Below are 70630 nucleotides of genomic sequence, written 5' to 3' on the forward strand. Positions count from 1 at the left end.
GGAATAGAGATTTGAAGGTTAAGAGCAACTCTTGGCACGTTCGAGGACGAACGTATGTTTAAGTGAGGGAGATTATAACGACCCGACCAGTCGTTTTGAGCATTTACGTTCCTTTCAACTATTTGAAGACTTGACTAACTTATTACGAGGTATTATGACTTGAGTGAATTATCGGTTTTGGTTTTAAGGTATTTCGGAGTTAGCTTGAAAGAATGAATTTTCATGTTGGAAGCTTAAGTTGAAATAGTTGACCGGATATTGACTTATGTATAAACGATCTCGGAATTTAATTTTGATGATTCCAATAGCTCCGTATGGTAATTTTGGACTTAGGAGCGTGTCTGGAAAATTATTTGGAGGCAAGTAGTGGAATTAGGCTTGAAATGCCAAAAGTTAAATTTTGGAAAGTTTGACCGGGGGTTTGACATTTTGATATCGAGGTCGGAATCCGATTCTGGAAATTGGAATAGCTTCGTTATGTCATTTATGACTTGTGCGCAAAATTTGAGGTAAATCGAACGTGATTTGTTAGGTTCCGGAGTCGTTTGTAAAAATTAGAAATTTCAAAGTTTATTAGGCTTGAATTAGGGTGTGATTCATGATTTTAGCATTGTTTGAGGTGATTTGAGGGTTCGACTAAGTCCGTATGATGTTTTCGTACTTGTTGATATATTTGATTGAGGTCTCGAGGGGCTCGGGTGAGTTTTGGATGGTTAACGGATCATTTTTGGCCTTGGTGAGATTGCTGATATCTGTTTCTGCATTTTTTCTGGTTTTCTCTTTTGCGTTCGCGAGTGGGCCCCCGCGTTCGCGATGGGTGTTTTCTGAGTGTGAGGTTTTGTTCTTCGCGTCCGCGAAGGGAAGGATGCAAACGCGAAGGTATGGTCTGTACGTGCATCGCGAACGCGTGGGAGGTGTCGCGTTCGCGAAGAGTGTTTTATGAGTGTGAGGTTTTGTTCTTCGCGTCCGCGAAGGAGAGGACACGAACGCGAAGGTATGTCCGTGCGGATTCTTATATTATTATTGCACGTGAGTTGGCCGTGCAGCACGTGAGTTGGCCGTGCGGATCCTTATATTATTATTGCACGTGAGTTGGCCGTGCAGAACGTGAGTTGGCCGTGCATATCCTTATATTATTATTGCACGTGAGTTGGCCGTGCAGCACGTGAGTTGGCCGTGCGGATCCAGATATTTATATTATGGCACGTGAGTTGTCCGTGCAGCATGTGAGTTATCCGTGCAGCATGTGAGTTGTCCGTTCTTATAGCGCTTGGGCTGTAGGAGCCCCTCATGAGTCTGTACACACCCCTAGTGAGCGCAGTCGACTATAAACAGGGATCGAGCTATACGCCGCAGCAGGTATTGTATAGCATTGAGTGATTGAGTGTGCTGAGCACAGTGAGAGAGAATGCAAGACAATGAGATTGAGTACTCTGAGAGAGTGTGAGTACATGAGTGCAATCTCTGAGATACATTGCAGTGACATGCACACATGACATATATGCATAGAGATGTGTTTTCCTCATGCTGTACGGTATCACATTATTCATGATTTCTCACACATGTTGACAGATGGGCATAGTGATGTATTTGTTTTACACTGGTTATCTGGGAAAGAAAATGAGATATTTTATTTATTATTGAAAGAATTTTGGAAAAATTAATGTTCTCAAATTATTCATATTTTTGGCAACTTCGGCAAACAATTTGGGTTTTCATTGATGTATTTGAAAGGAAGAACTATTATTTTTGAAATCATGATTTGGTTGAGCATTTTATCTCTGAGTTACTTCTGGTATTATTTACTTTATGTCGTTATTAACTGTTGTGGATTAGTGGTTTTGGACCCGACCTTGGTAGAAGCTCGTCACTGCTTTCAACCTACGGCTAGGTTTGTTACTTACTCAGTACATGGGGTCAGTTGTACTAATACTACACTTCTGCACATTGCGTGCAGATATTGACTGTTGTTGTTGTTGTTGTGCTCGATAGTTGCGGGATTTGAAGATGTACCTGTGTTTCTGTTGTAGCTGCCTCTTGTTCATGGTAGCCTTAGATTTATAAAAGCTCTGTTTATGTACTATTCAAACAGACTATGTATTTATTTCATTTCCGCTTTGTATACTCTATTCTTAGAAGCTCATGATTTGTACTACCGATTCTTGGGGGATGTATAAGATTTAGACCTTTATTCACTTAAATTATTTTAATAATGGCTATTGTAATTGGATAATTGAAAGTTGGCTTACCTAACGGGTTGGGTTAGGTGCCATCACGATTAGTTGGATTTTGGGTCGTGACAGGGTTGCACGCCGCAACAGACTTGTTTAAAAGTTTATATTGGAGGATCGGGTTGCACGCCGCAACAGACTTATTAAAAAGTCCATATTTGGAGGATCGGGGTGCATGCCGCAACAGACTTGTTTAAAAGTTTATATTGGAGGATCGGGTTGCACGCCGCAACAGACTTATTAAAAAGTCCATATTGGACGATCTGGTTGCACGCCGCAACAGATTTATTAAAAGTCTATATATTGGAGGAGCGGGTTGCACGCCGCAACAGAATTGAATATTAATATATTGTGGGAGCGGGTTGCACGCTACAACGGAAATTGATTAAAATAATAGTTGGTTATGATTGCTGAGTTGGCTTCAACTATTACAATGAGTTACTTGCTTTATTTCTATTATTGTGGCTATTACTATTATTGTGTACAGGTTAATGTAAGTGACCCGCCTTAGCCTCGTCACTCTTTCGTCGAGGTTAGGCTCGGCACTTACCAGTACATGGGATCGGTTGTACTGATACTACACTCTGCACTTCTTGTGCAGATTTCGGAGTTGGTCTCGGTATCATACCATAGACTTGCTCGGATTTCAGCTATTCAGAGGAGACTTGAGGTATAACTGCACAACGTACGCAGTTTCGAAGTCCCCGTCTATCTTATTTTAGCTGTATGTTTGCTTTCAGAAAGCTTTATTTTATTCAGACCTGTATTTGTATTATTCTAAAAACTTGTGTACTTGTGACACCAAATTATGGGATGGTATTTAGACATCGCTATTTTATGGATTAATCACTACATTTTAAATTTTACTTCCGCATTGGTTTCTTTGTTATTAATTAATTTAAAATTTATTTTAAAATGGCTAATATTATTCTAACGTTGGCTTGCCTAGCAAGTGAATTGTTAGGCGCCATCACAGTCTCGAAAGTGGGAATTTCGGGTCGTGGCATCAACTGACCGCCCTTCGCTGAAAAATTATACTATGTATAAAGTAAAATATTACTTGTTATTGATTAAAAATAGACTTTAAACATCTTTGCATATGGTCCATTGACAAAGAGTGTTCAAAATTTGAACACCATTATTGAATTTTCTGGTTTCGCCACTGCATATGATACCCCTCACTTAATTTTTTTACTTATTATACTTATATATTTCAAGCCAAAAATAAGAAAAGGCATGATAAATACAAGGATTGAATCCCCTTAAAGTTTGATATGACCTATTTTTATAAAAGTTGAATCTCCTTAATAAAATTTCTGACTCTGCAAATGATTTCGAGAGCCCTTCGGAAAAACGACAAGCCCATGTGTTTAGAATCAATCCAACCCATTTTGACACCTCTAAAACACAATTCTAGTAGGTTTTAGTATCTTTGGAAAACCCTAATATACAAATCATTCCCCCATCCCCACGGCCCCCTCCCCTCCCCCGCCCCTCCCCTCTATCTCTACTTTTTAGTGCACAATCTTAGATCTAAGGCTACCACAAATCTAAGTGTTACAACAAAAGGCTTTGTAGAAAATAAAAAAGAGGGTTAGAAACCAAAGGGACAAGAAAAGAAAACAAGTCAAAAGAAGAGAGAAAGAAGAGGTCACCCCTCTCAACTTCCAATTAGACATTTTACTGGTACGTCTCTCTGTATTTCCCAGCCCCCCAATACCCCCAAATATTATTATCCAATACAATTTTTGTACAGAAGGGTCTCTACTCTTCCTATTCAAGAATTAGAAAAACACTCCACCCCACGTTGACTACCCCTCCCCCACCCCCAATCCCGCTCTCCTCCTGAAATTTTTTCTTGGGGTCCCAAATTTTGTCTACCCTTTTTTTGGGTCATAAATATCTTCCCGCCTAAAGCAAAAACCAATCGACACCCATGTACACCACTTGCTTCCATTTCGTTCAATGGTAACAACTTTTAAACCTCATTTACTTGTATGATTTTTGTGTTTTTTTCTGTGTGTGTTCGTGTGTGAAAAAGTGATATTTTTATAGGTTTTGGATTTTACAAAATGGCAGGGTGGTCGAAGAGAGTTGATGGTTCAGGTCTAGAAAGTATCAGGATACCTGAAATTGTTACAATACTCGATAAGCAGCTTCTTGTTAGTACTGAAGATTTTAAGACTAAACTGTTAAAAGAGGTTAATGGGTGTTTGTGTTTTAGGCCAATTCCTCCAATGCTTGGTGATGGGAAGACAGTTGATTTGTTCAAGCTGTACTTAGTTGTGAGGGAGAAAGGTGGGTACCATAGGGTTTGTAGTAGTGGGTCTTGGGGTGTTGTTGCTAAAGAGTGTGGTTTTGATTCGAGTTCTGGTTTGGCTTTGAAGTTGGTGTATGTTAAGTATTTAGATGCATTGGACAGAGCAATGCTGAGTCTTGAGCAACCTGATAATAATGAAAAGAGTGAGGTTAGGAAGAGTGGTGCCTCGGGTTTTAGTGGCGCTCGGATGGACCTTGAGCTGGATTTGAAGGAGGTTTTGATGAAAATTTCTGATGAAAAGAAGAAAGGTGAGGTATATGCAAATATTGACTTGAGCAATGGTGTTGAGGTCCAGGATTTTGTTGGTTTGATTAGATGTTCAGAGAATTTTGTTGGAAAGCAAAGTTTGGACCACAATGATTGTAATGTAAAGGGAATGGATGAAAGAATGAGTGTTGTTTATGATGAAGAAGATTCCAAGTTTGTGAAAAGAAATGGAGACGTTCAACGTGATACAGATGACATCGGGCTAACAAAGTCTAGTGAGGATGAGGATGATGGCATTACTAGGAAGAGGAAGTATAGTGATGAAAAGATGAGCGTCGGTTATGATGAAGAACAATTGAAGTCTGTGAACGGAAACAGAGACTTTCAGTGTGGCGGAGATGACATCGGGCTGACAAAATCTAGTGGGGATGAAGAAGATGACATTACTAGGAAGAGGAAGCGAGAGTCTTACTTGGATATGCTTAAGTGGGTTACTGAACTTGCAAAGGATCCTTGTGATCCTGCCATTGGTCATCTGCCGGAAAGATCTAAGTGGAAGTCTTATGGGAATGACGTTGTTTGGAAGAAGGTTCTTTTGTTAAGAGAGGAAATGCTTTTGGAAAGAAATGTGGACTCAAGTACTCAGTACTCTATATGGCAGGTACTTCATTTCTCCTGTGTATTGCAACTCCATTTTTTTTGGTGATTTACTAGATAAAGTAATTCAGTTGTGTAGCTGCGGTGGAATATCCTGCATTTTTATTAGTTGATGGCTTAATGCTGTAGTCGATAGGGCCATCATATAACTTCTTTTCATCCATATCTGTTGCATTTTGCTCAGTATATCTGCTAGATTATCAGAAGACGTTTTCAAATGCTTTCTTTTGGGGTATGCAATGGTTCAAGAACAATGTTAGGTCTGAGTAAGGATTTCTAGATTTTCAGGGAAGATGGAATATAGAAGGGTGGAGGATAGCAATAAACCCATGACTCTTAAATTCATCTTTAGCTGGTGATGCAAGGTCTACTTTTACTTGTTGCAGACAAATTTAAGTTTACATGTGCAATGCATTATTTTATCAGATATAATTTTAGAGGTCTAATAATAGCTTGGAGAGAGAAGGAACTATTTACACAAATTAAGGTTCATATGAACTCCTTTTTATTTTTTAATAAATATTCCCCTTTACTGACTTTCATAGTCAATTTGGCCTTTCAAAAATGCTGTTATGAGAAATTGTGATTTTATATGATTAAATGGCAAAATAGCAAAGTATGATTTACTATTCAGTCTTTACCAATTCAGTTGTACATGTAAGATGATTTGTAAACTGTTCAGTATTTGTCGAGAAACATGCGTAATATTTTTACTTTTGTGTCACAGAATAGTAGAATAGATGATAAAGTTTTGTTAAGAAGAGAAAAGTGGGATGGCGAACTTTTTGTGTTATTTAAAATGTAGTTATACTTCTCATTGTAAATGGACAACATTGTGGTACAGCTCAGAAAGGAAAGTACGACAAATATTTCAGTACAGGAGTATATTATAGATTAATAGATGATTTTATAATTTCCAAATGTGCTTGTATTTATGTTAAAGTCTGTTCAACTACTAACAGGGAAAATTAGTAAATGTTTTAGGACGAGGATTGTGTATTTCTATGGTGGGAAAGACTACTTGAAGCATTTGAAAAACTCAAGTTTAGTTTGTATCCAATTTGTCATGTTGAGATTATGAGGAATTTGGGAAGTCTTTGAAATTGGTTTTATAAGTTTATTTGTTCGTATGTCCCATTCACCTTTCCTTTTTCTGGGGGATTTGGGAAGAGGGAAATGGATGTTGATAATTCTTGATCTTCTGTTTTCTTCAGTAATGACATTGACCCTCTTAGAAGAATGCTAGAAAATATCCATTTTTAATAGTAGGAGTTAATATGTCAATGAGTGTGTTTGGAAACTTGTCGATATGCTCAATATTCTAATATGGACCCTTGCTTCTAAATATATGGACGGTAGATCATTGAGAACCAACGAAATACCCAGCCTAAAATCTATACTTAAGTCCCTAGTCCACATTATAGGTTTTGCTTCTATTTGCTGCTTTAAGTGTAGGATTTAGTAAGATCAAGGAGAGATTTCTAGCAATATTCAACTTGAACAGATTCAAGAAATTTTAAATTCTCGGATGCTGAGTCGAAAAGTTATAATAATTCTGGTGGCTGCAAAGCGGCACTTTAGTAGAAGTACCTTAACTCTTGTAAAGGAGATGCAGTTAATAAAATACCACTTGTACGTATGTTCCTGTCACATTCAATCTCAAACCCATCTAATCACCAAAAAAACTCTCTCCGTATAAGAAAACATTCTCATACCATTTTCAGAGATCCATGGCTTCTGAAAATATTTGACTAGGTAGAAGATCATGCCATCATGGAGTTTGTGCAGGCATTTCTTTTTGGTAATTATACTCAAACTAGAGCTTTGGTGCAAAGTTGGATAGATTGGTATCATAACATCATTAAAATTGAGTTTACTAAATATGAAACTTTTAAAATTTGGAAATGGTATATTGAATACTTTATGATGTGTCCAGTGTTGTGAAGAGCGTGAAGCGAGAAAAAGCGACAAACCCCATTTTGCTTAAAGCGAGAAGCGAAGCGCTCGCTTTTTTGAAGTGAAGCGAAATTTAAAATAAATAAATAAATAAAGATTGCATAGACAACATATGTAATTGTAAGCAAATGTTCAATACTTCAATGTAAAAACTAAATAGTAGCATCAATTAAAGCACAAAATGAGCATCCTATTCTTTTACAAGATTGTCAAATTCTTGTATTCCACTATCATTATTATATTGCTCGTCATCTTCTTCAGCTTCTTCTTCATCAACTAGGGACAAAGTAGCTGCCTCTTTTTCCTTCCTCTGTGAACTTGAAGTTGAGGTACTCCCCCTCAAACCATAAATCCTCTCCCCAATTCCACGCGCCTCCGCAACATCACCCCAAGTGAAATCAGAAGTTTCCTCAAATACTTCTTCATCTGCATGATCTTCCGGGACTCCAGTTAGCCATTCATTAGCATCATCGATGTTGTCCAAACTAATTGGATCAATTACATTGCGAGCGTTGTAACGACGCCTCAATGTTCTATTGTACTTAATGAATACTAGATCATTGAGACGCTTCAAGGTTAGTTTGTTCCTTTTTTTGGTATGAATCTGCAAATAATAAGTAATTAGTAAGATTAGGACAATTGAGATATAATTTAATTATCTCAATATACTAAATCTTTCTTCTTAGTTCTTACATGTTCAAACACGCTCCAATTCCTTTCACACCCGGATGAGCTACATGTTAGACTTAGAATCTTGATGGAAAACTTTTGTAAATCCGGAGTGGAATGACCATATTGCTTCCACCATTCAACTGTAAAAGTAGAACAAATTTTCAAAACATAATATTGATAAAGAAATAACTTATTAACTATAAAACAACATATAAGCACTCGCTCACCTGGTGACTTCGTCTTTCTTTGTCTAATCGCCATGTTTTTTCCAAAAAGTTGCTCAGCATTCCTATAAATACTAAATTGCTCTGTTATTTTATCTTGCACGGATTCTTCAGGTATCAACTTCTCAATACATTCATAGTATCCATTCCACAAAGGTTCATCTCCTAGAATCCTTTCTTCATTGTCATAAAACAGTTCCGGGTTCAAAACAAGTCCAGCCTATGAAGCTTACTATCCCACCTTTTATCTATGATCTCAAAGACTCTTTTGTATTTTCTTTGATCACTAAACGAGACTTGAATAGCCTCCTTTGCCCTATCCATTGTTTCGTACAGGTAGTCCATTGGTGGCCTGTGCTCCCCATCCACCAAACGAACAACTTTAACTAAAGGACCACCAATCTTCAATGCATGAACCATATTGTTCCAGAATGAAGGAGAAAGTATAATATCTGCAGATTCTCTCCCTCGAGCTTCCCTTCCATAGGCACTGTTAGTGTACTCATCTGAAACAAATAACTTCTTCAAATTGCTTTTTTGCTCATACATCCTATGCAAAGTCAAGAAAGCAGTAGCAAATCTTGTCTTTGCGGGTTTCACCAAGTTTCTTTGTTTAGTGAATCTCTTCATCATATTCAATAACAAAGGCCTTTGAACAATATAGGAATGCACTCTAATTGCCTGATTAAAGATTGAACTAAAGGGTCTTTCCTTGAAAATGTCACCGAAGATCAAATTAATGGAATGTGCTGCACATAGAGTCCAATAAATATGCGGGTACCCAGCAGACATCAAATCGCCAGCTTTAACATTTTCACTGGCGTTGTCCGTGACAACTTGAACAACATTTTTTGCTCCAATAGAGTCTATTGTACTTTTGAACAAGGAGTACATTTTGGTTGAATCAGTCGAAGAATCTCTTGCATCAACGGACTCAAGAAATAGGCTTCCCTTAGGAGAATTCACCAAGATATTGATGATCATTTTTTCATTTCTCGCCGTCCACTTATCCATCATAATGGAACAACCAAACTTGTTCCATTCTACTTTGTGCTCCTCCACGATTTTGTTCACCTCTGCCACCTCTTTTTTTAGATATGGCCCTCTAACTTCATGATATGTTGGAGGCTTCATTCCTGGACCATATTGGCCTACGGCCTCAATAAAAGCAGAAAAAGTGTCAGTATAATTAACACAATTAAAAGGAAGACCTGTATCATACATCCACCGCGCAAACATTGTAATTGCACGATCCCTCAAAATCGTTTTAGCATCAATTTGAGGATTACCACTTTTTCCTTCCTTATCTCCAGATTTTTGCGAGAAGTAACAATCCATAGGACCTTTGGTCTTGCCAGTAGATCCACAACTAGAAGACATTAGTTGCATCCTTCCCCGCTTTTGTGATTTTGGTAGAAGCGACGAAGCATCGTCACCTTCTTCTGTTTCATCATCGTCATCAAGATTATACAGTTCTTGTTCATGAATCAGTTGAGTCTTTAACTCTCTTTTTATGAAGAAATGCTTTCAAATCTTCCTTCACATGCGACGGAACTTTAGGACAAGATGCGACATTTGGATCACCACCGATTAGATGCGCTTTTTGACGATAGATTCCTCCATTTGAAATCTTGTCACAAAAAAGACATCTAATTGCCATCTTGTTGGTCTCGCAAACTCTTTCAGAGTAAGCCCAAGCCGGATCTTTCCTATCTTCTTTTGGCGCCATTAAAAGAACAACTACATAACACATAAGAAAGGCAATAAGAACTAAGAATAAAAGATATAAAAAATCATAGGATTCTCTGTTAATAACTGGAAAAATTGGGCAGTAAAATTCTGGAAAAAATTCGCCAGCATTTCGCTGCTTTTTGGACGTTTAGAAAGAAAAAGAATAAGAAGAAGAAGAAGAAGAAGAAGAGAAGAATGAAAATCAGAAGTTCAGAACATACCTGTTGAAGTCTTGAAGTCTTGAACTTGAAGTTGAAGAAGAAGAAGAACAACCCTAGTTGATGATTTGAGATTCTTTCAGAAATTAGAAGTAGATGAAGAAGAAGTCGCTGCCGTTGGAAGTTGAAGAATACTAGTCGCTGTTGTTGAAGATCAGTGTTTAATCCAAAAAACTTGTTTTTAATAAAATAGGGTTAGGGAATTTTAATACAGAGAAGCGGACGCTTCTCTTCGCTTCGCTTTCCCCGCTTCTCGCTTTTTACAGAGAAGCGGTCGCTTTTATTGACCTGAGTCGCTTCACCTTGCTAAAGCGCTGCCTTTCACGCTTCGCCTCGCTTCTCGCTTAAAGCGATGAAGCGAGCGCTTTTTTAAACACCGGATGTGTCGAAGATATTGTGATGTGCCTTAATCGAAAATCTTTTTTGTAAAATTTGATGAATATGCATCTTTAACATGTGATATGCAGTATTTTAAGAATTCTAATACAATTGGAGCTTTTATTTGTCTTCTTACAAAAAGAATGATTTAGTTTGTTTGCTTTTCCTTTTAATATGAATAGTAAAGCATAAAATAAGGGGTATATTTATAATTCTTATTGATTTGTCATATTCCAGTATTAGGTTGGTGTATTTCTTAGAAAATGGCAGTAATTTGGATGGTTGAAGTTTGCTTCCAGATTCTTTAGTGTCTCATATTCCAAAATGACCATGCCATATTTGATGTTCGAGGATTAGTGCTCGTAGTAACCCAAAACGTAAGGCATGTTGGGTCATTGCAGACCTTCTGTATCCCAGTTTAATTATATCTCTCAAGTATATAGTGCATTCTCCTTAAATGGCTTATCCTTTTTTTTTGTTTCTTTCCTAGATCTAAAATGCTTCATCTAAATTTCTGTCAGGCAACTGCTAGTATGTGTTTGAAGTTTCCTTCGTCTACATGTTTTAAATTCATAACCAATGGACTTCCACCATGCCCAATTTTAATACAACCTATATATCTTGAGAAAGTTCTGTGCTTCCAATTGTGAACCCTTTTTATGCAGTGTACCTCTTATGCTAGATAAAATGCTAATTCGGTAACCAAGATAACTTCCTTGGTTTATTCGGCATTTTTATCAACCTTGAAATGTGATTAGTTCACAGTGTGCAGAGTTGAAAGCTCGGAGTCTTCTTTTAACTCTTTCTTCCTTACTCCAGCTGGCAACCTCATTTAGCCAATCATGATAATATAAATATTTATGCTCTGTTGATGATCATAAATTTACTCATATCAAGGCTTGGGTTAATTCAAGTTTTTCTTTGCCTTGTAGCACAAACAGAAAATGCATCCATCTATGTATGATGATAATAGTGGGTCTGAGCGACTAAGGTGCAGCCAAAGGGTCCTATCTGCAAAAGATTCTTCGAAAAAGACCCGGGTTTTATCAACAACATCATTATCAGGTTCTCATATCAATGAAACTCTGATGGATGGACCTACTGACTCTTCTGCCGAGTCAGGAGTTTGGTGGAACCGTCGGCGTAAGAAACTAGTATCGATTGGGTCAGAGTTTCAAGCGGATATTCCAGAATGGAAAAATGACGTCTATGAATCTGACTCTAAATGGTTGGGCACCCGAATCTGGCCGCTGGATAAAAATGAACAGAACAGAATGTTACTAATTGAAAGAGATCCTGCTGGGAAAGGAAGGCAAGATACATGTGGCTGTGAATATCCAGGTTCTTTTGACTGCATCAGGTTTCACCTTTTTGAGAAAACAAGGAAGGTTAAATTTGAGCTAGGATCCGCCTTTTATCACTGGAAATTTGACTGCATTGGCGAAAAGGTTGCACTCTCTTGGACAGAAGAAGACCAACAAAAATTCCACGATATAGTGAAGTCGAGCCCTTTGTCTGAGGATGAGAGTTTCAGTTTCTGGCCTGAACTTTTTAAGGTCTTTCCTCACAAAAGCAGGGAATCTTTGGTAAGCTACTATTTTAATGTCTTCCTTGTACGGCGAAGAGGTCAGCAGAATAGGATGAATGCAAGTGACATTGACAGTGATGATGATGAATCAGGGTGTGGACCTAGATCTATTTGTTTTGGCCGGGATAAGTTCTCCATCTTGTGTTCCCCGAAGAAAGCACATCTAGATCCCAACTAGTAACTGAATGGACTTGTTCAGAAATGTAAATTTGGAGGAGTCTTGGTCTTTTTGCTTCAGCAATTTTATTGGGGTTTAAGGGTGGTTTACAGATATATCAATTTTTGATCTACATTTCTCAATTTACACTCCCTGTAGAGTTAGCAGTGCTTGAGTCAGAAAGAAACAACACTGCTAGGAGCACAAATTTTCACCCAACAGCAAAGTCTCTTGAGTTTATATATATACATGCTGCTCTAAACTGAAGTTACCATTTTGTTCTTTGTTTGATGAGATTATTTTTGCTTTTATTTCTTTAAACTGACTGTTTTTAGTTTTTTGAAGAAAAGGTCAACTTGTTAGATAACCTTTCCTTTTCCCAGTTTTTGTTGCAAAGAATAAATGTATGATTTGGTTAGATCATGCCAGAAAAACTAGTCTCTTTTATATTGTGAAGTCTCCATCTTCTGTTTGTTAAAACACCCCTGAATTGGAGCTTTTCTGGGGCAAGCAAAGAGATGAACATACAACAGCTTATCCAAATTGGAAATCTTGTGTTGTGATTATTATAGGGAGGGCTAAGGAGCTTCTTTACTCCTGATTTTTTATCCTATAGTTATGTGAAGCATATGCAGTAGAAATTTTATCCACTTTGAACAATCCACTTGCAAAACCATGTGCCAAAAGGTGTAGATTTTGTACCAAACATAATTAATGGTTGCGGCTGTATGCCAAATTGACACAATCTCTAGCCCATTTTGTTTGATTTACAAGTGTTAATTGAAAAATAGTCACAGTTTCAAAAGTAATCGAAATTTAGCTATTTTTCATGTAAGAGATAAATTTGAACGAAAACACCTTTCAAAATTCGAAAAATATTCCAGCATAATATACTGGTCCAACATAATATGCTGAAAGTTCATACACATGTGCTCCAATCTCTAGTATATTATGCTGGAACTTTCCGTGTGTTGGAGTTCCAGCATAATATGCTGGAAGTTCATACACAGGTGCACCAATCTCCAGTATATTATGCTAGAATTTTCCGTGTTGCATCAAAATAGTGGCTATTTTTCAATGACTGTGCAAACATGACTATTTTTCAATTATCAGTTCGAAAACTGGCTAGCCCGTGCTATTTTCACCGGTTAAGTGATATAGACATTTATTAAATGTTTAGTTGTATTCGGATAAATTGTGTTCCTGTTATTTCTCCTTATGTTGAGTTTTGCTAGGAAAAACTTGTGTTTAGGTTTTCAGTTTCCCTTATTTCTTCTTTGTGGGTAATATATATGGTTTGAGATCACTATGATCCAAAAATACACACTTCTCCCTTTCAATTTGTTTCTTTTCACTTAGGCAAATGTGATTAACTTTAGAGTTAAATCGGACAAAGAATATTTCTTTGAGATATAAGATTTATTTAAAAACTACTCCTACAGTTGGTAATATAGTTACGATTGCTCTTGTGAGAGCACCCACCACTTCCAACCAAGAGGTTGTGAGTTCGGGTCACCCCAAGAGTAAGGTGGGAAGTTCTTGGAGGGAGGGAGCCGAGGGTCTATCAGAAACAGCCTCTCTATCCTAGGGTAGGAGTAAGGTCCGCGTACACACTACCCTCCTCATACCTCACTAATAAGATTATACTGAGTTGTTGTTGTTGTAGGTTGAAAGTCAGTTTGTGCAACTCTTGACGACCTAAAAAGAGGAAAGTAATTTGAGAAAGATGGTGTTTCAGATATTATTTTTGGGGCTATATATTGTGAATGCACGAGAATTCTGTAAAATAAATAAAGGCTACATATTGCGAAACTCCTTAATTCTACAAGAATCTCATGTGTTTATTGTCGAATTCATATACTATGAAATGAATCATCATATACTAAAAGAACGTAAGCGATCACATAACCCCAAACTTAAAAGTACATAGAAAAGGCAAATAAAGCAATATACAAAGAATCTAGAGGAAGGTGTGGGGTTTCTAGGCTAATAATGCAATTCACACACTTTGATCAAGACAAATCATATCCCCTCACACTTTACTCCCAACCTTTTTTATTTTCCTTTCCATCAATCAAAACAAAATGTCGCACCGCCCTCGACTTTTATTTTCATGAGTGGGTGTAGCTCGTGAATAATGAAGAGAAATAAAAGGGAAGATGATGTGAAATTACAACTATAATATTAAACTGCAAATTTTCTTTTCTCTTGCTTTCTACTTTATTTTAATGTTTATTTCATTTTTTTTTATTATTTCCTTTTTTTTCTTAAAGGAGAATTTCTTCAAAACAGTATACTAAAAATTTAATTACAACAAACTCTTAGCTCATTTTTTAAGTAGGAAAGTGGATTTATAACCGTTTCTTACGATTCTAATCTTCACTCTTACTTTTATTCTACTTTTTAAATTTATTATTTTATTTTTAAACAATATTTTCTGCTTTCCTATAAAGGAGAAATTCAATAGGAGAGTGTTTTCAAAAATATATACGTGGAATAAACCTCTAAAGGTTCTATATATAAAAATTTGAATGAACGAGTTATCTTTTTGGGTTAATATGATGACTATGAAACGTGAGAGTAGGATATACCAAGGACTACTCTTATTCCAAGCTAGGGAAACCAAATACCTTTTTTTTTTCTTACCTTTTTCTATTCTTCTTTTTTCTTTTGCTTTCCCATACTTTTATTTCTTTTGCTCCCAATCAATTAAATGGCCTTTCTATTGATTGGAACTGAGAAAAGGAAATTTTGGTTCACTTTAAATGAGTGACAAATGAAAGTTCTCCTACCCCATTAAACAAAAGCAGACTAGCTTAATGCTTGATAATGTGTTACCTAATTGTATGTAATGGTTGCCACATACCTACATTTTCCTAATTTATGAAGGAATCCCTACATGTCGACATTCCAGAAAATAAAAATAAAGTAGTGAGGGTTTACACTTACTTCCAAGGCATGTGATTCATTGAACAAATTTTATTTAATTTTACTTTTATAGGTCAGTACCAATACCATGGATTCTTTATAAGAGATTAGTATTTTTTGCTAGCTCATTTGCAATTATTTTCTTGCCTCTCAATTATTAGAACAGTTAGCTTTTGAAGCACTTCTTTATGTTAAGTACCTTTCCTTCCAAAGATATCATTTGTGTTTCCATTGACATATTCCATATTTTTTGTGAAATAAAAATTCTTAACCTTGTTTACTTTACTCTTTGTTTAGTTTTATCATTATAATAATCGGTCATAGATACTTCCAATATCATCGCTGTTTAATTCAAAAATAGTTTCTAAGTAATAATTAAATTTATTTATAATGAGGTCACTAGCAATAGATTCAAATCAAAGTTCAATGGAATGAAACTTAGAATCAAGCTAATAGTGCTATGAATAAACTAATGAGATTAGGCAAATAAAAAGAAGATAAAGATAAAGAAGGATCTGATTGACTATCGCAGTAAGCAGGGAGGGTGTACAAATCGAACGAGAAACCCTCACCAAACTAAAAATACGATTAAAAAACCAGATTAAGTTTGATTTGATTTAGTTTTGTATTGAGTAAAACAAAAAACCCGAACCAAATCGACATATAAATATATGATTTTTATATATATACTTTTAAGACTTTTTATAGAATTTTCTTTAAAAAATGTCTAAAAATATTTGCGATTCTCTTATGGGATGTAATATTTAGTTAAATATAAAGTGCTCCATATTTATTAACTTTAAATAATGGGTTATATGATCACTTTCTTATCAAGTGTTAGTGAAATGCGTCAATCTCTTTGTTCTTCCATATTCATATGTCAAGATCTATAAATTCTTATATCTTTTTCGAATTTGAAATGGTATTTCGATAATTTAACATTAAATAGAACATATCATTATATAGGTTCATATTTATTTTTATGATTAATTATTAAATTCGGTTAACCTTGAAAGTGTACATCAACGCAAAATTATTGTCAGACGACTAACATATAACTATCATGTGTTACTAACAAAGAATTTCGATTAGAATATTTTAATAGATCATATATTTGTCAATTTTTTTTATTTTTTACTAAACATATACTTTACTGATCAAAATTCTGACAAAGTAAGATTGAAATAATATTCATATAATAAAAAAATCCGAAAAACCCGACAAAACTGAACCAATCCAAATCGATATAGTTGATTTGGTTTGGTTTTGATAAAAGCTGAACCAACCCGGTCCATGTACACCCCTAGCCGTGAGCTACAATGCTTTTCCAAATCAAAAAAGGTTACCTCGCGGTAATACAATAATTTCAAGCAAGGAGTAAAATCAGTCGATTGTAAGTGAATATACAAGTAAATTGACTGGGGGTATTTATAGCTTAGTCTAACATTCACATGATATCTCACCTCCGCACGTCGCTCAAACTAGTTATCAACTGCCGAGGTACTCGCCAGTTGTGGGCAGCAAATCTGGTATAACGGGCATGAGTGAATCCCTTGCGATTACAGGAGCGGTTGAGGACTGAGTTAAGCTCTAGGTCGTGACTTCATTTGTAAGTCTCCGAAACCTCTTTAGGACACTTCATCGAATGCATGCGCTTATTTCTCTGGGTCACTGAACCATAAGTGCTTTATGTGAACATCGAATCCTGATCCCGGGATAAAATATATCATAAAGAATAACGGTTTATCATGCGATCTATCCATGTATCGAACCCGAATTTTTGGTAATACGATCGTCCTAATCAAGAAAAAAATGATAAATATAATAACAAAAAATCAAAAAAAAAATTGTGAAACAATATTTCATGATTCCTCTTGTAAGTTGTAACAGCTTAATTTCGTTTTAGAAAATAATTGTCATAAATAAAACAAAGTTCTGGACTATTATTTTATATTCTCAAAGTTAACATACATTTTTACGATATTACCGTGGAAGGCATTACGATTGTCACTAACCACACTGTTGCACCACATTTCGAAAATTTATATTAGAGAGGTTAAAAAATAAAAATAAAAATAAAACAGACATGACATAATAAATTGTCAACTCCAGAATTTCTGTTCAAACATTCAATGATATTACTACTCCCAAGTAATTTTTTGATCTTTTTTTGTTGTTCACAATATTTAATTTTTTTAAATATATTAATTTTTTTAAAACTTGTACTTAGAGTTAAGAGCCTATGAATAATTTATTATATTTTCAATGAATAAATTAAAATTAATATGGTCAATTTTATAGTTAGTTAATAATAAAAGATTCTTTAATATGAGTGAAAAGAATTAAAAAATTACATAACAGAGGGAGTAATTCTTTTTACCTAAAACACCACAATAAAGGATTAAAGTTGACAAGAAAAAATTTATTGGGGAAATCTAGTTATGAAGATTTTGCAAGAATGAGATTATGAAACTTTTAGAATAATATGTGGAAATGTGGATAGGATTGGAGATGGGTAGGTGACAAAAGCAGATAGATGAAGAATCTTGAAAGTTGCAGAAATCTTAATTATGATAAAAAATGTCCAAATTTAATACTTGTACTAATTTCTTATAGGACAAATCACAGTATCATTATTATCCCTACTCTTCCCCTCTCTTGTCCGAAACCTTTTTACTAGTACTTGTCCAAAGAACTCTTTCTTCTTCTTCTTCTTCTTCTTCTCTCTCTAGAGTCATCTAAGAGAAAAAAAGCAACCATGTCTTCTCCAAGCAAACGCCGTGAAATGGACCTAATGAAACTGTGAATCTCTCTGATCAGCTCTTGTTAAAAAACTAAACTTTTTTTGTTGGTTGTTAAAGTTGGAGTTTCAATTTGTTTGATTCTTTTAATTTTCTGTTTATTTTGCTTGTCTGAATTAGGATGATGAGCGATTACAAAGTAGAGATGATAAACGATGGCATGCAAGAGTTTTATGTGCATTTCCATGGACCTACTGAAAGTAAATTCTGCTCTACCCTTTTCTCAATCTTCTTTCTTTTTCGCCTATTTATTTAAGTTTTTAGATTTTTATGCCCTTTTCCTTAAGAAGTCTTTGTCGTTTCTAATTAGTGATTGAAATTTATGGTTGGTGTTCTTTTCTTCTTCTGATGTTTTCTTTTGGTGGGGTTATGATTCTTGATCAAAATTATTTAAGAGGTATGGAGAAAAAAGCGGACATTAACTTGGCTAATTAATGTACACACAGATATTTAATCTTTTGCTTCTGTTTGCCCTCTATTTGTGAAAGTGAATTAGGAAATTGTTGTTATAATTAGTTAATAGTTGTTTTTTTTTTTGGCCATTAAAATCCACATCGGCTTCTTGGATATGGAATTCCTCTGGATCCTAAAATAGAAAAGATATAAAGGAGTCATCTTTTGGAACTCTAGTTACTATTTTTGCATATATCTGCTGACTGGCTCTTCACCAATGAGTCTTCAAGTTACATCTTTGCATTTAGTAGAATTCAATTTGATTTTCTTTTTGGAAAAGTTGTTTTCGGTGTGGCGTTTTCTTCAGCTTCTGCTCATACTTGCGGTGATTTTTGCAGGTCCGTATCACGGCGGTGTGTGGAAAATAAGGGTGGAACTTCCTGATGCTTACCCATATAAATCTCCATCCATTGGTTTTATTAACAAAATCTACCACCCAAATGTTGATGAGATGTCAGTGCTGATATGCTTCATTGCTATAATTATAGAGATTTCATCGTTCTCATTTCTTTAACGGAAAGTCTAAAATTTCATTAATTATCATTTTTCAGGTCTGGCTCAGTTTGCTTAGATGTTATCAATCAGACTTGGAGTCCCATGTTTGGTAATCTGAAATTACAACACTTAAAAAGCATAATTGGATACTACTTACTTGATAATTCTTATTAGCTTTTCTAGTATTATCATTATGAGAAACTTATCTGGTATTAAACAACTTGGCAGATCTGGTAAATGTGTTTGAAGTGTTTCTACCGCAACTTCTCTTGTATCCAAACCCATCAGACCCATTGAATGGAGAGGCTGCTTCCCTAATGATGCGAGACCGGGCTGCATATGAACTAAGAGTTAAAGGTATTGACTCCTAATACTTTCATATTACTTCAATCAATTGCAGGTCCAAGGGAGGATTAGATTTCCTGGCAGTCTGTAGGTGTATGCATGGTCACTTATTTGGGGTGGAGTAGATCAGGCTTAAAATCACAATCTTAATGGTTTGGCCAATTCTCTGGAAATTTGAGTTATTTCCTCAGTATCTATTTGCTCTATAATTTACCACTTGCATTCTGTTATAGACAGCGTTTTCTATTAGTAACGTCTGTCAATATTTTCATGTTTAGTGCAAGTTCTGATGAGGTGTCAATCGACACACTTCAAATATTAGGAACTCCGCTTATTTAAGCTGTAGAGGCTATTTGACATTCGAATTGAAATTTAAGTTAGTTGCTGTTGCCTTGAAACTAGTTAATGATACTAGTTTACACTGGAAGGATATAGGAGCCAATTGCCAGAGAACTACAAGCAGATGGAAGTTAATGGCCCATGAATCAATTTTGTCCCCACGAACTGCTTAAAGCAAGGCTAGCCTTGTAGTCAGGACACATAGTATTAGGAACCTTGTCCGTTCTTACTCTGATTCAATGAAGAATTCCATTCAATCTAGGAATAATGTTCAACCTGGTTAGATCTCCTACCTTCTCACAATAGGGTTTACTCTGTGCGCTGTTTGGGAGAAGCAAACAAAGTCATCCATTCTGTGTGCTGTTTAGGCACAATCTCATTCAAATCTATTGTCTGTGGTGTCTAATGATAGAAGCATCTCAAATGACATCTAGAAATGCACCGACTATTGGCTTAAGAACTGCCTTCACTTTCTTTAGTGAGGAAAAACCATCTCGGTGTGTAAAATCAGAGGCTATTCCAATTCCAATTGGACATTATATGTTGAGCATATTCTCTTTTGATCAAGTGGCTAAATGCCCTTCTTCTTTACTTTTCTGTGTTTGAAAGTGGAGAAAACAGTGGAATATGGAAGTGCAACTTCCTAAAATTGATGTGCTTGTTTTGTACAGATTTTTATTTGCTTATTAGTTTCCACCCTTTCTCTCACCTCTGACTGGTAAGAATTTATGGGGCGACTGGATGCATCTTGGTGTGTCTCGTATATGTTGTCATGGCTATTTATGAAACATGTAGAGATTCTCGTAAGTTGCAAGGTCAATGTATTTTGCTGTTTTAATAATGCCTTGAGTGGAGAAAGCTTATTATTTTTAGCCTTTAAATATAATGTTTATGGTAGAGGCGTGTGACATGCCATAATGCTAAAATTTGACGTGCTTGTATACTGGTGAATGTCTCCAGCTTACCCATAAACATCTGCTTTTGCCTTATCCTTATATGTGATTTACTTCATAATGCAGTATTCCTTGCTTCTGGATATAAAAGATGCAAGTTATGACCCCCAAGTCCTAATTAATGCCACAGTTTCTACTTAATTTTCCTTTCAAAAGTGAAGGGCATGAGATTATTTCTTTTTAAAAAAAATGGTGAAGGGGATGAAAATGAGATACTCCTTGAGCATTATCTAAGCAATCTCACCTTTTTTTAAAATTGTTAAACAGATAGCATCACTTGCTCCTGATTTTCTTGTATCCGTTCCACTAGAGAACAGGAGGAAGGAAAAGAATCTTTTACCCATAAAAATGGAAGTTGATGCTGTTATTGTCACAAGTCATTCTCCCTTGAGAGGATTAGCTTGAATATATATTCTTTTGATAAGTGGATTAGCTAAATAGAAATTTGGCATCTTCATGAAAGTTATATCTAACTAGGCGTTGCGTTTTCTAATAATGCACGAAAATTTTCTACGTTCTCTAATGATGCATGATATTTTTCTACATTCTCTAATGATGCATGAAATTTTTCTACATTCATACTCATGTCCCACAGGTAAAAGTGGTGATTAATATGTTAGAAGGTTGAACCTTTACATTAAATTGGTAACTATTTTGCATTTTCCGAAGAGTTCAAGATATAGTATTAATATGGCGTTTACGTGCTTGCATCCAGAATATTGTCAGAAATATGCAAAACCTGAAGATGTAGGAGCTGCCCCTGAGGAGAAGTCAAGTGATGAGGAGTTAAGTGAAGCTGAATATGATTCAGCTGACGATGCAGTTGCTGGCCCTGTTGATCCATGACCCTCTGCTGATTTTCATTCACTTTCTGTATCTGTAAATGATGTTCTTAGTTCTGTTTAAAATCAAGTTGAACTACAAAGTTCAAGACTATTCATTGGGGAAAGATGCAAAACAAAGTTCCCCTTGTTTATTAATTTTTAGCTTCAATGTAAATAATTTCACCTTTTAATTTCTGTGTTCTTGATATTGCTGTTATTTGTGTTCTTCCTTCCCTTTTTTTGGGTCTTCCGGGGGGTGGGTGGGTGGGTGGGTGGGGGATAATTAGGAAATGAATGTAGAGGAAAAGCCTTTCTTGTAAATACATGGTGGACCAGAAAGCTATAGGAAAGGCTATAAGCAATTTATTTCAATCAAAAATAAAGCCTTGTAACTCCTACAAAAGTCAACTTATAGTTTAGTTTTTGTATTTAATTTCTGTGGAAAATAGTAAAATAGGATCTAATGTAACTTTTCTATTTTTTAGTTTTCTCCTCGAAGCTGATTTATGACCATTCTTAAAGGAAAAATCAAAATAGAATATCCAAAAGTGTAAGTTATGTCTCTGTCTCTGTGAGCAACAAATTTTGCCTATACAAAAAGTGAATTAAAAATATTTCCATAAGTTAAATGAATACTTGTCTCTGGTACAGTCCTCACGAGTGTACCTTTCATCCTATATAAGTAACCAGTATGAACTGCTACAATATCAACAAGGAATAACCAGATAGGATTAGGAATGATGCATATTAACTCTAAGGAAACTTACAACCACTGAAAGGAAATTCAAACTCAGATAACAAACTGATACTCCTTCAGTTATGTGTCCTACCTTAGCCATGTTACCACACAAAATCTGACCACCTCTTATTGGGCTCTTTTGGTATTCGGCTTCTTCTAAGCACAACCCCAGGCTGAATTGCATTGACATCCTGTTGGTCATCAGAGCTCATAGCAGGGTCCATACATGAGTCCATAACAATAACATGGGTTAACAGGCGGCGTTTTAAACGATGTATAACATCAGTTGGAGGTTTGCATAGTAAAGCTTCAAGAGATTCGTCCTTGTATATTTCGAGACAAGATATTTGAAAACATTCAGGAGAAACCATACCAGGAGACTTGCCAATAACAAACCTCTGAAACTTTCCAACGGAGTGATCATAAGAATAAATAGGAATGAAAGAATCATTAGCTTTAGGATTAGCCAGCAGTATCTCACCTGTTGGAAGTTTGCCAAAACTGCACCAGCTTTCCCTGTTACATCTAACCAGTTCTTCAGGTAAGGTAATGGAATGGTTGATCCACCTACTGCATTGTCCATCTTTAAGTTCCCATAGTTTCAATTCCCTCAGTTTCCATGGTTTGGTAGTGGCCGGAAAATATTCCAGACATCCCACGGCCAAACATCCGCTGAACTGCATCAATCTGACTAGTTCAACAGTTATTAGACGAGTAGCTGCAAAATCTGCTGGAAGGAAGATGTTACCAAACTTATTCTCATTCAGGTAGAATGCAGATATATAAACTTCCATTTTTTTCCCTAGGAAGCGTGTATACAGAATTAAATCAATACAAATACTTTGCGGGGGCAATAACTCTAGATTTACTTGAACATCCATCACCCTATTCCACGAGCTATTTGTCATGTCCACTCCTATGGTAAGAATCTCTGCTATAACAAGAGGTAATCTGTTATTGCAGTAACTAAGGCTCAGCAGCTTGTACGAGCCACTTATGGGATCAAATCCAAAATGGAAACGAGTTGATCCAACATTGCAGTAAAACCGTGTAAAAAATATGCAAGTAGCAAGAAGGTTGAAAATAGGATTGAAAAACTGTCTCTGAAATTTTATTAATCATAGGTCTTTAAATAGCCAAATAAATAAAGTAGTAGATTCCTCCTACAACTAAATTACTAAACTCTTACTATAATTAAAATTTTGAATCTTCTAGCAGACTCCTCCTAAAACTAAACAACTAATTATTCTAGAAAACAGTAGCAGTAACAGATGCAAAATCCAACACTCCTCCTTGCTTCTGTTGCTGCAGTCTAAAGAAGGTCATCCTGAATTCCTTCTTCTGCTATTAGTGCTTGTGCATGAGCATCTTTGAACTTGCACACTTTTGTAACATGACCTTTTTGTTTGCAATTACGACATAATGCATCAAGTCTCCACCAACAAAATTTTTCTAAGTGTGTTTTCTTTTTGCAATATTTGCAATAAGGATAATCAACTTTTTCTTTTTGGTGTTTCGCATAAAAAATACCCTCAGTAACTTTGTCTTGTCTGAAGGCCCTTATTTGCTCTTGTGCTTGAAGAGCACTTATTAATTCTGCAACAGAAATGGTAGAGAGATCTTTAGACTCTTCCAGAAAGGAAATTTTGGATTCAAATCTCTCAGGAATTGTTACAAGAATTTTTTCAACTATCCTGTCATCTTTGAAATCCTCGTCAAGTAACCTGATTTTATTGACAATTAAAGAAATTCGGTCAGAATACTTAGCGATGGTCTCATCATCTTGCATTCTAAGAGATTCAAAATCTCTTTTCAAATTTAAAATCTGATTTTGTCTGCCTCGTTCACTTCCTTGATACTCCTGTTTGAGTGTTTCCCAAACTTCTTTTACTGTCTCACATGCAATGATTTTAGAGAAGATTGAATCTGCAACTGAATTTTGAATTATAGTTTTGGCTTTGTATTTTTTGGTTTTCTCATCTGAATGAGCTTTGATTTGGGCAAGGGTAGGATTTGCAGGAAGTGGTTGTATAAGTTTGTCTTCCGTTATAACTTCCCATAGATCATAAGTTTCAAGATAAGATTTCATCTTCACTGACCAAATCTGATAGTTTTCACCAGTGAAGGTTTATGGGGTATTCAAAGAGAGACCGTTGCTTGCCATTGTTAAAAATTTGGTTAAAATCGGTATGGGTAAAAATGCGTATGGTTTAAAAGTGGTTGAAATTGGTTGTTTTTCAGTGAACTCAGAGATCCGTCAAGATCAATGGAGGCTCTGATACCACTGTTATGGATTTTAGAAAAAATATGCAAGCAGCAAGAAGGTTGAAAATAGGAAAAACTGTCTTTGAAATTTTATTAATCATAGGACTTTAAATAGCCAAATAAATAAAGTAGTAGACCTCTCCTATAACTAAATTACTAAACTCTTGCTATAATTAAAATTCTGAATCTTCTAACAGACTCGTCCTAAAACTAAACAACTAATTATTCTAGAAAACGGTAGCAGTAACAGATGCAAAATCCAACAAACTGAGGGAGTGAGAGCTCAATGGTTTCACCAGTGTACAAGTTGCAGAAAGAAAGGCTAAGAGATGGGGTACAGAAACATAACAGGCCATTAATGACTTGTGTGAATTTAATTGGTTTATCTTCTCCACATTCATAATCAATCCGCTCGATGAAAGTGTTAGTCCCGCCAATATTGCTCTATTTGTAAATAATAATTCTGGAAAATATAAGTTATCGTAATGAAACAGTAATTAATTCGAGCCCACTGAATTCACAGTGTTTCCTTAAGAAATTTAATCCCCTCCTAGTACCCAAGGTTATGGATTATTTCCTCCCAAGATAGAACGAATCACACACTGGTATAGCGGTACTTCAAACCCGAGTGTTTCAGCGAACACAAAGTTCGGTAGCAAATCACACTTACAGTTGCTTTGTTTGAAGTTAAAACAATGCAGAACAAATGAGTAGAAACTCAGAAAATCGTATGAAAATGCTGAGAGGAAGGAGTGCAATGTATAACCAAAGTTGAGCGTTTTCAGTTTTTGGTGTCTTTCTTCAACAGCTGCTGCACATATTTATAGCAGTCAGCTTTGAAGATGAACGACCCTCCACCCTCCATGGTGGAGCATGCACTAGCTTGTTTGTGAAGCAAGCACTTGGCCATGGTGGGAAGAGCATTAGGCGGCTGCTATTGCAGCTGGTAGTCAATATACGGATTGGAACATATCCGTTATAAATGCGGATAATTTTACGTTAATATTTACTATTAACAAATTAATTTGGTCCAAAAAATTAATCAATCAATCGATCATCTGACCAAATCCAAATCCAAATCCGAAGCCGAAGCCGAAGCCGAGCCGAGCAGAGTGAGTGACGACGACGACGACGGCGCGAGGCTTGCTTTCTTCTTAACTCTTTAAGAGCTACAAGAAGAGCAATTATATATATACCCACCAAAAATCTTTTCATCTTCCAATATAGGACAATGTCTCATTGTCAAGAGGGGAAAACTTAAAATTTTACTCAAAAATTTTATTTTCCCTCCATTTCCCATTCACCCTCATTTTAAGACTATTTCATCTTAAATAACAAAAACCTCAATAATCCCCCACATGAATGGGAAATGGCTATATCACGGAAGTATGCATGGAAAAACTGTGTGATTTGCAAGCAAGGATTAATCGCATCTGGATAAGTAGGTTTCCCTTTGAACTTTCCGTAGTGAACTTATGTCGGATATACTCGGTCAATCGGTAGATTTGATATCTTTGAACCGTCGATCTTTGGTGTATACCTAGACAAACATAAAGTCACACAATCAACCCTTAACCGTCTTTGGTTCTCATTGTTGTGTTCGTTTCAGCCATGAACACCGCCTGGTTTCATAAGTGCGTAGAGAACTGGCCTTACAAAGTTCTCCTTGAAGCGGCTAACACTTCACACTTACATAGGTGATTCCTAAACGTGTCATCCTGTAGATACACTATTTGATATACCCCGTATCAAATTTAGAAATCATTAAAAAGCCTTAATGTTTTATCCTTGGTACTGAACATTGTCTCATCACGAGAACGGACTAAAATTTTATTTGACAATGTTGAACCGTCATTAATGACTTTGTTTGATCTCCTTGAACCTAGATCTTGGGATCTCCAGTCTTTTAGGTAGAGTTACCGCCACAATGACTTGTTCTCGGCCATAGCCCCATTCCCCTTGATGATTTCTCAACTACCTCTCTAGTTAGACCTTTTGTAAGTGGATCCGACACATTATCACTTGACTTTACATAGTCAATCGTGATAATTCCTCTAGAGAGTAATTGCCTAACGGTTTTATGTCTTCGTCGTATATGACGAGATTTACCGTTATACATAACGCTCCCAGCCCTTCCAATTGTCGCTTGACTATCACAATGTATGCATATTGGTGCCAACGGTTTGGGCCAAAATGGAATGTCTTCCAAGAAATTCCGGAGCCATTCAACTTCTTCACAGGCTTTATCTAAGGTTATGAATTCAGCCTCCATTGTAGAGCGGGCAATACATGTTTGTTTGGACGACTTCCAAGATACCTCTCCTTCACCAATAGTGAATACATATCCACTCGTGGACTTAGAATCAGTTGAACCGGTGATCCAATTTGCATCACAGTATCCCTCAATCACCGCAGGGAATTTACTGTAGTGCAAGTCAAAGTTCTGGGTATGTTCTAAATATCCCAAAACTCGTTTCATTGCCATCCAATGAGATTGGCCTGGATTGCTCGTATATCGACTCAGTTTACTTATAGCACAAGCTATATCTGGTCGTGTACAATTCATGATATACATTAAGCATCCCAACACACGAGCATAATCCAATTGTGATATGCTTTGGCCTTTATTCTTTGCTAATGCAAGATTCACGTCAATTGGAGTCTTTGCAACTTTAAAGCTCAAGTGCTTGAATTTTTCAAGTACTGTCTTAATATAATGAGATTGTGACAATGACAGACCTTGAAGAGTCTTATGGATCTTAATTCCCAGAATTAAATCAGCAACTCCCAAGTCTTTCATATCAAACTTGCTATTGAGCATACGCTTAGTAGCATTTATGTTGGCAATGTCATTACTCATTATCAGCATATCATCCACATATAGGCAAACAATGACTATGTGATTTGGAACATTTTTAATGTACACACATTTATCACATTCATTTATCTTAAAACCATTTGACAACATTGTTTGGTCAAATTTCGCATGCCATTGTTTGGGTGCTTGTTTTAGTCCGTAAAGAGACTTAACAAGTCTACATACCTTCTTTTCTTTACCTGGAACCACAAACCCTTCAGGTTGTTCCATGTAAATTTCTTCCTCCAACTCTCCATTTAAGAAGGCCGTCTTAACATCCATTTGATGAATTTCAAGACCATACACTGCAGCTAATACTACTAACATTCGTATGGACGTAATTCTTGTAACTGGAGAGTATGTATCAAAGTAGTCTAGACCTTCTCGTTGTCTATACCCTTTGACTACGAGTCTTGCCTTGAATTTATCAATAGTGCCATCATTTTTTATTTTTCTCTTAAAAATCCATTTAGAACCCAAAGGTTTATTTCCAGGAGGAAGATCAACCAATTCTCATGTATGGTTGTTCAATATGAATTCTATTTCACTATTGACTGCCTCTTTCCAAAACAATGATTCCGAAGAAGTCATAGCTTCTTTAAATGTTTGAGGCTCATTCTCTAATAAGAAAGTCACAAAATATGGTCCAAATGAAGTAGAAGTTCTTTGACGTTTACTACGTCTTGGATCCTCCTGATTACATGTACTTTCTTTTGTTTCTTCCCGAGGTCGTTTAGATCCTTCACCAAACGACTCACATTCCTTTTTATACGGATATATATTTTCAAAGAACTCAGCATTATCTGATTCTATAACCGTATTATTATGAATGTCGGGATTTTCTGATTTATGAACCAGAAATCGATATGCTTTACTATTTGTCGCATATCCTATGAAAACACAATCAACGGTTTTCGGTCCTATCTTTACCCTTTTGGGTTTAGGAACTTGCACTTTTTCTATGGGGCACTCGATTTAATATTCGATTAGCCGTAAGAATGGCTTCCCCCCACAAGTTCTGTGGCAAACCAGAACTTATCAACAACGTGTTCATCATCTCCTTTAATGTGCGATTCTTTCTTTCCGCAATCCCATTAGATTAGGGCGTGTAAGGGGCTGTTGTTTGATGAATAATTCCATATTCTAAACATATTTCTTCAAAAGGAGATTCATATTCACCACCCCTATCACTTCTTATCATTTTTACTTTCTTGTTAAGTTGCATTTCAACTTCATTTTTGTATTGCCTGAATGCGTCTATTGCTTCATCTTTACTATTCAATAAGTAAATATAGCAATATCGAGTACCATCGTCAATAAAAGTTATGAAATACTTCTTTTCACCGCGAGATGGTATTGACTTCGTGTCACAAATATCTGTGTGAATTAAGTCTAAAGGATTTGAATTCCTTTCAACTGACTTATAAGGATGTTTAACATACTTAGATTCCATACATATTTGACATTTTGATTTTTTGCATTCAAACTTAGGCAGTACTTCCAAGTTAATCATTTTCCGCAAGGTTTTATAATTGACATGACCCAAACATACATGCCATAAATTATTTGACTCAAGTAAGTAAGAAGAAGCTGAAATATTATTAATGTTTTCAACAACCATTACATTCAGATTGAAAAGACCATCGGTGAGGTAACTTTTTCCTACAAATATTTCATTCTTACTTATGACAACCTTGTCGGATACAAAAACGCACTTAAAACCGTGCTTAACAAGAAGTCCAGTAGAGACTAAATTCTTTCTCATTTCGGGAACATGAAGGACATTGTTCAAAGTCATGACCTTGCCAGAAGTCATTTTTAGAAATACCTTCCCATATCCTTCAACTTTTGCTGTTGAAGCATTTCCCATATAAACTGTCTCTCCGGGTTCAGCAAGAGCATAGGTAGCAAAAGCCTCTCTAACTGCACAAACATGGCGAGTGGCTCCTGAATCAAACCACCACAGTTTAGGATTTCCCACCAAGTTACATTCAGAGAGCATGGCACACAAGTTATCAACATCATCATGGTTTACTACCATGTTTGCTTGACCCCTTTTCTTGTCTTTCTTCGGAGCACGACACTCCGTAGATTTGTGTCCGGTTTTCCCACAGTTGTAGCAGTTTCCACTGAACCGCTTCTTGCTTGGGTTGTATTTCGGACCAGAAGCCTTCTTCCTCTTTTTGTTAGCTTCAACAATATTTGCTCCCATTATTGTTGAATTTCCACGGCCTCTCCTTTCAGCAGCTTTATTGTCCTCTTCGATTCTCAACCGAACAATGAGATCTTCAAGGGACATTTCCTTTCGTTTGTGTTTCAAATAATTTTTGAAGTCCTTCCACAACGGAGGCAACTTCTCAATCATTGCTGCTACTTGGAATGCTTCATTGATGACAAGACCTTCAGCAAGTAGATCATGAATAATCACTTGCAATTCCTGGACTTGGGTAATAACAGACTTGCTATCTACCATTTTGTAGTCCAAAAATTTTGCGGCAAACGAATTTCTTCATCCCGGCATCTTCAGTTTTATATTTCTTTTCAAGCGCATTCCACAATTCTTTTGACGTCTCCACGCCACTGTATACATTATACAGATTATCATACAATCCGCTAAGAATATAATTCTTGCATAAAAAATCAGAATGCTTCCACACTTCAATCACGACAAAGCGTTTATTCTCTGGAGTTTTATCTGGCAGATCAAGAACATCTTCCTTGATGAACTTCTGTAGACATAACATAGTTAAGTAGAAGAACATCTTCTGCTGCCATCGCTTGAAATCAATCCCGGAAAATTTTTCGAGTTTTTCTGCCGGTGTTCGGCTTGTCGATGCGTTGGCAGTCACCGTCGGAACAGCTTGGTTTTCGCTTTCGGTCGTCATTTTTTCTGTAAAAGAATGACACAAACAAACGTTTAATAAACGTTTTCAAACTGGAGTAAAAATCACGTAGATTTTAATCTCTAACAAAATGCCACGAAGGCTTTACTCTCCAAAACGGGAGTACACAAAACAACAAAGGTTTTAGTTTGTAGAATAATAAGAATAACACAAATACAGAAATAAATATTAAATTTCTTAAGATTGTTAGTCCCGCCAATATTACTGTATTTGTAAATAATAATTCTGGGAAATATAAGTTATCGTAATGAAATAGTAATTAATTCGAGCCCACTGAATTCACAGTGTTTCCTTAAGGAATTTAATCCCCTCCTAGTACCCAAGGTTATGGATTATTTCCTTCCAGGATAGAACGAATCATACACTGGTGTAGCGGTACTTCAAACCCCAGTGTTTCAGCGAACACAAAGTTCGGTAGCAAATCACACTTACAGTTGCTTTGTTTGAAGTTAAAACAATGCGTTTGAAGTTAAAACAATGCAGAACAAAGGAGTAGAAACTCAGAAAATCGTATGGAAATACTGAGAGGAAGGAGTGCAATGTATAGCCAAAGTTGAGCGTTTTCAGTTTCTGGTGTCTTTCTTCAACAGCTGCTGCACATATTTATAGCAGTCAGCTTTGAAGATGAACGACCCTCCACCCTCCATGGTGGAGCATGCACTAGCTTGTTTGTGGAGCAAGCACTTGGCCATGGTGGGAAGAGCATTAGGCGGCTGCTATTGCTCCGAAGCCGAAGCCGAGCGAGCGACGACGACGACGGCGCGAGGCTTGCTTTCTTCTTAACTCTTTAAGAGCTACAAGAAGAGCAATTATATATATACCCACCAAAAATCTTTTCCTCTTCCAATATGGGACAATGTCTCATTGTCAAGAGGGGAAAACTTAAAATTTTACTCAAAAATTTCATTTTTCCTCCATTTCCCATTCACCCTCATTTTAAGACTATTTCATCTTAAATAACAAAAACCTCAACAGAAAGGAGGTTCACCTTCCCACCCAATGGTCTTCTCCTCAGGGAAGAGCCTTGCTTGCAACAAGCGCGATCTAAAAGAATCCGAAGACACAATGGAGATGACAATGCTCAAGTTGCGAACGTGATGCAGTTTCATGAATTCGGGGTCAGAGATGATTGAGTACCAGGTCTTGGAGATGCACTTACATCGATATAGAGACTTCAATGGCAGCCATAACAGAACCTCAAGTACCATTGCTTCAGGTAATCCCTCTAGCAACAATTGAGCTGCAATAGATGCCAATTTCTTTGCCATTGCTCGCACGACTCCTTGCCGAGAGTCTTTCAGAAATAGTCTGTCTTCCCTAGGGTAGAGATAAGGTCTGCGTACACACTATCCCCGGACCTCACTTATGATATTTCACTTAGTTTGTTATTGTTGTTGTTGTTATTTGCTCGCAGGACTTCTAGGGATTTCTCCTACAAGTGGATGCAAAAATTAAAACACTTATCTTGATACATAAAAATATGATTTTTTTTTCCTCCATTGCAACATTTTGAGAATAGCCTTATAATGAATAGGGTATAACCTAATAAAACATCCATCTCAATACCATCTAGAACGAAAAAAGTGAGAAATTAAAGTCAGTGTTCTTAAAAGCAAAAAGCGAAAAATAAAAAGGCAACATTCCTCCTGGGCACACTTGTTTGAAGTAAAACACACAATTTACAGAAAATGCAAAATTTACAGGATAAATAGGATAGTACTTATAACACCAAAATTACGATTAACTTCATTAGTTTCAACATCAAATAAACAACAATGACAAAGTAATCCTAACACATATCATTCAGATATACTGTTTAAAGGTCCATGGACAGAAATTTCCAAAAGGAAAATTGGCTTTCAATTTTCAAAGAATCAACCATACGAAAGAATTCTTATTTAATTTCTTTAGGAACTGTACTGATATTTGGCATCACTTGCAAATGTCATATATTTATTTTCCTAACAATCAACTTTTAAACAAAGAATTCGAGGATAAACAGAAAATGGATCTCCGTTACCTCCTCTTTATTTTTCTTTTCAACTTCTAAACCCACATCCAAAGAAGCGATTGCTTATTCATTGTTCGAAGTGCATGCCTTTTTTGAAGTCGAAGACACTGATAAAAATATTCAAGGTTTATTTTTATAATTTTAACCATTGAGTTTTAGTGATAACATGAACTTGACACCTTATACATACTCACAGTAGTAAAAGTTTTAAACCATAAGTCCCACACAATGTATATTTATCCCTTTATCTCCCAAAACCCAAAAGATAGAAGCAACACTGAAGCTGGCAACTCTTTTTCTTTTCAAGTTTCATTGGTAAATAAACAAACAGAAGAGTTAAGGAAAGAGAGGGGGGGAAAAAATGTGGCACAGCGAAACAGACGCCGGTGAAATGCGACCCGCGTTTATTCGTACGGACAGAATCCCATTCGCTTGAATTTGTCTACATTTGTTTAATACTAGTATTATTTACTAAATTAAATAACCCTTTTAATTACATCTTTGAAATATTTTCTTAACATTTCTTATAATAAAAGTTTTCGCTAATTTACTAATTTTTTAAAATTTTATTTTCCACGATTCCTGTTAAAATCTACTAATAATCATAGTTTACTAAATATTCGATATGCTTATTTTTTGACAAGCTTAGAGGACCATAAGTATATATTTAAGAAATTATTTTGAACTTACCCCAGAACGTGAGGAAGCATTTTTGTCATTTTCTCTAGTAAACTATATGTCCCCTTTTATTTCAGACTTGAACATTTCTTGTGGAGAAAATATCACTTTAGCCTTCAAACATATATGTGTAATTCATTTTCTGGTGTTGGTTACCATTTGCTAGGATAAGTGCCTAGTAACTGTGCTCGCCAATTCATAAAATGCAAGTATGCTGTCAACCTCTGTTAGCCTAACTTCTAAACCGACAAAAAGAAAATGTCAAGAGTAGCACAAAAATGCTACATCTCATAGCAATATCAAAGAGAGCACGGTATTAGCGAAGAGACAAAATGCAGACAAATACGGCTTAGTTTATTGAGAATTGATTTTGATAAAGAAACGAAAAAAGAGGATGCAGGTAAATAGGCGAGCACCTTTTGGCAGTTTTCCATAATCTAGCACTCAACTGTTTCTAAAAAAATAGAAAAAGAAAAGAGGAGGAACAAGAAGAAAAAGAAAAATCTCAGACAAGCAGTTGCCAGTGGCGGACAGTAAGAAGCCTATCTTCAATAGCATATTTATCATACAAGTGAGGCTGGGGATGGAATGGAGGAAGTACACAGCTCAGGAGGTATGAAAATCAGAAGGGCCGGTTATTCACAGCACCTCAATAGAGTATCATCAGCTATTACTTGTTGCATTACATTGTACACCTTTAACAACTATAATCATAAATGACTTTGCCGCCTTCTTGCAGAATCTGATCTCAGCCTCTTCACAGGGTTTGCCCAGCCAACAGAGCTGTTGCTACCACTGCCATTCAACTGATTTTGGGGTGGTGGTGTCTGCTGGTTTAACCTTCCCCCCTCCTTCACAGTTGGGAGCGAGCCTGGACTTCTGATACTGCGGGGGACACTAGGTGGTGAGACAGGACCAGCAGAACTACTCCCAGGTTTCATACCCAACTTCTCTCTATCTTTTCTCTTCTTCTTGCAAATAACAAGCTCCCCCGGATGAGTGAACGAGCGCGAATCATCCTGTTGGCTAAGCTCCCGGCCGCTGCTACCACCAAATCTTGTTTCTCTTTGAGCCGTATGATTCTTAGCCTTGGCATCTTCACCGGCATGGAGTGCTCCACGTGTCTTTGGTTTCTGTAGCGGGCTAGGGTCAGGTTCCATTTCATTTATCAGTTTATGTCTCTTGTTCTGACCTACAGGCATCTGCCTTGAAGATGCGCCGGGTGTAGTACTAGCTGCAGGTCCAGCAAAAGAGATAGAATTCCTTGCTTCTCGAAAGTCGGTCTCTGGAAATTCTATCTTCAAGATGTCAAAGAAAAGATCATGCACTTTCCTTGCTTCAGATCTCACCTGTAACGGTAGCGAAATTTCAGAAATTGAAGTAAAAGAACATGGGGGGAGCTGGGTATGAGCATGACGTGATGACCAATAGACCACTCAATCTGGTTTTTTCACTGGTCGACTCATGTTCGTTTATACATTATTCTTATTTGATGAGTTACATAAATATCAGGAAAACAGGACTGGCAGTCTTTTCTGGATATCAGTATGAAAGCATGGCAATAGTGAGGAGTATAATAAGCTGAATCAGTTCAGATCTTAAGTATCATTGCATACCTCATGCGAGAAACCAAAGTATTGCACTGCGCGTTTTAACATCAGCTGCACATCAGACACAAATTCGAGCACTCCACTGTACTCAGACTCATCAACACGCATATCAATTGTCTGTAAACCAAATGCACTATCGTCAGCCCCACCTATGCAATCAGAACTTTCAATTCTGTTCCACAGACCATGTAGCAGTGGAATTATTTGATGGCCACCCTTCTCTATTTTCTTTTGGAGCTTGATAGTGACAGTCTTGCACTGCAATAGAAAGAAAAATCATGCACAAGATCAGGAGTAATATCTACAATCAGGAGAGAGAAAGATTGACACACAGAGCCCTGAGTAATTGTATCTTTTTTATGCAAGCAGATACAAAATGAAACCCAACTTGCTTGGGGTTGAGGCGTAGTTGTTGACTATAAGTAGTAACACTACTCTGAACCAGCTGGACAGATTGTGTTCAAGTACATTAAAGGCAGTCACCCGACCATAATTTCTGATTAAAATCAAATAGTCCTAGCCTGATCAACATATATTAGTCAAAGCTGTAGCAACATGAAATACTCAGACAAAACATAGGAAAACTGATGATTGAGAGGTCATTCTGATGAAAGCTGGAAACCAAAATAATAAATACAGTATAAACTTTAAACTAGAAAAGCATACAATACAAGACAATTAGGCCTCAATCCCAATCTAACTGCAGTCAGCTATAGGAATCTTCTGTATCTGTTCCGCTCTAATACAAGACACTCATTTGAACAAGAGAATTTAAGTCCAGGTACTTGTATTAAAAAAAAAAAGCTATAACAAAATGTGCTACACAAAACCGATTCCTTCTCCCAAACTCCAGTAGAGATGCAGTATCAAGAAATTAATGCAATAAAAAGGAGTTTCAATTTAACAGTTGAATACTACTTTTTAAGTGTTTTTACCTTTCTTTGAATGACCTCAGACATCTTACTCCCTCCACTATAAGTCCCGCTGGCCTTATTATCCCAACTTTCTCTTGTGGGTTCAAAGGAATCATCAGGAGACAAGCAACTGACTTTTCCAGGTTTTCCTGAACCATGAATCTTCACTGAATTAGAAGATTTCCTCGAGGGTATGCTTCGCTTACTCTTCAAGGATGCATCACCTTGACCATGCTTTAAAGCACTAGGCTCTGCATGCGCTTTGTGTCCACGATCATTTCTCACTTGAAGATCATATCTACAATCCCCTTGAAGTGCCATCTGAGAAGAATCTCCACGCTGCACAGCTGGCTTCTCAATGAGCGTCTCTTCTGGCCTTTCTGCAGCATGCCTTGGTCGAACCCTCAAACTGCGTTTCCTTTTTATTTTGGGCTGCAACACCTGTTCTTCTTCGCCTTCATCACGATCTTGGATCCAACTACCAGACAGCTGGAGATCCACATGTGAGTCTCCAGATACTGCAATTTCTCCTTCCTCTAATTCATCTGCCTGAAATTTAAAAAATGGAAATATGGAAGTCATTAGAAGTTATCAGTACTGGAGGTACACCTTTAAAGAAGGAACAAAGGGAATGAATTCCCCACCATCCGTTTGGCCCGAGAACCGGGCCTGGCATCTAATGCTGAAAGGGATCCAAACTTCTGCTGAGATGACACAGACGAGGATACTATTGGTATCGGTTTTTGGCTGTCTGAAGATGATCCTGATGAACCCACTTGTTGATCAGGTACAAGAGTCTTTATAGCACCTTGTGGACCTTGGTGGTATTCATATCTATCAGCATAACTTGGAACATCTTCTTCTGATTGGTCTTTGTTAACTGGTGTAACACCAACAGCACCACTAAATTCATCATCTTCGAATTCCCCAATTTCTCCTTCTTCATGGGCTGAATATCCATTCCTCTCCTCAGAGCTTGCTTCAGAGAAGTCATCGTCCAATTCTGTGTAAATAGGAACCTTCTTACTTTTGGGGCGCCCCCTTTTCTTCTCAGATTCAGGAGCTCCACTGGAGTCCATGCCAGTACCACTACTAAATAAGACATTCTTTGAGGGCTTTTTTGCTAAATTGGCAATGGCCCCATTAACTTCCTTACTGGTAGCACGAAGCCACTTTGGAACCTGGTCATATCTAGTCATCTCCTCTTCCCAATCAAATTCTTCATCCATTTGATCAAATTGTTCTACCTCTTCTTCACTCCTAGCAATCATGCGATTTACCTCCTGAAGAGAGGGAACATCATGAAGTGTCTCTTGATATCTCTCCTCGTCATGTAATAACGTTTCTAAAGTCAAACGCCGCTCTTCATGTGTAGTCCTTTGGTCAAAACGCCCAGCATTTATAACTTCATCAGCCATGTCAATCTTATACTGTTGAATATTATTCCGAATGAGACTCTCAATAGATCCCATATACCGGTCCTTGCCTGCGAGGTCATCATCAGAATCAACTGCACCTCCAGCACGGAATTCATCCTCTTTCTGATGACTTGCAATTTTGTCAACAACTGCCTCCATGTATATGACTTTCACTTCTCTTTTCTGTCCTATACGATGGGCTCTAGCAACTGCCTGTTCCTCATTTTTGGGGTTTGGATCAGGATCATAGATGATCACAGTGTCAGCAGTCTGAAGATTCAATCCACGCCCAGCAGCACGAATGCTTAGCAAGAAGATAAAGCAATCAGTATCTGGACTATTAAAATCCACAATAGCTGATTCACGATCCTCTAAGCTCGTTGTCCCGTCAATTCTTCTGTAGACGAGTCGTCGCCACTGCAAATACTCCTCCACGATATCAAGCAGCTTTGTCATGGTACTGAAAAGCAGCACCCTGTGCCCTGTTCTTTGAAGTTTAATTAAGATCCGATCAAGAATCCACAATTTACCACATGATTTAACAAGAAAGTCCTTTGTAACATTGAGATATGGATAGTTAAGCAAAGGATGGTTGCAAGCTTTTCGAAGCTCCATACATCTATTATTTAAAACTTTATATGTTTTAGGCTGGTAATTTGGATTTTTTTCAGCCCTTCGCTCCTCATCTTCAGGGTCAACTCTAAGTGAACCAGTAGACTTGATCCAGTCGTAAACAGCACTCTGAAAAGCTGACATCCTGCATCTTAAGACAACTGAGACCTGCAGTTGAAGTTATAATTAGAGAGTTTCTACATCACAGTTTTGAAACCAAGGACAACCATGAAGGTATACCTTGGGTGGAAGTGAACCTTCAACATCTTCAACACGACGCCTGAGCATGAAAGGCTCGAGAATTTGGTGAAGTCGATGGATAATAATGACCTTCTTCTCAGTCTCAAGCCAGTCATCCTCAGCATTGTGTGTCGGACCTTCTTTTTGAAACGGCTTGGAGAACCAATCATGAAATGCTTTGCGATTATCAAATACTTCTGGAAGCAGTAGATTTAGAAGTGACCATAGTTCCTTCAAATCATTCTGCATCAAACACATTTAAACAAATTCTCTTATGCTAATTCATGTGCTAAGGAAGTTAAGACAAGAATGGATAAGTAAGAAAGAGTTAATGTGGTTAAAAGAAAAATAAGCACCCAGTTGCAACCAGCGAGCCATGCTTAAGAGCATTTGGCAAAAAAACTCGAGCCACAGACAGAACTGCGAAGATTCATTTTTATTGTCTATGTAACTTTTTTTTAATTGTCTATGTAACTCTGCTTAGGCACTACTAATACAAGACACTTAAAACCTCATGCAGGGATTTTCCCTTTAGCTGTACAAAGTTCACAATGATGGATTGTGATTGTAAGCAAAGATATCTTGCCGAACCACAATTTTCCTTGTTAAAACCAATTAAATTTCAATGGATCAGCATGCAACTAAATTCAAAAGATATATCATTCTATATGTGCAAGTTTTAAGACAATTGAGCAACTGCGCTCAGTCTTGAATAGTTTTGTTTGTAGCATCCTACACTAGCATAAGCCTAGTTAAAGGTAGGACATACGCAATAAGCTTATTGCAATAACGCAGATCCAAACATAAGCAGAGTAATGTAGATCTGAACATAAGCAATGATAGACACAACACACCTGCAATGGTGTCCCCGTGAGAAGCAAACGCCTTTGGCATCGATATCTGTCAAGATCACGAGCAAGAACTGATTCTCTGTCCTTCATACGTTGTGCTTCATCAATTATTATATACTTCCAATCGACTTTTGAAAGTTTAGAACGATCATACATGATGAACTCGTATGTAGTGACGAGAACATTAAATTTCATCGCACAAACTTCCTACAAGATGTTGAAGCATATAGAACCTTCAATACCAAGTTCAACAACATAAGTCAGTTAAATTTCAGCATGAATGCACCATACCTGTGAAAATAACTTGGATCTTTGATCCTTCCCACCAACATAGAAGATGCAGGACACAGATGGAAGCCAATTGAGAAACTCACTCTGGAAATGTAAAATGAGTAAGTACAAAGGGAAACCAGAAAGACACTCACACTATCAACAGCAATTGATTACCAACCTTCCAATTAACTAGAACTGCATTTGGCACAATTATAAGATGTGGTCCATAGTTTTGTTTGAATTCCATCAAGTAAGCAATTAATGCCATAACCTGTTGAGACAGAAAGAGAACACAAACAAGAAGCATATCACTAAAGCACAAGTTATGATCATCTGGTAAAAAATGTAATACCCTGAAGATGTTGTAATCATATGAATTCTCTCTGCTTTAAATTTAGCATGCTGTTTGATAATGTTCATCTTTTTATTCACACTTTTGACCCACTTATAGTAAGAAAGATCCCACTCAAAACATATTCAGAGTAAAGCAGGACACTAAATTGGATGAAAGAGCATTCACCTGCACAGTCTTCCCCAGACCCATCTCATCAGCCAAAATACCATTTAGCTTATTATTATACAAAGAAAGCATCCACTGCAACCCCACCTGTAACATTTGAATACAAAAATTTTATCTCACGTAAAAGCACAAAATGAGATACTGAAATTAAGAAAATGAAAATGTAAGAAGTCTAATCATTTCTGCATGTATTGAAGTTTGCAACGTACCAGCTGATAGTCTCGCAAAGTTCCAGCTCGTAACATAGAAGGCTGCCTAATAACCCTTTCATTCACAGCATGGGCAAGATGGTAATACCTGAAGACATGAAAAAGAGTACAGAGTTGAGTTGAGATAACCTAATGGCAGCTAAACAATGACACCGCATAACATGCTAAAGACAGGTGTAGTCAGTTAAGATAAGTGACAGCTGTCCTAGATGTAAACAACCACAATGTCGATGACAATCTGGATGGACCAGATAACCAAATTTCCTCCACATGAGTTAGAACTGCTCGGTTAATATTCAAGAGCAAACTGAACTTATCAACAAGAAATCATTGACTGCCGAACAGAACTTCTCACGTGTAGAAATGTCCCAAAATGCCAAGGTGTACTAAGGAAAGAAAATGAATTACTTGTTAACTGATGAACCATTTCTGGGTGCATTCATTTCAGAGAAACGATTCCTTATCATGACTTCCTCCCGAGCACAGGCTGCCGCAGATCTTACTTCTTCTTCAGAGAGGCCCTGTTATCACGGAAAAAAATGAAAGAACGCAAATAAAATATAATCACCAACTAGGGATGGAAAAAGTTTATCAAACAAATCCAGTACAACGGGAGGTCCATTTGTTCCAATTAAGAGGGCATAGTTGCAAGACAAGCTTTGGTATGATTTTTTTTTGCTCATAATATATATAAATATGTATATGAGATACCAAAAGTGGAAAAGGCATCTGGTCACTTCTGCATTGCCCTATGATTAACCATAAAATTGCACCAACGACATTTTCCCTAAATTTAGCAATTTGTAACTCATGCATAGCAACTTAAGATAGTGCCTGCACAAGGCAGGGCAAGAGAAGTACCTGTGCTCGTGCAGCAGCTGCAGCAGCATTTGCAGACTCCTCAACCTCCTGTTGATTTTTTGTCGCTGTAATTTTACTTCCCAATTTATGAAGATACTCTTCTGTCTGACTCAAAAATGATGAGAGAACAGCATATCTCTCTGAAGCATCACCGGGAATGTTGGTCTGCTGCTCTAGCAACATCTCCCTGTATCTCTCAACATCATTATTCTTCAATGCCTCCATTCTTTCATTCCGATTATCATCCTTTTTCTTTGAGAACTCCCTCAACATTCTCTCATGGTACTTAGCCACTCCCCTATTGCGTGCAGTTCGAGCATCACGTATTGCCCAATGAGCCTCAAGAAGCTTCTTACGCCATTGAAAAATAGATTTTAATTGTTTTTCTCGGATAGCTCTCTGGGAGGCCTGCACTTGCCTAGCAAGGTCCTGACGCTGACGTTCGCATAGCCTTACAAATTTTCGGTATGGCCTATCAGGCATTGCCATTATTTCCTGCTGCTGTTGCTCAATCTCATCCCTCATGCGTGCCTGTATATCAGCAAGTCGGAGTTTCTTTTCTTCTATTTGCAATCTTAGAACAAGATCTGGTCTAATCCTTTTCCTCTCTAAATTAACAGCTAGGATATCACCAATCTTCTTTATACTTTCCTCCCTTTTTCTCTTGAGAATTTCTGAGCCTTCCTCCATTAGAAGATCCTTGATTTCATAAGCCAATGTTAAATTATTATTGTTGTTCATCATCATGGATGGTCCAAAAGCATCATGCTTTCGAGTGAAGACAGGAAAATCGAATAATGGTCCATGATACTTGCGAGCTGGACCGGTATCTTTTTGTTGAGTGACACTAGACTGCATAGGTTTTTTTGCCTGAGTTGCATCAGAACCAGTAGCTTGTGATGCAACAGATTTACCCCTATCTGGTGCAATATCACCTCTACTAGGAGTATTCTGAATAGCATGTTCAGCATCCTGGTCAGATTTACTAGCATGTCCCATGATTGGCTGCTCTTCTTTTCCAGGAAGAACCACTGATGCAGTCTCCTTTGTCTCAGTTGCGCTACGTGGCACAACTATGGTTGAGGCAGCTGTACTCTCATCTCCTGTGACCTCCTCCTTTGAACCATTCAGTCCATCAGATGATGGTACTACAAGCTGGGGACCCTTCTCACTTGGTTCCGGGCGTCTTGAGTTATCTTCTGAGCTTTTTCCCGATGACTTCTCCTGATTCGATGTACCACCAGGAGGAAACGTTTGCTGCGTTTGCACGTCTAGAGGTGGTGGAATAATAGCTTGGAGTAACTCACGCGGTAATGTCCCATCTCCTTTCTACAAGCAAGAAAAAGCAGATCAAGATATATTTAATAATAACAGGTTTGAGTATTTTGAGCAAGGGGGAGCAAAGTATGTAAAACTGAGCAGAGTACACTAATGAACAAACCTTTAGACGTCTAAATGCAAGTATCTGGGCTTTAAGAACATGCAGTTGCTGCTTACTGAACCCCAGATGTTGTTTTTGCACTTGACGGACATTTCCACCCTGAGATGCAAGGGAATTCCCCAAATTCCCATCTGGAGAAGAAGCTGCAGAATGTGGTGAAGGTCGACTCAATTGCCTGCCATACTGCGTCTGCAAGGTTTCTTGGGCAGTTGAGGCAGGTTTAGGTGGGAAGGTGTTATCCACACCCTGGTTCGGGTTTATAGATGACTGTGGGTATTGCATGGGAGGCAATCCACTGCTAACCGTAATTGGTTGTCTAGAAGGCAAATTGTTCTCTCTACCTTGAGCAGAAAACTGCTGCTGGACTATATTATTTGAGTTATTAATTGAAGCGATGTTATGTGTCACACCGAGAGGACCAGTTGTAACAGTCTGCCTAGTTTTAGCAGAACTTGAGCCCGACACATCACTTGAAGAATGAGCATGAGGCGAGTTTTCGTTTGCAATTTGAGGTGATGAAACTTGCTGCTTTGGCGTATGACCTGATGAAGATTGAACAGGCACATTGCCATCAGGCACTTTCTGCTGGGCCATCATCATTCTGGACTGCATGAGCGGAATTAGCTGTGCCATAATGTTCGCATTTGCAGGTAGTGACAGATCAACATTACGTTCAAGTGCCAGAGCCTGCATTGCTTGCATCTGCGCAGCCATAGCAAGAGAGTTACTTGTCATGTTCGCCATGCTTTGCTGAGATGGTGGAGCCTGCATGGGCTTCGTAGCTACTGCTTGGCCAAGCAATGTTGGCTGGGAAGGAAGCTTCGGATCTGTTCTCTGATCGGCCATCAACTGCTGGCCCTGATCAGATTGTTTCTCACCACGAGAGAAATGTTCTGAGGATATCTTTGATGATGATGCCTGGGCCTGGTTTGATGCCTGCATGGCAACAAGTTCTTTCATATTAGCAATTCTAGGATCTTGGTCCTTTGCAGGAGGGCCAAACATTCCCATTTTCATTTGCTGCTGATGTTGCATCCCAAGAGCTGACTTTTGTTGGGCTGCCTGGTAAGCATACTGCAAGTATGCCTGTTGGACGGGATTCAGCATCTGTTGCTCAAAGCCCTGGCTCCTGTTCTGGCCATCTTCTCGAATGGTGGGAGAACCATGTTGTTGACCCAAATCAATATACCTCCTCGACTGCTGAGGCAGCTGCATGGATCCAGAAGGTCCAACAAAATTACCCCCACCTAACATTCCATGGGCATTGCCAGTCTGGAAGGCAAGAATAGCTTCATTTCCTTCAGGCCTTCTAAGGAACTGTTGTTGCAATGACTGCAAAATAAATATGCAAAAAATGATACGTCAAAGTTATTTTGTAAAATAAGGTGAGTGATTCAAATAAGACCTAAATTCTAGTGATCTTATCCTTGAAAATATGCCACTATGTTAAAACCCACATGAGTTTGAAAAGGCAGCTATCATGATTCAAGAAAGCAAGTCTTAACAATTTATTTGAAAGCATACCTAGTAAAATATTATTCCAGAAATAAAGAAGGAAAAACCATCTCTCCAGATATCAGAAATATTTCAGCAAATAAAGCATCAAAGTACATGGAAAATATTTTAGCTAGAAAGCAAACAAGACACTCGAGAAAACTGGTATAACTGACAAAGTTGATCAATCCTGCCACTCAAAAGCATGAAAGAGTTTCTAAGGACATTTGCAGCATCCTAAGCACATAATGGACAAAATTCTTCTAGGTTGATTGAGCTACATCTTATTTCGTCCTGTGCTGTAATTCGTCTTCTTCAGTTCACTTTGTAATAAATTTGTTTCCTATTAAGGATAATGAATTCAAACAAAGCTTTAGACATGAGGACAACTACTACTCCTTAGAGTTATCATTAAGGTAACAAATGTGGACAAAAAAGTATCATATGTATGGACGAAATAGAAGATTACATTCCATAATCTAAGCAATGACAGTTAATCTGGTAGGAGTTGAGAACATCATTGCAGTAAGAATCACATGGACTTTCAATACTGTTGGAAAAATAAATCTTTTGAACAGGTCAAGGTTAAAATCTTAAAGACCTGGCAAACAACATTCACTCGCTGGAACTCATCACTTCCACTTGCCACTTCAAGGTTAACAGTTTACCCATCGAGCACAGACCAAAATATACAGGGTTGATTCCTCAAAAAATGAAGTTGATAACTATAAAATCAACATGTGCTACTACATTTTACAGCACAAAAGATTTCTCTCGATCATGCCAAAGTTTTCAAAGCTTAAGTAGCTGTCACCTCAATACTACTTGAAACAAGAAAAAGAATGTCTTTCACATAGCAAGCAAATCATATCACTTCAAACCAAGTGCTGAAATTCAACAAAACCCAGTTCCAAAAAACAAACTTGAGGTCATTTCCAGAACCCACGTCCAAAATAGATAAATAAGGATCAATCCCACTTCAACAAAACAAAAATGCAATAAAATTTGGAAAAAAAAGGTTGTTAACCCTAACCTGGCGTTGTTGTTGCTGTTGATGTTGATGCAACTGCTGCTGCTGCTGCTGATCCAACCCCATATGAGAGGCAGAAGAAGATGATGAAGGAGAAGCTGAGGCTGATGCCGCCGTGCTCCGCCCATGTCCGGCGACACCACCCCCTTGCTGAGCTCCACCCCCTGACTGCATGCAGATTCACACACAGAAAAGACTATTTTCTCTCAAAATTGATGAAACCCACCTGAAATTTTCTTGATTAAAAGACAAAAAACTTAAAAAAAATTACAAAACCCCATCATCAAGAAAATGAGTAAAGAAAGTTTAATTTCAGTGGAAACCCCTGTAGTTTCCTAAAACCCACTTTCCGATCCCAACGTTCAAATCAACCACCCACCTACCCCCTTTAGCTCTGCACCTCTCTGTCCCACATAACTGTACTTATCTATATAAATTTGGCTTTTTTTCCTGTATGTATATAAATTCCCTATTTTCTTGATTTTAAAAAAAGGAGGCGAGAATTTTGCAGAGGTGAATGGTGAATTGATTTTTGGCGCGAATCTGTGAGCCAATGATAAGATCGGAAAAGTTGCCGGCGATCCTCCGAAGTTGCCGGAATCTCTCTCTATCTATTATTTATATATATGTGCTTCTGGGGTGTGTGTGAATTTTCACGCAGTTTGCATTTTCAGTCTAAGCCCTAACCAGCTGTTATTTCTATGTGGGGTTCTCCTTTTTGCTTTTTTAATTTATTTTTCCTTTTTCCTTTTTCCTTTTTTTTTTTTTTTTGGCCTTTTGCTCCTCGTCAATCGTCCCAAATAAAAATGACAAAGATTAGGTGACATTTCACATTCGTTTCAGTTTTTGTAAAATTGAGTTTTGGAAAGAGAAAAAAAAAAAAAAAAATTGCAAAAATAAATCGTTTGATGCTGGAGTTTTGTGTATTTGCAAGATTTGGAAATTATAGTTTGAACACATACGTCAAAAGTTACTTATCTTTTTGCAGAAACAATATATCAAACAAACTCCATGTGTTAGATTCTAACACTTGTTGTATGTACTCCTATTACTTATGGATTATATTTTATATTTTAATATGTTTATTGCAAATTAGTTAACAATGTTATAAACTTTGCAATTACTTATTTATCATAGAGATTTATCAACATCTATCTTATAAGTGATTTGATTATGTAAATACTTTTACGCTGACCACCATTAATGTACAAAACTTAAACTTAAAAAAAATTAGTGCTTAATTAGTTATTCCCTCCGGTGCACAATAAGTGACTATTTTACCTTTGGCACACTCATTAAGGAAATACGAATTACTAGAGAGAAAAATATGTATTTACTAAATTAACCTTAATTAATTGTTACATTGACACATTGAAATATGTAATAAGGGCAAATTTTGAAAAAATAAATTAATTCCTTCTTGATTATGTAATGGACACTTATTTTTTATCAAAATAAAAAAATAAAATAGTCACTTATTGTAGACCGGAGTATTATAACATATTAGTTATCATTTCTACGAAGTTGTATTTATCATAAATTTATATGTATATAATTTATAATTGATATGATTGTATAAATATTACTATAGTTCATGCATCCAACTTAATTTCGTTTATTGTATTTTCTATTGTTTCTACTTCATGTATAGCCTATAGGCTATAGAGCTATTATGTGTACGTATAGATATTTATTGTCTTTTTGCACAACTACTTGCGTTTACCTTGGGTTAAGGATTGGTTATTTGACCTCAGAAAAGTGATATTTACGAGAATGCCCAGATTTTTGTAATCTTTGGGAATCTGATCACGTAATTAAGGAGCGGAGGGGTAATAACGTGCTGGCGGATAATTCCTATTTGGCTTTGCATTTACATTTATTTGCCAAAAAAATGCATTCTTCTGTCTCATGTTACACATTAAGCATTTAAGAAATATTAATTTTGACTTACGTATTAAAGGGTTAAATATATCTCTTGTTATACTTTGAGTCCAAATATACCTTTAGTCGTTATATTATTGGTTCAAATATACTCCTCGTCTGTTAAGTTTATCCAAAGTGGACATTCAATCATACGTGACACTGATATTTGATGAGGCGGACGCCACGTGACATGCCATCTCAGCGCCCCTAACCTATTTTCCCCCTCCTTTCTATTTTTCTTCACCACTAAAATCTCCTTCCCCTCCACCACCATTGCTACCGTTACCGCCACCACAATATTGTATTCCAATATTGAAAGTAGCATTCAAGAATAACATATTGCACTAAATTTTAATTGCCTTTTCTTTAACCTTTGTGCTTTTTCCTTTTTTTCAAGTAATGGCATAATCTTTATCATAAGAAACAAAAACAAAATCTCTAAAACAACTTGGCATGCAAATGCAACCAATCGGCCACTGATACGGCGGAAAAGATCCACAAAATATTTGGAATGGACTTGCTTACCCAAAAAAACAAATAGAGTTAAATTTATACATAGTTTTAAGGATACGTGGTATAATCTGACACAAATCGTAAGAGTAAAATGAAAATATCGAATATTGATTGCAAAGAATGAAAAATAAGCAAAGTTGGAAAGAAAATGATTTATGGATTAGACAAGAGTAATCAATCTATGAAGTTAAAAAAGGATAACTCTTCAATATATGAGTGTATGATATCTCAGTTACAATTTATGTCAAAAACTTGGTCCTTTCCAGAAATAATAACCAACCCCTTTATAGTGGAGGGATCCTACTTTAGATACAATTAAAAATACATTGTGGGAGACCCATGATAAATCAGCATTTTCATAATTCCTGCCAGGATTCTCTCCCCTAGTGCAGTTGCAACGGCTCTTGTCTATAAGCTCGATATTGACTCGAGCTCGATATCGATTCGAGCTCTCTATCTTGACTCGAGCTCAATTCTAATTCGGGCCCTTATATTGATTCGGGGACGGTGTTGGTCGGTCTCAGTCACGTAAGCTCGATAACTTCATCATAGTTCGATTTGGATTCGAGCTCGATAATGATATCGAGATCGACATTGATCGGTCCTTAGGGCTCGAAGCTTGATGGCCTCACTTCGGACCTCAACCTGATCTTCGATCCAATGCATTATCATTTTGACCAGTTCGTACAAAGGACTAACCGGTTTTGACCGAATACAGATAGTCCCCTCGTTTCTTAGGAAGGATGTAGCGAGAAACGATATGATTTTTCAACGGTACAATTAGATATATACTGACATTTGCATCGAGTCCGATCATGACGTGCGTGAGAGCTGTCCTGTCAGTTCAGTTTACCTAGACATTTAATGTGTGTCAGACGATGGTCGGCCATTATCGAAATTGAACCGCCATTGCTCTACCTATAAATAACCCCATTTTCATTTTTAATCACTTTTACATCTCCAAACTCTGGATTTTCTAACTTCTTTCTCACACCTTTTGAATTCATTCGTAAATATGTGATTCTTCTCTGCAAAAATCTTTCTTAAAAAATACTAAATCTTTGTTATCTCCTTATATTCTCGATCTTTAAATCAAAAAATGGCGAAAACATCAAAAAACATACCTCAGAAAGAAAAAGCTTCTTCTTCACAGCCCGCCGCTGACAAAACGCCGGTAGAGCCACGGCCGGAGGAGTGTGTTCCTAGGGCGTGTGTTCTTACCTCTGATTTTAAGGTCGACAAAGGCTCATCGGTTTCCGGCCGATGTGAGACAGTATCGAGGTATATGTGTTCGATAACCGAGAGGCACCTCGAACAGCTAAAGAAATATTGCAATTGGAAGAACAAAGAAATAGTAATCTCGTCTTCTGAAGAAGATATCACCACTTACGTGAAAGGGTTTTTAAGTATGTATACTTACCCTTTCACGTTAGGTCCTCTCGACCCTGTTATTATTGATTTCTGCCGTCAATACCAAATAACCCTAGGCCAGATCTATCCTTCTTTTTGGCGGATCGTTATTTTGATCCGTTACTTCGTGAACAAAATCAAGGGGATGCCTTTCACCCTCGACCATCTCATCCGATTGTACTGTTCTCGCCTCTTCCGAGGCGGGTTAATAAAACTTCAGCGTCGGGCTACCAAGATTCTATTCTCGAGCATAGACAAGGACATGGATCGAGGCTGGATGGGCAGGTTCGTTCGAGTAAAGAATTCGGACCTGATTCCGACTAAAAAGATGTATTTTCCCGAGGAGTGGAACATGAAACTTAAGTGTAATTCTGTTGTTATCTCCTACTATTTGCCCCTTCATTTCTTTCTCACTGATATCCCATTTTTGTGATACAACAATTCCTTGAATGCCTGGTACAGTTTTCGACCTCAAGAACTGGGTACGGGATCTGGCTTCGACCTCCACCTACACTGAGCGCTCATGGTGTGATTTGTCAAAGGGCTGATGGGAGGCTAAAAATCATGGTAAGCCCATTTCTCGTATTTTTGGTAGTTCGAACGAGATGCTTTCTATATACTTAAATCAATTTTCATGTATGTAGGTATGGGCAAAGATGCGGTTTTGAGGCCCTCGTCCGTCGAGGAAGAGGCTTAATCCTCTGTTCCAAAGCCAGTGAAGGATAATAAGAGAAAAAGGACATCCGCTTCTGAAGATCCAAAACCGAAGACGATGATGGCTCGTAAGCTGAGGAAGAATACCATCCCTTTGACCATAGAATCAGTTATGCGTCTAAGGGATGAAGAAGAAGAAGAAGAAGAAGAAGAAGAAGAAGAAGAAGAAGAAGAAGAAGAAGAAGAAAATGACGGGTCCATGTTGGCGGCCCGAATGAAGAAAACCATCGATGCCCCAGAGGTAGCTGAATTGATGGTGATTTATAAGGCTCCGCCTCGGATCAAGGAGATATCGGAGAAAGGTTCGGGCAGAGTCCCCGAGTCATTAGAGATCGAGGATGCTTCCCAGAGAAGTCAACAGACGGTGGGTACATCGGAAGGGGCCGGTCCTGAAGCTCTCCGAACTAAGGAGAACGCCTCAAGCGAGTCATTTGGGGCAATAGTAATTGGAGACTCGCCCACTCTTCCTGCCTTTTTAGATAGGGCGATTCGGGAATCCCAAGCTTTGGGGGGCCTCGAGATGAGCCGGTCTCATGAAGGGGAGGACCCCTTCTGTGATTTATTTACTGGGGTCGAGGACGTTGCTCGCTCTAGTGATGTGTCGGGTCTTTTCTGTGAAGTGCAACAAGCTCTGAATCGGGTAAGCTTTTAACTCTCTTTGTTTATATTACTTTTGTGTTTGCTATTCTTTTCTAACTTCTTTTATTCTTTCTTCGCAGGTCGTGAAGGTTCATCGAGAAGCATGTTCTCGGTCTCGAGCTGAGCTGCATCAGTTCGAGGCCGACCTTCGACATGTTACGGAGGAGAGGAACGCCCTTAAATTTCTTTCCGGGCAAAGGGAAGAAGAAATCAAAGGCCTTCGACCTGAGTTGGCCAAGGCTCATCAAGACCATACCGACTTGACCGAGCAGGTAATGATAATATTAAGAACTCATGGGCTTGATTTAGGATTGGAGGCTAATATTTTGATCTCACAGTTGCAGCAGAAACTCGAGACGATCGGGAAGCTTCGTCAGGAAGTTGATATAATAAGGGCGGAGACCATGGGATGGAAAGATGGCATGGACCGTCTTGCTGCAAAAAAGGAAACTGTTCGGGCTTAATTGTCATCGACTGCAAGCTAACTTCAAGGCATGAAGGAAAAGATCTTGGTTCAAGCGAGAAGAATATAGGAACTCGAGGCTCGGTTGGCCTCCGAACTTGCCAAGGCCAAATCTGATGCCGAAAAAGCAAAGTCCTATGCAGATGTATTAGTGGCCGTCTATCGGGCGGATGCTGAAGTTGCTCAGGTACAAGCAAGAGAGGCAGCCGAGACCGCCAACACTTGAGCACATTGGGTTGCTGAACTTGCTAAGTGCCGATCTCGGAGGGAGACCCTCGAGGAGATCCATGCTCGAGGTTTCGATCTCACTGAAGAGATAAAAAGGGCTAAAACACTCGAAGCCGATGTTGAAGCCTTGGCTTCCGATGATGACGGCAATGATGATGATGATGATGACGATGATGGGAGCAAGAGCGGGTCCGAGGGCGGGGAGGAGCCCGATATAGAAGAGACCGCCCCCGGAGATAACCAAGAAACTTAGCCCTTAGTTTCCATTTCGGACGTTGTAAACAATCTTGTATATATATATATATATATATATATATATATATATATATATATATATATATATAACTTTTCTTTTCTTGACTTGCCTCTGTTTTATTTTCTGCCTTGTGAAGATTTTGTTTCATTCATGTCTTATGAATGTTTTCATAAGGCTTTAGGCAATTTGATCGAATTTGGAATTTGTAGCCTTTATAACCGAGTGAGTACTTGCTCAAACTTGAAATAAGGTAGCCCATAGGCTTAGTAGTCGAGTTGAGTGATTGCTTGAACTTGAAGTAATGTAGCACGTAGACTTATTAGTCGAGTGAGTGATTGCTCAAACTCGAAATGATGTAACTCGTAGGCTTAATGGTCGAGTGAGTGCTTGCTCGAACTCGAAATAAGAGTAGTCTGTGAGCTTATTAGTCCAGTGAGTGCTTTCTCGAACTCGAAGTAATGTAGACTGTAGGCTTATTAGTCGAGTGAGCGATTGCTCGAACTCGAAGTGATGTAGCCCGTAGGCTTATTAGTCGAGTGAGTGATTGCTCGAACTCTAAATAAGAGTAGCCCGTATGCTTAGTAGTTGAGTGAGTGATTGCTCGAACTCGAAGTGATGTAGCCCGTAGGCTTATGCGTAAGTGATTCGAACTTGAAGTAATGTAGCCCGTAGGCTTAATGGTCGAGTGAGTGATTGCTCGAACTAGAAATAAGTGTAGCATGTAGGCTTAGTAGTCGAGTGAGTGCTTGCTCGAACTAAAAGTGATGTAGCCCGTAGGCTTATTAGTCGAGTGAGTGATTCGAACTCGAAGTAATGTAGCACGTAGGCTTAATGGTCGAGTGAGTGATTACTCGAACTCGAAGTAATGTAGCTCGTAGACTTAATAGTCGAGTGAGTGCTTGCTCGAACTCGAAGTGATGTAGCACGTAGGCTTATAGTCGAGCGAGTGATTCACACTCGAAGTAATGTAGCCCGTAGGCTTAATGGTCGATTGAGTGATTGCTCGAACTCGAAATAAGAGTAGCATGCAGGCTTAGTAGTCGAGTGAGTGCTTGCTCGAACTCGAAGTGATGTAGCCCGTAGGCTTATTAGTCGAGTGAGTGATTCGAACTCGAAGTAATGTAGCCCGTAGACTTAATAGTCGAGTGAGTGATTGCTCGAACTCAAAATAAGAGTAGCCTGTAGGCTTAGTAGTCGAGGGAGTGTTTGCTCGAACTCGAAGTGATGTAGCCCGTAGGCTTATTAGTCGAGTGAGTGCTTGCTCGAACTCGAAGTGATGTAGCCCATAGGCTTAATGGTCGAGTGAGCGATTCAAACTCGAAGTGATGTAGCCCATAGGCTTAATGGTCGAGTGAGCGATTCGAACTCGAAGTGATGTAGCCCGTAGGCTTATTAGTCGAGTGAGTGATTCAAACTCGAAGTAATGTAGCCCGTAGGTTTAATGGTCGAGCGACAGTACCCGATTTGTGGGGTAATGGTTGGCCCTTGAGCCTGTTTGCGTAATAGATCATGAAAATAGAGGATGGGTTATGAGACATGAGATATGGGCAAAGAAGTTTCTTTTCATGTTGTTGTACATGTGTATGTATTTTGTACTAGGGATCATGCAATCTACACGAGCATGGTTCGTTTTGACCATTTGGCTCTTACAATTATTCCTATCGAAACCCTGTTGTTTATGAAGTAACTTTCTTGCATAGAACTTGATAATCGAACATCGAACTTGATTTATTTGAGGGTAATACCCCACCAGTATTCGAGGTTGATTGTAAAGAGGCCTTGGATACTGTTGAATTGCTCTAAGTTAGCACGATCGATGGTTGCCTCATTAAAACCTTGCCGAAAAATCCATTTGGGATAAAATCGGTCTAAGGAAAAACGAGTGCAACGCGTGCTTTCATACCTAGGGCTTCGTGTTAAATCATCCATCTTTGTTCCTGATAGAACTCCTGCAAGTGTTAGTTTTGAAATATCAACGAACATGGGAGGACCGTACCTTAGTAGTAGTATCTTTTTAGGTGCGACACATTCCAATTGCTTGGTAGTTGTTTGCCGTTTATAATACCGAGCTTGTAGGATCCTTTACCGACGTTTTCGAGAACCTGATACGGTCCTTCCCAATTTGGACCCAGGTTTCCTTCATTTGGATTTCGGGTGCTGAGGGTGACTTTCCTTAGCACTAAGTCCCCAATTTTAAAATGGCGAAGATTGCTTCTTCGATTATAGTTTCTTTCGATCAGCTGCTCTTGGGTGGCTAATTGGACGAAAGCAACTTCTCGTTTTTCATCCAATAATTCGAGGCTAGTATTCATAGCCTCGTGATTTGACTCTTATGTTGTATATCAAAACCTGGTGCTGGGTTCCCCGACTTCAACTGAGATCAAGGCTTAGGAGCCATATACTAAGGAGAACGGGGTTGCCCCCGTACTAGATTTTGATGTTGTTCGATATGCCCAAAGAACTTCGGGTAGAATTTCTTTCGATTTTTCCGTAGAGTCGTTCAACCTTTTCTTTAGGTTTTGAATGATAGTCTTGTTTGTCGATTCGGCTTGTCCGTTCTCACTAGGGTGATATAGTGTTGATAATATCCTTTTTATTTTGTGGTATTCGAGGAATTTCGTCACTTTGCTACCGATAAATTGTTTACCATTGTCGCACACTATTTCAGCGGGTATCCCAAATCGACATACGATATGATCCCAGATGAAGTCTATAACCTCTTTCTCCCTTATTTTTTCGAATGCCCCGTACTTCAACCCGTTTAGAGAAATAGTATGTCATAAATAAAACGAACTTAGCTTTACCTGGGGCCGATGGCAGAAGGCCGACAATATTCATTCCTCGTTTCATGAATGGCCATGTGGATAGGACTGAGTAAAGTTGCTCTCCGGGCTGATGGATCATCGGTGCAAACCTTTGACATTTGTCACATTTTTCGAACAAACTCATTTGTATCTTTGTCCATATCGATCCAATAATATCCTACTCTGATTATTTTTCGAACTAATGAATCGGCACCGGAATGATTTCCACAAGTACCCTCGTGAATCTCACGTAGGATATAGTCTGTGTCTCCTGGACCTAAGCAAACTGCCAATGGTCCATCGAATGTCATTCGATATAATGTTCCATCTGTAGTTAGTGTGAATCGAGCAGCTTTGGTTTGTAGGGCCCTCAAATCTTTAGGGTCCGATGGGAGCTTTCCGTTCTCCAAGTATTCAATATACTTATTCCTCCAAACCCAAGTTAAGCTTGTAGAATTTATCTCGGCATGACCTTCCTCGATCACGAATCTCGATAGTTGAACGACAGTCCCCGAGCTTATCTCATCTTCCTCGACCGATGATCCCAAATTTACAAGTGCATCGGCCTCACTATTTTGTTCTCAAGGTACATTCTGTAAAGTCAACTCTTTGAAACGGTGCAAAGTTACCTGTAGTTTGTCCAAATACCTTTGCAGTCTATCATCTCGAACTTCGAAGGTTTTGTTTACTTGATTTACCACAAGTAAAGAGTCACACTTGGCTTCAACGACTTCTGCTCCCAAGCTTTTAGCTAGCTCGAGACTGCGATTTCTGATACTGCCAAGTACAAGCAAAGTTTCTCGTCTGCTTTTGGAGTATGAAGCAGTGGTTAGCTCGATAGATATCGCTTTAATTCCTCTAATGCATGTTAGCATTCCGAGGTCCAAGCGAAATCGTTCTTCTTTTTGAGTTGAGAGAAAAATCTGTGACTTCGATCTGACGACCTTGAAATGAATCGGCCTAAGGCAGCAATCCGTCCTGTTAGCTTGTGCACGACTTTTACACTGTCCACAATGGCGATGTCTTCGATAGCCTTGATTTTATCAGGGTTGATCTCGATCCCCCAATTTGATACCATGAAGCCGAGGAACTTGCCCGAACCGATCCCAAAAGCACATTTCTCGGGGGTGAGCTTCATGTTGTATTTCCTTAAAATCTCGAATGTTTCCTGCAAATTAGCCAAATGGTCCTCTGCGCGCAGGGACTTAACTAGCATGTCATCAATACAAACTTCCATTGATTTACCTATTTGTTCCTCGAACATTTTATTTACTAGGCGTTGGTAAGTAGCTAATGCATTTTTTAGCCCGAAGGGCATCACATTATAACAATATGTTCTGTACTTGGTGACAAATGAAATTTTTTCCCGGTCTTCCGGGTTCATTTGGATTTGATTATACCCGGAATAGGCATCGAGAAAAGTAAGGACCTTGTGGCCGGTCGTGGCATCGATCATGCGATCAATGTTGGGCAGCGGAAAAGAATCTTTGGGGAACGCCTTGTTTAAATCCTTATAATATACACACATTCTAAGTTTGTTCCCTTTTTTAGGGACTACAGCTACATTGGCTAACCATTCGGGGTATTTTACCTCTCGAATGGACCCTATTTTAAGAAGTTTAGTTACCCCATCCTTTATTAATGCATGCTTTACCTCAGACTGGGGTCTTCTCTTTTGCTTCACCGGTTTGAACCTAGGATCCGGGCTTAGCCGATGCGTCATTATATCCGGTGGGATCCCTGTTATATCTAAATGGGACCAAGCAAAACAATCTATGTTATCGATAAGAAATTGAATAAGCCTTTTCCTGAGTTCGGGGGTTAGTCCCGTTCCTAGGTATACCTTTCGTTTGGGCAAATGCTCGATTAGTATGACTTGCTCCAATTCTTCAATCGTTGATTGGGTAGCGTCGGAATCATCGGGAACCACGAAGGATTGAGGGATCCTTTGATCATCATCTTCATCGATCTTTTGATTTTCTGGTTGGGTTGAAGATGACGCTTGTGATTGCTATTTGGCATCTTGTTCCCCTTTTGAGTCTGACCCCTTTGTTGACGAAGGTGAGGATATTGGAATTGCTTCTTCGACGGTAAATATTTCTCTCGCGACCGGTTGTTCTCCGTACACTGTTTTGACTTTCTTCGATGTTGGAAATTTAAGAACCTGGTGTAGGGTCGAAGGTACAACTCTCATGTTGTGGATCCATGGCCTTCCAAAAAGCGCGTTGTACCTCATGTCGCCTTAGATTACGTAGAACTTCGTTTCCTGGATGGTCCCGGCCACGTTTTACGGGTACGACCTGGTCCTGTAGACCGAGCTGTTCTACAACCTTCGATCTAATAATGTTGGTCGAGCTACCTGGATCAATTAACACACGCTTAACTTTAGGTTTATTCATAAGTACAGATATTACCATTGCATTGTTATGAGGTTGCATGACTCCTTCTGCATCTTCATCATTAAAGGACAAAGTTCCTATGGGTGCGTAATCTTGAGTTCGAGGTCGATTTTCTCTCATAACCGATGTCTTAGTGTGTTTAATCACCGGCCCTTGAGGGGTATCAACGCCGCCGATGATCATGTAGATGATGTGCTGTGGTTATTCCTGTTTTTTTTGTTTGCCGAAATCCCTGTTTTTGAAATGGTTCTTGGCCCTGTCGCTTAAAAATTCTCAAAGGTGCCCTTTATTGAATAACCGGGCTACCTCCTCTCTTAGTTACCTGCAATCTTCCGTTCTGTGGCCATGGGTGCCATGATATTCGCACATTTGATTGGGATTCCTCTAGGCAGGATCAGTCTGCATGAGTCGAGGCCATTTAGCGTCTTTGATGTGTCCGATAGCCGACACGATGACAGATGCATCAATGTTGAAGTTATACTCCGATAACCGTGGTGCTTCCTTAGATCCGATAGGCATGTCGAACCCATTTCTGTTCATCAGCCCCCGAGACCCTTGACATCAATCACTTCTTTTGTTGCCTGTTCCGGGGTTACATCTCGATTCATTGATTCTGTGGTTTTCACTATACGGTCGGTATCGGTCCCTGATCGGACCTTGTTCTCGATTGATATCCCTTCGAGCAGCGGGTTCAGACCCCAACTGATCGTCTTCGACTCTAATTTTTGATTGGTACCGATTATGCACATCGGCCCAAGTAATAGCTGGGTACTCGATCAGGTTGTGCTTCAACCGCCGTGAAGCCGTCGAACTTCGTTCGTTCAAACCTTGAGTGAAAGCTTGAATAGCTTAATCATCTGTGACTGGTGGCAGATCCATTCGTTCCATTTGAAAACGATATACGAATTCCCTTAGCATCTCATTATCCTTTTGTCTTACTTTGAACAGGTCCGACTTCCTCGTCTCGACCTTTATGGCCCCGGCGTGTGCTTTTACGAAGGAATCTACAAGCATAGCAAAAGAATAGATAGAATTAGATGGTAAATTGTGATACCATATCATTCCTCCCTTTGACAGGGTTCATCGAATTTCTTCAATAATACGGATTCGATTTCATCATCCTCTAGGTCGTTCCCTTTGATGACAAATGTGTAAGAGGTGACATGTTCGTTGGGGTCGGTAGTTCCGTTATATTTAGGAATCTCGGGCATTCAGAATTTCTTTGGGATCGGTGTAGGAGCCGCGCTTTGGGGGGAAAGGCTTTTGTACAAATATTTTAGGATCTAAGCCCTTCAATATCGGTGGTGCCCCCGGGATCTGATCAACCCTGGAGTTATATGTTTCCACTTTTTTGTCGTTTGCCTCGATCCTCCTTTCACTTGATTCTATTCTTTTGGTCAGTTCTTCGAACATCTTAGCAATTTCGGGATTAGTCCCTGACTCTTGCTCATTTGATCTTACTATAGCTGGTTCCATTCTGTGGGCGATTTCTCGGGGTGGACTGGGCTCTGCCCTGTTCGGTATTTGGGTTTAACTCTGCAACTGAGCTATTGCTGCATGTTGAGCTTGCAACATTTCGAAAATCATGCGCAAGCTGACACCATTTTCTTCAACGTTATGGGTATCTCGAGCTGCAGATCGAGTGCTACCATGAATGCTATTTTCATGTTCAAAATGTAGGTTTGCCTCAATGACCATATGCGAATTAACGTCTAATGGCACTTCGACTCGAGCTTCAATGGTGTCGACAAGCGGCATTTCGGTCCTGGGCGTTAAGTTGTTGTTCTCATCTTGAAGACCAACTTCGTTGTTGATAGGTAAGGTCATTTAATTGATAGCTCGTCGTTGCTAATCCGAAATCAAAGACGCTTCCGGAAACAAGTGTAAAATGGCGAGTTTTGCGAATTTATACCAAATAACTACTGTTATCCTTAGCCCCACGGTGGGCGCCAAACAGTTTATCCGAAAAATGGATAGAGTTGAATTTGTACGTAGTTGTAAGGGTACGTGGTATAACCCGACATAAATCGTAAGAGTAAAATAAAAATATCGAATATTGATTGCAAAGAATGAAAAATAAGCAAAGTTGGAAAGAAGATGATTTATGGATTAGGCAAGATGAATCAATCTATGAAGCTAAAAAATGATAACTCTTCAATATATGAGTGTATGATATCTCAATTACAATGTATGTCAAAAACTTGGTCCCTTCTAGAAATAATAACCAATCCCTTTATAGTGGAGAGATTCTACTTTAGATACAATTAAAATACATAGTGGGAGACCCATGATAAATCAGTTTTCCATAATTCCTACCAGGATTCTCTCCCCTAGTGCGGTTGCAACGGCTCTTGTCTATGAGCTCGAAATTGACTCGAGCTCGATATCGACTCGAGCTCTCTATCTTGACTCGAGCTCTATTCTGATTCGAGGCCTTGTATTGATTCGGGGATAATGTTGGTTGGTCTGAGCCTCGTAAGCTCGATAACTTCATCATAGTTCGATTTGGATTCGAGCTCGATAATGATATCGAGATCGACATTGATCGGTCTTTAGGGCTCGAAGCTTGATGACCTGACTTCGGACCTCAACCTGATCTTCGATCCAATGTATTACCATTTCGTCCAGTTCGTACGAAGGACTAACCGATTTTGACCGTATAGAGGACCGTTTCTAATGACTTATTTTACAAGGCATAGATGCTCATCTTAAATATACTAAATTAGTATTAATTTTGTTCGAAAGAACCTAACATACTTTTCCCACAGGTTGTACCTGTAAGATTTTGTAAGGTTCACAGTTGGGTAAGATAGAAAATTGCACGGTGCATTTTCAGTCACTTTATGTGTAATGACTCAGTAATATTAAACGAAAGGCCCAGTTTTTTTCATTATTAATAAATTAATTTACCTTATTAAAGAAAAAGTTTGAAAAAGCCCAGTCTTACTAGAATAATTGGATACATGTGCTTGCAGCTGAATCCAACGGTGACTCCATCAACATGTTTTTTGTTGTTGATTTTGCTTCAAATGAGCATAAAGGCAATACCTAACGCTAGCAGAAATTTATCATATAAAGGTCAAAAACTGATCAATGTTTTAACTGCTTTGCAGTTTTCTTGAACACAAAAACCCAATTAGAAGAAAAATTTTATTCACTAAGGGGAGAGAGATGCAGTGGTCATGAGTTTCAACTGAAACACAACTTTCTTTCTTTCTTGGTATGTTTCTGGCTTCGGAAGTTATCAAATTTTCAGTCCCTTTAGTTGAAGTTATAGGTCTTAATGAAGTTGTATTAGTCCATACACCTCTTTTTTGCCTTGTTGCTTAAAACCTATATAAAAGACTAAACTTTGAAATTTAATATTATTCGTGGTGACGATTATGGCTGGTGGAGGGGAAGCAAATTTTGGTGGCGGAAAAATAAATAGAAAGGAGGTGTAAAATGGGTTAGGGACAATGGGGTGGCATGTCACGTGGCGTCCACCTCGTAAAATATTAGTGCCACGTAGAAATGGATGTCCTACTTGGACAAATTTAACGGACGAGGGGTATATTTGAACCAATAGTATAATGTCAGTAAATTTAGACTCAAAGTATAATGAGTGGTATATTTAAACATTTTTCTCATATTATAAGGGTATATTTGGCCATTTATCTTAAATTCAACTGCATTGGATAAAGAGTATTAAATGGTTAGTTTTTTTGGAGAAACATCTCATCATGATGCTTATAATAATAGTTAAATATTTTTTTTTTAAAGTTGTGAAAATTATATAGAATAATCTAATAAGTTGAATGGTGTTAATATTTTTAAGAAAGTACAAAATCAACAAAAAAAAGGTAACATGAGTTGAGAAATATGGTTTATCTGCAAGAGAAGATTACAAAAACCAAAAATTGTGAAAAAGAGATATAAATAGGGAAAAATGGGAGGTCAAACACTAAATCTAAAGTATATAAACAACACCTACGGAGTAGATATATTTATAACAACATCCTTATATAACAATCATTCACTATAAAAGTCAAGTTTTTCTCATAACCGATTTTTTAAGTTATATTTTACCTCTCAATAACAACCTTTTACCTATAACAACAATAGCCATATTTATAGCAGAAGGCTCTTTGTAAATTTACTCTTCTATAACAGCCATATAGAATCTTTAAGATTAATAATAGTAATTCTAAAAATATGTACACAATCTTTTTCATTGAACACAATTTTTATCTTGCATAAGATATAAGATTTGAAAATTTGTACTTGATATCTTTTCCATTAGACTATTCCCAAAAATATTTACATAGAAGATTTAACTGTTAAACTCTTAGATTATCTTTAAGGGAAAACTATCAGATACCTTTTTGTTAAAAATTTGGACACGCGCCAATTCAAGCGATATATCTCTAGTAAGAGAATGAAATTTACGAAACAAACTACAATTACAAAGTTATTCCATCAATCTTGAAAAAAATTATTTTTTTAGGTAGCTTTAGAATGTGTGCCTTAGAGTTTAAATCTTTATACTTTTAGTTATGAATTTATTAATAATGTATTAATTTTCTTCAATATTTAACTAGTGAAACATGCCTATCTTTTGAGATTTTAAATTTGAATAATTTCTTATCTTTTTTGGAGTATCTAATATTAGAAAAGGAAAAATAATTAATTTTTGGATAATTTTTATCTATAATAGCCAAACAATATTTAAACGTCAAATGCTGTTATATGTGTATAACAATCATTCACTATAAAAACCAAAAAATATCAAAACAAACGAGATTATTATAGAGAAGTTTGAATGTATTACTCTATATGAGATGATACCCCTTTATAGTAAAGCAATAATGTCTTAGTGGCTAAGACTATCCCAAAAAAGGGACTTCAGTGCATGAATTTGAATGCTGCTTAGTTGGCTTTTGCTACTTCCTATTAATTATGTGACCAAAAAAGAAAGTAAAAGTAATGGAGTAGTAAATAAAAACAGGTCTTTAAAACTTTGAAGCGCATCAATATTTTTGTAAATTTTTCATTATAAAAGAAAATATGTGGACAATCTATTTTGTACAAAAAAATTAAATTGAAAAACATCCTTTATTGTATTTGTTGGAAATATTAATAGAATAAAAAAAAACGAACACGATTTGCAAGATGGGAAAGTAGGTGTAGGACAAACGTTTCAAAGATTTACAAAACGGAAAAGGGTCAAGACTGCCCCCTGAAGTATCAAAATTGGTACAAAAATGCCCTCTGTCCATTTATTTGAATAAAAATGCCCATACCGTTATGTTTTTTGCTCAACATTGCCCTTATTACTAACAGAAAATTCTAAAAGAAAAAAATATTTAATTAATATCCACGTGTCACCGTTTCATTGGTCTAACTTAAACTTCAACTAAAATATAACTAAACTCACCTTTAACCCGTCCGAATATTGAATATAACAATCAAAATAAGAAAATAAATACTAAAGAAATTATCTAAAAAAAATGTTAACTATTATAGTACATCATATGACCCCATTGTGTATGAAATGTGACAATTGCACAATACCCGTTACACGGAGTATAAACGCTTACATATTAATTGAATAAATAGTGATATAAATAAAAATTAGAAATACACATCACATAAATAATAAAAAAATTAAAAAGCAAATCCTCAAATTTTCACGGAAGAATGACAAAGAATAGTGAAGAAACCCTCCCACAAATTTCAAATAAAAAAAATTATATAATAAAGAATAACCATTGCATAAACAAAAAGAATCTAAACTTTTTGCATTAAGAAGAATATGACAATTCCTTCCATCTTCCGTAAAAATAATTCTAATAGAGAACTCAATTTTGAGTTTGCCTCATGAATAATAGTAGACATACACTCGTAAGTAAATGCTCACTAATATGAAATAGCGAAGAGAAAGAGAGAGAGAGAGTTATGTTTTAAAATTGGGCGGGTCAATATCTGGGCGGGTTACGTGTTGGGGTTTATGTTAGACCAATGGGACGATGACATGTGGATATTATTTAATTTTTCTTTTCTAATGAATTTTCTATTAGTAATAAGGGCAATGTTGAGCCAAACAAAATAACGGTAGGGACATTTTTATTCAAATAGGTGGACGGAGGGCAATTTTGTACCAATTTCAATACTTTAGGGGTAGTTCTGGCCCTTTTCCGTTTACAAAATGCACATTTACAAATTACACGTAAACAAAATTGGTATTAACTCTTTTGGGCGTGAAAAATAAACAAGGAAAACAAAATCCGACCTGCCGGATTCGAACCAGCGACCTAAGGATTTCAGCAGACATACTACAGTCCTCCGCTCTACCAACTGAGCTAAGGTCGGTTGTTGGTCAAGTAGCAAAATTTATGAACTCTACATCTAGAACCCTGTTTGGACATAAGAATTTTTTTATTTTTTTTTCGAAATACGTATGTGTTTAGCCATAAAATTTTCAATTTCACTTGAAGATGATCTTTTGAAATTTTTCGAAAATTTCAAAAACTCCAAAAGATGTTTTTCAAATTTTTACTCAAATCACTCAATACCTTAAGCGGTTTCACTCAAGATGTTTTATAATTCTTATGTCCAAACGTCCACTTAATACCTTTCGTTTCCTTGGATGTCGAGAATTTACTTTTATTTATTTGGTAAAGTTAGAAGAAAAGTAAATGCGGACAAATTTAAAAAGGACAGGAAGCTAGTTAATTTTGAAATTCTACGTCAAAGATTTAGCGGAAAATGTGAGTGTTCATGTACGGTAAAGACGACGATGTCAATATACTATGAGATAACAATCTATAGGCACCAATCCATTTAATTTAAGGTTGCAATCAGTGATCCAAAACTCACAATAAATTCGTTGATTTACATATTATGTATGACATAGCAACAACAAGAGCAGAGCATAAGCAGGCTTCAGAAAGCTGAATCATCAACAATAAACAAGCTTAAACATCATTTAGAAAAAAAAAAAAAATTTTTCTTGCAGAGCCTTCGACTATAAACTCCATAATTAGTAACATCGCAACATTAATCAACTGAAACAGGTTGCATGTTCTCTGCCTCTTTCCTAAGATCTTGATACAGAATAGATGACAGGTACCTCTCTCCAAAACTTGCATGTATAGTCTGAAATTGAAAATGAATAAGTTACATCTACAACAAAGTAATAAATTCTGAAAATGAGCAAAGAAAAAATATTGAGGTTGGTTCTATCTCTTAAATCTGACATATTCATACCACTATGAGTTTGCCTTTATTTTCTGGTTTTTGAGCAAGTTGAAGAGCTGCTACTGTATTAGCTCCCGACGATATTCCAACCTATACAATTGAGATAAGCTTCTTCATAACATGATATAAAGGAATCACAACAAATTTACTCTATAGACGAATACTACTATGTAGTTTAGAGTGGAAAGAAAGATGCGTTTTTCTTAAACTTTACCATGAGCCCTTCCTTGACTGCCAACTCCCTAGCCATGTTTACGGCGTCTTCACTAGAAACCTGCAATACAGGAGCAAGCGCATATCATGTACAATTACTAGAATGACTTAGCTGTTATTCAATGGAACACATGGTAATCACATAATTCTGTTGATATTTCCAGTTTCAGAAGAAAGCAGATTAACAAAGAATTTAACATACCATCAGAACTTCCTCCATGATATCCATGTCCAGGATATCTGGCTTGAATCCAACCCCATTCCCTGTTATGTGATGAGGACCTGTATTGGTGGCCGTTTAAAGATTATTGTATATTTTATAAGAACATGCAGTAATTTGAATACTTCATAAATACTAGGATGGCACACACAAATTGAAAGACGAAAGTAAAGTTACCTGGTTTTCCACCATTCAGTACATTGCTTTCAGTTGGCTCAATTCCATATATCTAGCAAGAGAGGAGAAAATATAAGCATGGTGTTATGTTAACTTATGAAGTTTTAACTTCTATGTGTTATGTTAACTTATGAAGTTTTAACTTCTATACATAGGCAGCGTGAGAGGTCACCTAAGTTGTTTAACACAATTAATAAGGCAGGTTACCTGCTAAAACAAGTAAAAATACATTGATAATCATATATAAGTTAAATATGTTAAAACTTGTTCGGGAACGTGATGGTATGCTAGAATCCTGTGTTTTAGTCGTCGTTTGCACCCTAATCACTGTATTTTACTTGTATTTGAGCTTAAATGTTAGTGTATTGCACTTATTATGTGTGTTATGCCTTGCAGTAAGTGATTTCAAGTTAAAAAGATATTCGTGAACTAAATTGAACAAGTTAGAGCTTTGCAGTCTGAGTAAAAGCCCAATGTATTATACCGGGATCGCATTCGGGGGTCGAGAACCGAGTCTGGATATCAAAAATTGACGAAACGAAGTTACTTTGTAAAACTTGCACAGCCGCGCCGCATGGGGCGGCACGCGTGTACAAATTTCTTAGAGTATTTTTTCTAGTTCGGCTTGGAAAGGGTAGATTCGTCCAGGACCATTCCTACATGGTATAAATACAATAAAAAGACGTTTTAGAAGGGACTTTTGACCTTGGAAGAGCATTGGAGGCAACAAGACGCGGGATTTCATCATCTTTCCATCAATTCAATACGGGGGTTTGGATTGTAACGTTAGATTAATGTTTTCTTATTCTTTAATTATATTTGTGATGACTTCCTCCATGATTATGGAGTAATTTCCCTAGGGTTTTGATGGATATGATATTTTGAGTGTTGTTTGTAGATCTAACTCTAGTTGAATTGTTTGAATACATTTATGGAGCTTTAAATTGATTGCGAAATTATTCACCGGTTTATTTAATCAAAAGAGGAATATTTTGGTGAGTATCTTTGCATTATTTTATTTAGTTTAATTTAGTGATTCTTCTAAGTATTCGAGAGAGCTTTTTGAATTATTGATTAAATCAAGTTAGGAGAATATTCGAGTGAAGTTTTCCTAAAGACTAGTCCATTAACGTGTTCTTGCATATCTTCACAGGGCTTCATATTAGTTTATCTCGTAGAGTTTAGATTTAATCGAGAGTGGAATCTTCACTTTACGTTTAAGCTAATTATCGAGTGAATTCACGAGAATCATTAGAACATTAGAAGTAAATTTAAATATAGTTAAATCTCGAATGACTATCTTGCACCTATCCTGCCATGACCCTTATTTCTCATATTGATAGCCAACCATTTTAGTTCAACTTTCACTCTCCGTGATCAATCTCAATTAGCCATAATCTTAATTAGTAGTTAATTGTAGTTAGTAATTACCTCAAATCAAGTATTGATCACCCTGAATAGCAATTAAGCCAGAAATTACTCGAACATTATTTAAATTCAATCCATGTGGAGACGATAATTAAACTATACTATCTTTGGCTAGCGAGCAGTAATTTCATGTTGTGTTTTGCGCTCGTCAAATTTTAGCCAATCAGATGATCATTGATAGTATGGATTTACCTTGACATTAGGATTTTTGGATTTCAGATATTGTCCAACACCAGAGACAGTGCCCCCACTTCCAATTCCCATGACAAATATGTCAACATTACCCTGAGTTTCTTCCCATATCTCAGGACCAGTCGTCTCAAAATGAATCTGTTTTCAATGTGAAACAATTGAGAATCCTATAGAGAAACAAAGAACATAGGATTAAATAAGGTTTCTTAAAGTGACCTGAGTATTTGCAGGATTAGAAAACTGTTGAAGCATGAAAGCATTAGGTGTAGATTCCAAAAGGTCATAAGCTTTGTTAACAGTGCCTCCCATTCCTTTGGTTGGATCAGTGAGGACTAAATCAGCTCCAAATGCTCTCATTGTCACCCTCCTCTCTAAACTTGTGTATGATGGCATTGTCAAAACCATTTTGTAGCCTTTCATTGCTGCCATAAATGCCATACTGATCCCCATATTTCCCGATGTTGGCTCAATCAATGTCGTCTAGATATAATCAAGAAGTAGGTCAAAGATAACATATACTAGTCAAGTTTAAAATCTATGCACTGACAACATAAAAATACTTATACAATCATATGTTACGATAAGAGAAAAATGCAGTGTCATAACTTCTTATACTCCTGCTAGTGTCTGGATAGAGTTGCATTTACTTACCTTTTCAGGTGATATTAAGCCTTTATTTTCTGCATCGTTGATCATTGCCAATGCTGGTCTGGTGAAAATACAAGGGAATTGTTTTTTTCTTAGTACAGAGTGGAAGCAAAGAAGTGATGTACAAATAAGAATACAGTTTTCAGACAAATGAGATGTATTCCTCCTACAAACAAATACTCAGCATAGACAGGAGAGAATGAAGAAGATACCTGTCTTTGATGCTAGAAGTAGGTTGAAACATCTCTTGTTTCACAGCTATGTGAGCTCCACATCCTTCTGTCACTTTGTTAAGATAAACCATTGGTGTTTTTCCAATTAGCTGAAAGTTGAAATTTAATAGGAGTGTGTCAATTTATCACATAAGCATATAACATGTCCCCTAAATTATATTCAATGGTCATTTTATATAATATTTCCCAGAATTGAGCTTAGGCCGGCTGACATGAAGATAAATTTAAGTGTTTAGGGAGTGTTTGATCGTGACTTCACTTGTAAACTGAAATCATTGTTAATAATTCGTATTTCAAATACAAATACTAGTGAAATATTAAAAGCTTGCTCGATGAGTATTTCAAGTGAAATAATGATTTTCAATCACAAAACTTTAACTATCTTTTCAAATGAAATTCATATTCAAATACAACATCAACTTCCATTTACATTTTTTCCACTTCATTTTCAAATGCTTCCTTTTAAAACTTCAACCAAATATTATTTTATTATATTTCGAAACCAACAGAAATGGATAGCTTGAGAAAATTATTGTGAAGAGAGTACCATCCATCCCAACTTCATAAAGCAAAATTTATAGAACTAAAAATCAGGAAGAGTGACAGAAAAATTATGTAAATGAGGGTTGGACAACCAATTAGGTGCAAGTTCGTATCCGACCAAAATTTTCTTATTTGACTAATTTTCAGTGCCTATAAAACATACTGACAAAAGTGTCAACCTAATCCTGTAATCCAATAGGCAATAGTTTAGTGTTCGGCCAATCTTGAAGCTTGCCAACTATCAATCTTCAAATAACGTAGAATACTATCCAACTTTCTAATTTGATCCCAATTATAGTTTTCATCAAATCAGAGTAAATGTTTTACGTTGTTTTCCTTAATCCACGTTTTTCTATTTTAAAAAAAATCTTCATGAAATAAGAACTTGAGCAAACTAGAAATATACCCTTAATTTCATAATTTGTATATACCACTTTTTACTCTACATAATCTTACATTTAGAAAGAACAAAGTAAATCCCAAAGGTTTAAAATTAAAGAATATTATAAGGAAAATGAAAAATAAAAACAAGCAATTCAAATAGTAGTACTTAATATATTGTCCAAGAGCTCCTCGAAAATATCGTTAGTTTAAGATTCACTTTTACCTTACCGTCCCTTTTCATGGTCATTTCTCATACAGGAAAGAAAAAGATATAATTTGTAGAAGGAAAAAAGAAAGAAAGAAAGGACGAGTAATATAACTAGAGAATTTCGTTTTTCTTCCTCTTTGCCGGGTTAATTGTGTGATCGACTAAAGTTACAAAATTAGTATTTTTTATCACATTAAAGTAATTGAACTATATATAAATTGATAAAAAAGGTTAACTCTTCGGCACTGAGTTATGACTTAGGACACTTCATTTTTTTAATACAAGCACAAGAAAGGAGACTCAAATGCCATAGCCGGAAACTAATTTCAGCTATGATCTCTCTCGTATATATACATATATAAAATCCAGAAAGAGACCAAAATTTAAAAGAATTAAATAAGAAGACAAAGATAGAGAAAAAATATTAGGAAGAATTCACGAAAATAATGAGAGCATAAATGTAGAAAATAGGGAGAAAGAGAGAGGGAATTAATTAATTGCACTAACTTGAGAAACTTCTGTCTTGATGTTAGTAACAGGAAGTTGTAATTTGGGAGTATGAAGTAAAGGCTCAGTAGAGAACAATCTGGTACTAGCAACTTTGATGAAATCAACATTACTATTACAGTATCTTGATCTCTTTAACAATCTGCTTAAAGTCGCCATTAATGAATTCTCAACAGCTCAGAGAAATTGTCTCTTCAGCTCTTGAAAAGATGCAACTATATATTGCACTTGAAAGTTTACACAAAAGTACTACTCTATATGATCACTTAGCTTTTTTTGTGTACCTCACAGTTGAAAGATATGACACCCTTTTTATAACGAAACGTTTAGTCTAACCTTTGGATTATCCAATCGGACTTCTTTGCTGTATCTTTTATTTCTTTCCCTCTCTCTCCCACACAATCTGTTAGGTATATAGAGTTAGTATTACGGACAGAATTTGGACTCTTCCCAATTTCAATAAAAAAATCAAATAAGCTAGCAACCAAAATTGCCAAGTTGTAAAAAAGGTTTTCCACATAGTGTTCAATATTCGTATTAGGGCTCAACTAAATTTGGATTCACGCCGGAAAGTCTCACATTGAGAGTAAAACGCTTTTTACTAAAGGTGATTCTATACCCAAGACTCGAACTCGAGACCACTGATTAAGGATAAATGAATACTTATCACTTTAGTACGATCTTCAATTCGTGGATGCTAACTCACATGATATTGTTCCTATGTAATTTGTACTACTCCGTCTAGAAAGAATGACGAAACTCAGAATATATACAGGTTAAGTTTAATAACTATAATTATTTGCATGTAATTTTTTCGTAAAATGGATTTTGATTTACTAAATCTGATAGAATTTATATATTTAGAAATTCACATAAAAAAATGCTGCAAATTCACAATTGTTCTGGTAAAAATATTTAAAGAATGTAGGAAATTATAGCTAAACAAGAAATTATAATTAAAGAATGGTTAGATTCCTTCGTAATTTTTTTATTTTACTAGTGATCTAAGGGAATACGTACGTTGGAGTATTGTTATTAAAGATTTTCAAGATCTCATTAATGCTAGACCTTTTGTCATTAATATATTCCCTATCTTTTAACCTGTTTTGCTTTTTGAATAAATGCCTTAAAGTCTTAAACTAAGGATTTGGCGAATGATTTCACAACTGTGTTGTATCACCATCGCCATCCATGTGAACGAGTTTTTAGCAAATGAATTAAAAAATAATAATAAAATGAGCCGTCTGTGTTGAAAAATATTGAGAAATAAAGCCATCTGTATCATTGCCATTCGCCGAAAGGCATGCACTTTTTATTTTATTAATTTTTTTATAATTGTAGTGTACGGGAGCACCTCGGCCTCAAATATAATATAATTGGGTATCTGCTATTTTCAATCAACACATATTCAGGTAACTTTACATCACGACTCAGGCGGATAAAAGAAGATCGCCTAATATATTTTTTTCTTTTAGAATTTGAACCCTAATCTTCAGAGTTTGCTCCTACTTTAATTTATACCACTAGGTCACATCCTTAATATGAATGGATTTTTTAAACGGGAGTCTTTGTTGAGGGCCTTTCCGTTCATAGAGTTATAGAAGAAAAAGGGAATACGGCCGCATTAAATGTGGTAAAATCTAAGAATAATGAAGAAAATGATCCAATGAGTACTCATTATTTTCATGTGCTAACTTAAATTTAAAATTCATTTTCCTCGGGTTAAAGAGAAAAGATGAAAAGAAAATATTATAGTAGGATTTAGGAATGCTTAAGTAAAGTAAATAATTCACTTTTTAATCTCAAAATGCAAGCAAAGTAGAATGGTAGATCATATATAGATGTGGGACACCTATGACGGCTGAATTGTAATCAATCAGTGCATGCACCTCTTCTGCATGCTCAAAGGCAAATTTCTAGTTTTATTGTCCCAAGTCCCATTTTAAGCAAAAAGAGAGGGGGAAAAAGTCCCATTTTGTAATTTAAATTTATTAAATGTAGAGAATTTCAACAGATAGAATAAGCCCCATATAGTTAGATTAGAACAAAAAAAAAAAGAATTGTCACATATGTCACAGTCGCTCGTTGGAGGTGGTCCATTTAAAAGTTAAAACTCTATTTACATTTTCCATTTTCAAATCCAATTGGATTTCCCCAGCCGAATGCCAGTTCATGTCAATTTCAACCTTCAGGGGAAAATATGACAAGATCTGAATTGGTGCCATTTGGATAAGGCAAGAAAAAAAGCCTTTTATTCTACACCAAGAATTGGAAATGGACCGCGGATTTTATGAGGGGACGTTTTTTTTTTTGATAAAAAAATCAGGGGACTTATTTAGTATAGAGGATATGGATTCATCTGATTTCGTTCATACTCTGTATTTTTTTCCTAATAAATCATTAAATATGTTAAATAATGATAGAATTATTAATCTGAACCTATAAAGTTTAAATAATGAATCTAACTCTGTTTGATTGCATACAAAAGTCACAACCATAGAAAATTGGGGACATATGATCTCACTAATTTTCATCCTTCATTTTATTTAAAATATTAATGCCAGTACTACCATATAATAAACTAGCGGCGTCAACTGTGAATGACACAGTTAAAGTCACTAAGGGTACGGTGAAATGATTAGAATTTCTCTATCGTATCAAAGGTCTTGACATGAAAATGACCTACTTAGAATGAATGTAAATTAGCCGGTTCAGTGAATCTCGAATAGTTAGATTAAACAAAAATGACAGAACTAAAATTTTGTATGTATTTTGTCACATACCCTTCTATTTTACCGTATATCGATGTAATGTTATTGGTAGATTTTATCATGATCAATGCCAAGTCAGTACAATACGCGTGTAAAATAGAAATGATGTCTCCGA

At 37.0% G+C, this 70630-nt stretch overlaps 6 protein-coding genes, 1 long non-coding RNA gene and 1 other non-coding gene across 15 annotated transcripts; 2 read left to right on the forward strand and 6 right to left on the reverse strand.

Annotated features, from left to right (window-relative positions):
- The first annotated feature begins 3744 nt into the window (after nt 1-3744).
- Nucleotides 3745-12660, forward strand: LOC104111213 (AT-rich interactive domain-containing protein 1-like). Of its 7 annotated transcripts, none has more exons than XM_070182287.1 (3): nt 3745-3917; nt 4287-5419; nt 11527-12660. In XM_070182287.1, exons 2-3 carry the CDS (start codon nt 4304-4306, stop codon nt 12358-12360), a joined length of 1950 nt encoding a protein of 649 aa, XP_070038388.1. In that variant the 5' UTR covers nt 3745-3917; nt 4287-4303; the 3' UTR covers nt 12361-12660. The 7 variants fall into 7 exon arrangements, with proteins under 7 accessions (XP_070038388.1, XP_070038429.1, XP_070038424.1 ...); XM_070182328.1 differs by having other exon boundaries at nt 3746-3917; nt 4456-5419; XM_070182323.1 differs by having other exon boundaries at nt 3747-3917; nt 4311-5419.
- Nucleotides 7506-9647, reverse strand: LOC138904160 (uncharacterized). Its single transcript, XM_070192692.1, has 4 exons — nt 8532-9647; nt 8271-8487; nt 8065-8183; nt 7506-7975 (listed from the first exon to the last, which is right to left on the reverse strand). The coding sequence occupies exons 1-4, from the start codon at nt 9645-9647 to the stop codon at nt 7562-7564; spliced, it is 1866 nt and encodes a 621-aa protein (XP_070048793.1). The 3' UTR covers nt 7506-7561.
- A 5219-nt stretch (nt 12661-17879) lies between the features above and the next one.
- LOC104118554 (ubiquitin-conjugating enzyme E2-23 kDa) lies at nt 17880-21683 on the forward strand. Of its 2 annotated transcripts, none has more exons than XM_009629823.4 (6): nt 17880-18069; nt 18189-18268; nt 18860-18974; nt 19073-19125; nt 19245-19373; nt 21369-21683. In XM_009629823.4, exons 1-6 carry the CDS (start codon nt 18026-18028, stop codon nt 21497-21499), a joined length of 552 nt encoding a protein of 183 aa, XP_009628118.1. In that variant the 5' UTR covers nt 17880-18025; the 3' UTR covers nt 21500-21683. The 2 variants fall into 2 exon arrangements, with proteins under 2 accessions (XP_009628118.1, XP_009628119.1); XM_009629824.4 differs by having other exon boundaries at nt 17885-18092.
- A 1845-nt stretch (nt 21684-23528) lies between these two features.
- Nucleotides 23529-24305, reverse strand: LOC138906432 (uncharacterized). The gene has a single exon (XM_070195208.1). The coding sequence runs from the start codon at nt 24303-24305 to the stop codon at nt 23529-23531; it is 777 nt and encodes a 258-aa protein (XP_070051309.1).
- A 7095-nt stretch (nt 24306-31400) lies between these two features.
- LOC138907226 (uncharacterized) lies at nt 31401-32518 on the reverse strand. Its single transcript, XR_011415011.1, has 2 exons — nt 32262-32518; nt 31401-31673 (listed from the first exon to the last, which is right to left on the reverse strand). It is a non-coding gene; the product is annotated as an uncharacterized lncRNA (long non-coding RNA).
- A 940-nt stretch (nt 32519-33458) lies between these two features.
- On the reverse strand, nt 33459-45085 carry LOC104118551 (ATP-dependent helicase BRM). Its single transcript, XM_009629821.4, has 14 exons — nt 44407-45085; nt 41880-43211; nt 40439-41767; nt 39986-40098; nt 39578-39665; nt 39369-39455; nt 39027-39119; nt 38867-38950; nt 38579-38782; nt 37725-37967; nt 36099-37652; nt 35476-36003; nt 34547-34798; nt 33459-34279 (listed from the first exon to the last, which is right to left on the reverse strand). Exons 1-14 carry the CDS (start codon nt 44575-44577, stop codon nt 33641-33643), a joined length of 6717 nt encoding a protein of 2238 aa, XP_009628116.1. The 5' UTR covers nt 44578-45085; the 3' UTR covers nt 33459-33640.
- A 16932-nt stretch (nt 45086-62017) lies between these two features.
- Nucleotides 62018-62103, reverse strand: TRNAY-GUA (transfer RNA tyrosine (anticodon GUA)). The gene is given in 2 exon segments: nt 62018-62053; nt 62067-62103. It is a non-coding gene; the product is annotated as a tRNA-Tyr (tRNA).
- Nucleotides 62104-62557: 454 nt separating this feature from the next.
- Nucleotides 62558-68057, reverse strand: LOC104118550 (bifunctional L-3-cyanoalanine synthase/cysteine synthase 2, mitochondrial). The gene is made up of 10 exons (XM_009629820.4): nt 67745-68057; nt 66082-66191; nt 65873-65930; nt 65438-65701; nt 65222-65359; nt 63602-63653; nt 63407-63486; nt 63206-63265; nt 63001-63081; nt 62558-62889 (listed from the first exon to the last, which is right to left on the reverse strand). Exons 1-10 carry the CDS (start codon nt 67901-67903, stop codon nt 62791-62793), a joined length of 1101 nt encoding a protein of 366 aa, XP_009628115.1. The 5' UTR covers nt 67904-68057; the 3' UTR covers nt 62558-62790.
- Nucleotides 68058-70630: the final 2573 nt, after the last annotated feature.

This window comes from Nicotiana tomentosiformis, chromosome 1 (assembly GCF_000390325.3).
Source record: "Nicotiana tomentosiformis chromosome 1, ASM39032v3, whole genome shotgun sequence".
Classification (NCBI taxonomy): domain Eukaryota; kingdom Viridiplantae; phylum Streptophyta; class Magnoliopsida; order Solanales; family Solanaceae; genus Nicotiana; species Nicotiana tomentosiformis.

Excerpts from the sequence above, each read along its gene's own strand:
- LOC104111213 (XM_070182287.1), top strand. The coding sequence starts at position 4,304 with ATGGCAGGGTGGTCGAAGAGAGTTGATGGTTCAGGTCTAGAAAGTATC. Across the intron at positions 5,420-11,526 it reads CTCAGTACTCTATATGGCAG|CACAAACAGAAAATGCATCC; the intron begins GTACTTCATTTC and ends TTTGCCTTGTAG.
- LOC104118550 (XM_009629820.4), bottom strand. The coding sequence starts at position 67,903 with ATGGCGACTTTAAGCAGATTGTTAAAGAGATCAAGATACTGTAATAGT. Across the intron at positions 66,192-67,744 it reads TCAAGACAGAAGTTTCTCAA|CTAATTGGAAAAACACCAAT; the intron begins GTTAGTGCAATT and ends TTCAACTTTCAG. Across the intron at positions 65,702-65,872 it reads GCTTAATATCACCTGAAAAG|ACGACATTGATTGAGCCAAC; the intron begins GTAAGTAAATGC and ends GATTATATCTAG.
- LOC104118554 (XM_009629823.4), top strand. The coding sequence starts at position 18,026 with ATGTCTTCTCCAAGCAAACGCCGTGAAATGGACCTAATGAAACT. Across the intron at positions 18,269-18,859 it reads TTTCCATGGACCTACTGAAA|GTCCGTATCACGGCGGTGTG; the intron begins GTAAATTCTGCT and ends TGATTTTTGCAG. Across the intron at positions 18,975-19,072 it reads CACCCAAATGTTGATGAGAT|GTCTGGCTCAGTTTGCTTAG; the intron begins GTCAGTGCTGAT and ends ATCATTTTTCAG.
- LOC138904160 (XM_070192692.1), bottom strand. The coding sequence starts at position 9,647 with ATGTCTTCTAGTTGTGGATCTACTGGCAAGACCAAAGGTCCTATGGAT. Across the intron at positions 8,488-8,531 it reads ATCAAAGAAAATACAAAAGA|GCTGGACTTGTTTTGAACCC; the intron begins GTCTTTGAGATC and ends TAAGCTTCATAG. Across the intron at positions 8,184-8,270 it reads AAGAAAGACGAAGTCACCAG|TTGAATGGTGGAAGCAATAT; the intron begins GTGAGCGAGTGC and ends CTACTTTTACAG.
- LOC138906432 (XM_070195208.1), bottom strand. The coding sequence starts at position 24,305 with ATGAAATCTTATCTTGAAACTTATGATCTATGGGAAGTTATAACGGAA.
- LOC104118551 (XM_009629821.4), bottom strand. The coding sequence starts at position 44,577 with ATGCAGTCAGGGGGTGGAGCTCAGCAAGGGGGTGGTGTCGCCGGACAT. Across the intron at positions 37,653-37,724 it reads AAGGTTCACTTCCACCCAAG|GTCTCAGTTGTCTTAAGATG; the intron begins GTATACCTTCAT and ends CTTCAACTGCAG. Across the intron at positions 36,004-36,098 it reads GTTCTCGGGCCAAACGGATG|GCAGATGAATTAGAGGAAGG; the intron begins GTGGGGAATTCA and ends TTTAAATTTCAG.